Consider the following 69,260-nt stretch of genomic DNA (forward strand, 5'->3'; position numbering starts at 1 on the left):
CCACCTGTGGGTCAGATCGCAACCGTGCAAAGAGGAAACAGACCAGAGGGTCCCAGAGAGCTTTCTCCAGCACAGAGATGAACACCAGCATTGCTATCTCCAGGATGGACACAAGACTGGACCCAGAAGGGACCTCAGGTCTTCAGGTTCTTGAGTCCATGGAGCCACAATGCTAGTGCTCTGTCAAGTGGTTCCTGATTGAGTTCCTCCAGGGGCACAAGTCAGTCACCAGGCAATAAATCCCTCTTCCGCTTTAGGCATTAATGAGATCCAGCCGGCTCCTGTCAATCTCCCAGGAGCAAGCATCTAACAACCTAGGCTGACAGGTGGCCCCTGAGATATGGTCTACAGTAGAGACCAGGGACTTCCCCGGGGCATTTTCCAGAATTAACTGCAGGGAGGGTGGGAGGCATGAGAGCTTCAGGAAAAGGAAAGCGGAGACAGGATGGGGAGGCACACACTCTGTGTCCTGAAGTCTCTCGAGGCAGCCTGAGCTTTTCAGAAGGAACAGCACCAAAGTGTGACACTGAGCGAAACCGAAAGGGTCTGTCACTTTCCCCTGTGACTGATATAACAGAATTTCTCTGGTGGAGTTCCCTTTTCTCTTTCTCTTTTTCTCTCTTCTCTGTCTCCCTCTCTTCCTCCCTCCTGCTCTCTTTCCTTTTTGTCTTTTCAGGTTCACCATGGAAGCTCCACAGAGCAAACTGGACAGGGTTGCAGTCAGATCTAGTAGATCTCTCTCTTGTTTTAGAAATGGTGCAGCCCAAGTTTTGAGGGGCAAATAGGCTTGCCTGCCTGGCTGCCTTCCCAGCTCTGCCACTGCGTCACTTAACTATTGCTCTGTGACCTCAACTCACTCCCTTCTCAATGTTTCAGGTCTCCTCCAGGTAAAATGGGGATAAGACAGTTGTGGGATTAAAGGTGCCCATTGGTGGAAGAGTCCAGGGTCACTAAGTCAAGGCTCTTGGTCACTAGCCTGGTGAAGGTCTTTGCGTCCATCTGATTACTCTGTCAGTCACTGGACTCTGACAGCAGCTCACAGCTCCTGGAATGTTGAATTTCATCTTTGGAAAAGAAATCAAACGTGTATCGGAGCCATGTTTGGGAAATTAAATGAGGGGGGATCAATTGTGGGGAAAACATTTGGAGGAAGTAAAAAATTTGATGTTTATCTAAAACAATAAGATCTCACTCACAAGGTTGGCTTTTCCACCCTGTGTGGGGACAAATGCCTTGTAAGGACAAATTCTTGTAAGCTAAGAATTCTTGTCCTGCCTTTATATAAAGTGACTGTCATCCTTCTGTACTCAATGGTTATCTGCTGTTCTACTCTTTGAGAATATTTAATTATTTGATGGAATTTTCACACTTTACATCTCAAATTCTGGTTGGGTAGCTGAGTCCCTGATTGTTCTTTTTTTTTTTTTTTTTAAGATTTTATTTATTTGACAGAGAGAGAGAAATCACAAGTAGGCAGAGAGGCAGGCAGAGAGAGAGAGAGGAGGAAGCAGGCTCCCCACGGAGCAGAGAGCCCGACGTGGGGCTCGATCCCAGGACCCTGGGATCATGACCTGAGCCGAAGGCAGAGGCTTTAACCCACTGAGCCACCCAGGCGTCCCCCTGATTGTTCTTTTTGAACCAAAATCGATAAAGAGAAGTTAGTTTTGACTACTGAATGTGGCTCTTCTGTGTCTTCAAACATTAACCAATTCTCCATCTCTATCTGGAGCTGTGCAGGAGTTTGGCTTTGGCGACTGTAAGAGTTCCTTAATGATGTGGAAGGGCTGAGACCAGGACAAGTCACTCCATTAATCCCACATCCTGACACTCGGCCGTCAGCATCTAACTTTGAGGCTATGACCTACCACGTTTCTAACAGCCTGCTCCTCTGTTGGTGGTGTCATGCCTAGTGAGTTCCATTTCTGTTTTGAATCTCACCATTCCCCCTTTTGTTTGGGACCTCTCCCTTCTCCACCGTGCAGTGTTATTACATAGAACAATGACGGGCATCTTCTCCCTGTCTTTTAATCATCTCCGTTACATAGGAGTCTCCAAACACGCCCACTTAAAATCAAATGGTGGTGGGAAGTTGCTTGTCACTCCCCAGTTAGAGTCAGGTAAATGATCCATGCGTTCTCTGGCCCACAAATGCCAAGCACTGTTCTCGACTCAGTAAACAAAACAGAATCTCTCTCATAGGGTTTCTATCTCAAATCGAAGAGAGAGCCAATAAACAAATACGTAGATTGGATCAATTTAGGATCAGTAAACGCTAGCTTCTGGGCACTGGATAATCAGAGAAGTTCGAACCAGTGACAAGGAGTCAACTGGACAGAGACAACAGCTTATATCACTGTGATCCACAGTGGAAACAAAGTCAAAGAAATGATTCAATGGTGTAATAAGTGCCTAGCTCAGTCGCCCTCTGCAGATGCTTCGTACGTGCCAGTTTTCATCTCTGCTACAGAGAGCTGCTGTCAGAACCAACCGCAACAATGACAAACACCATTTATTGGTGATCTAACAGTAGAGACTATGTCTCTCCGATCAGATGAGAGTCTCTGAGCTGGGCCTGTGGCTCTGCCACCATGTGGGGAAGGCGGGGGCTACCACCCCATCAGAAAATGAACCCCATGAGGGCAGGAATGGTCTCCCCTCCAGTCCTCAGGGGAGGGTCCTGTCCTGGGGGCTTCTTGAGCAGGAGACTGACGGGCACCTTTCCTCCCCATGGCTGCATCTTGCAAGGACTTGAAGTGTCCAGCAGGCCCCAGGCTAGCTCCCTGCCCAGCCCTCCACCCGGCCCCTGTCCATGGTGTTCTGCTTTGGCATGCGGCCCCAGGGCCAAGACACTGGTCAGGGATGGGGTTTCATCCTGAACTTTGCCACGATCTGTATGTGTCCAGGCTGCTGGGAACTTGGGAAGCTGATGCCAGAGTGAGGACAGCTGATCTCAGGGCAGGCGCCATACTGCCCTTGGAACCTGGGGCAGGGGGATTGCGTCATAGGGTCTTATCCCCATGGTACCGGTCTCAGCTGGCCAGTGGGAGTGGAGGTTCCAGGGTCAAGTTATACCCCATCTGGACCTCAATTTCCATCTTAGGCAAACCAGTCCACAAGTCGAAGCTTTCCCTGGGTATGTGTCCAGGCTTAGGCGCAGGGATTGGGAGTCTCCGTCCCTGCCCCCAGAAGCCTCTAGTCTGGTGTGGGGTTGTTTTTGGGGAATGCCAGTCTAATGGGGGAGATAGGTCCTGGCTTCAGAATTTTTTCCATTCCAATCTAACCAATACACAACATCCAAGAGCTCTTTCTAAAACACAAATACATTATTTCTCTGCCTAAAAACCTCTCCTGGCTCCTCATGCACGCCAAAATAAAGACCAACCCCCATCGCAAGGCACAAAAAGCACTTTACTCTCTCCCTGGGTATGAAGCCTGCAGGGTGGGTGAGCCTTTTGGTGAAGGGCTCTTTCCTTCCCTGTCAGGGAATTTGACCAGCCCAAAGGCTCTTTAAGAAATATGCTAACTCCCTGTTGAGCCAGGGCTTTCTTCTACAGGGAATGGTTGCTTGCAGGGTGGGACGGGGACAGCAGAGAGAGCTTTTGACCATCTCCCACGCCCTGAGGCTACGGGTTCAGGAGAAACCGCCCTGCCCTCAAGCTGCCCTGGGAGCAGAGCCCTGTCTGGGGGCTACTGAGAGTGTGTCCTGAGAGCAGAGACACACTCTGGCCTTTGGGAATTTCCAAGGACTTGGAGGGACACAGAATTTGTGTCCCCAGAACAGGCCTGAGCTATGAAAGCTGAGGTGATTAATGTGGTCACACGGACATGTCACTCAATATGGGTATCACAGGAAGGCAAGAAAGTCACCATTCTAGATGGCGTGGCTGGTGGGGGGCAGGGGAAGAATGAACTGGAGGACAAGTGCCAGCGAGTCTGAGTGGGAGAGAACAAGCTGGCAGGTCAGGAGGGAAGGACGTTGGTTGGTAGAAAGGCCTTGGATGCCATGAGGAGCTCAGATTTGGAGCAAGCAGGCTCCTTGCTCTCCATGGAGTTTCTGCCAGGCCCAGCCCTGAAAGCCTCTGCTTCTAGTACAAGAGTCTGAGTCAGGCTGTCCTGTGGGACTTCCAGCGGCAGTTGTAGAACTCGGGGCTCCCAACTCGCCCACCCTAGCCAGCCTCACGTCCCAGCTCAAGGTGGCTCCTCCGCGCCGCTGCTGCTTCCCCAGCTCCTCACTGCCTCCTGGACTCAGTTTCTCCACCTGAGAAGAGGGAGTGCAGCTCTGTGTTCTCAGAGTTGCTCTGGGCAGCAATCTGACAGAGCGGGGTGGGGATTCCAGGGGCATGGCCCAGGTGGGGTCTCCAGTCCTCCCCGTCCCCCTTCTGCCCACAGAAAGCTGCTTGCTGTGAGGCCCATGACTGTCAGAGGCACGTGGGGTGGATGCTGGGAGAGCTCTTGGGAAAGATGGTAGAGACGAGGGAGCAGAAGGCTGGCTGGGGACAAAGCAAAAGGCTGACACCTCGCAATCTCCTCCTCACCCCCACTCCTAGGTGGGACAAATGTGACATTCTTTAAGAATGTCCCAACTATCTTAATGTTAATGGTTGGCTAAAAGGGAAAGACAACCTTGACCCCAGCAAGACCTCCAGACCTCTGGTATCCTGTACCTCCTAGATCCTCTTTAGCATGTGAAAGTTCTATTGAAACCTCCCTTTTCCTTACTTTCCCCCAAGCCCATGGAACAGAACCTGCCATCCCTCACAAACCCCGGGCAGCAGCTCTTCCTGCCCATGGGTCCTGTCCCGGTGCTTTGATAAACCACCATTTCGCACCAAAGATGTCTCAAGAATTCTTTCTTGGTCATCGACTCCGGACCTCACTGCACCAAACCTCACCAATGTTCTAGAACTTCATCAGTAGGAAGTTTCTTCTCCCCAGTCGGCTTGCCACTTCTTCCCACAACAGCCATCACTGGCTGGGGCTGCCAAGGACACAGAGCTGGGGCGACCTGCTGAGAGCTGGGGGGGCTGGTGAAGGGGTGACACCGAGCTCCTTCTGAACCACACAGATCTTCCTCCTGCTGCCCCCCAAGTCCAGGCCTCTGCCTGGGTAGAGCCCATCCCGGGAGATGGCAGGGTGCTTCTTGAAGAGCACTTCAAGCAAGGCAGGGTCACCTCCTTGAGCAGGACTGGTTCACTTACTTCCTCACCATCTGATGGACACCTCAAGGGAGCAACTTTCTGGAATGACTTAGTAATTGCGGGTTCTCTGCAGTTACCACCTTTTGGCAGGTCAGGTTCGTCTCCATTAACGACTAGAAACCTGTGGATCTCTCTGCCTCCCTCCGTTGCAGAGATGGGACCTGAGGCCTGGAGAGGAGCCCATCCCTGGAAAGGAGAGAAGTGGAGTAGATCCACAGACTACCAGTTGTTAAGAATGCAGATGTAAGAGTTAACATATTTAAAGACCCAGGAGAATGTATGAAACGTAACAAGAGCTCTGTAAAAGTACTGTTGTCATTGTGTTGTGGATGTTAAATGCTCTCAAAGGTTCCGTCCAGCTCTGATCTTCTGGAAAGTTCTACACTGCCCTAGTAGGCTGACATCCACCGTGGCCTAATCCCTCCTGGAAACTAAAGCAGAGACTCCTCCTGCCCTCTGCTCCTTGGGGGTCCAGACCCCTTTCTGTGACCTTCAGGTCAGCGGGGACTCCTCTCTGATGATGAAAGCTGGCTTTGCAAACATGAAATCGCCCGTGGGGTCTCTAAGATCTTCAGTTCCACAGGCCTCATTCCCTCCCTGCAGGTGGGTGAGAAAGACAGGAACTGAGGTTGACGGGGAGGCATACCAGCAGGGCAGGCAGCTGGGCAACGGGTGGGGGGATGGGAGGAGTGGTTTGGGAGCGGCGGATGGAAGGGCCGCCCTGACGGTGTCCAGGGAAGCTGGTGGGAAGCGCAGGAAAGGAGAGCGTCTGCTCCCGTCCCCCTCTCTCACTTCCGACTTCCTGGGTAAGGACGGGTCCTGGGCCTTAGCCCTACACTTAGAAATGGGTCTAAACCCCTGAAGCCATCCCCACAGGGCAGCAGGTGGCCTATTACATTTCTGGAGAGTCCAGCTCTATTGGTGACTCTGTGTGTGTGTGTGTGTGTGTGTGTGTGTGTGTGTGTGTGTGTGTGTGTGTCTTTGAGTAGAACCATGCCCTCCCAACCCATCTACCTGGACCTCAGCGGGGACGAGAGAGGACATGGTCCCATGGAGGTTGTGTTCAGCGGCTTGTCCAGCTGGAGCAGAGACATTTCCCACACCAAGATACAGAGACAGCAGCAGCCTGCAAATTAATTCAAATTCTCTCTGTGTCACATGAAATCACCCCGCTTTACCAGTCCACGAGGCCTTTACAGGCCTTGCCTGTGGAACCCACTCGGCAAGTCACAGGACTCTAGAAGACTCAAGTTGGCCAGGATCTCAGAGATCATGCCACCACACCCATGCCCTGGGGAATAATAGGACCCCTAGAGGGAGGCCCATATGGGGTCTGAGCCTCTTGGCACCTGCCATAGAATAATGCATTTTCCTCTTCTGGGGACGAGGAGCAATAATAAATTGTGATCATTTCACTACCCAAAGTCATTGGGCCCTTCCCATAAGACACTGTGGAAGAATGAAGATACATGAATCCCGCCCAGAGCTCTTCTGGTACGGACAGTCCCCTAATAACAAAGGCCCAAACTCGTTCCTTTATCCCCCAAAGAAAAAGTCTATCAGGAGGTGTAATAAGGTTACGTTAAAAAGAGAAGCCGTGTGAACATTTTGCCACTGGATAAAACCTGGGCACTGGGAAAGATCACTGGGTAAGGTCAGAACACTCTACCACTGGCCTATGGCAGGTAGCCAGGAAATTCCATAAAGGGGCTGCGCTGTGGGCTGGGCACTCCCGTGTCACCCCCTTTGTTACCTATTGCCAATGTTAAGGAGCAACACCAGTGTCTGACCCAGGATCTTTCATACCACTGAGGAGTCTCACCTTCAGGTAGATGGCTGAACATGCCAGGCATAGTTAAATATTATTGGGCATTCCATCTGATAAAGGATAAAGGATAAAAAAAGAGGATGGGTGAAAACTATTTGACCAATTTTAGTTGCTTGGAGTCGTGAAATTTCCATCTTACTACAAAGAGAGGGATTCGAGTATGGGACAGTGCAGAGCAGATAGGCATGCCTACTGTAGTCTTCCGGCCATCCCCAGGCCTAAGGGAAGAACCTACCAGCTCCCTGGGGGCTAGTGGAGGCACATACAATGCTGAAGGGCTCTGTACTGGGCCAATTTGCCATGTTCCCAGCCTCCTTCTCCCTCCTAGGAAGATGGAGCATTGTGGCTCAGAAGGTCCCCTGGAGCCCAGGACCCCACTATCAGAAAGAACACCTTGGGTTTATTGGACCAGGCTTCCGGCAGCTGGACTCCTGCTTCTCACTTCCACTCTCCTCCGTTCCTTTTCTGCCCTGCACCAGAATGAGTTTCTAAAAATGCAAACTGGGTCCTGTCACTCTTCAAGGTTAAATAAACCCCAACAGCCCTGAGGTCAGAGATCAAAATTCTTCAATGGCTTCTCAAGTCTACCTATCCAAGCTCAGCTCACGTCACTCTTGCCCTAGGTCTCTGAGCTCCAGCTCTCCTGGCCCTCTACCAGTTCTTTCGGAACACATGCCGCAGTTTATAACTGGCTTTTTATCACACATCTGACCTATTAGATCTATTAGACCTACGAGACTGTAAGCTGTAAGCTCTGGGAGGGGAAGGCCATGTCATTTGCTTACCTTTGTATTTCCTGTGCCTAGCACAGTGCCAGACCCAGGCCCTGACACAGGGTAGGTGTTGGACACATACTTACTGAATAGACGAAACACCAGCCTGACACTTAGAATTAGAAACACACACGGGACACATACTCACACACACACACACCCTGGAGTGGAAGAGGTCAAACATCTCGCTTCTCAGAACATATGCAGAGGCAGCCCCTACAGCATTAGCAACATGCTGATGAGTATGTGTAAATACCTAGTGGCCTCCCTTGGAAGGTGGCCCTTTCAAAGCAGACCAGGTGGCCTTCTCATCATCTCCTGGGCCTTGCTTCCCCTCCACACTCCTTAAGAAAATCTGTTAGCAGCAGCCATTCTACCACCAATTCTCATCTCCCATCCCCACATCTTCAAAAACCCAACCATCTGCCTGCCACTTTCAGCCCCCAGCTCCCTGCTTCTATCCCGAGAAAGCTCACCTCCTCCCAGAAGGCCTCCTGGCTGCATGACTCCCAGGGTCTCCCCCTCTCAGGGGAGTGCACCCCTGCAGTAGAACTTCAGGATCATGCCCTTCTGTCTAGTTCCGGAAGTTTGTTGCCTGTTTGGTGCCATTTTGGGTTGTGATTCCCAGGTGGGGAGGTGGCTTTATGTATTTGTGTGACTTATGGCGTCAAGGGTCTCAAGGGATCAGCTTAGCTGCAAAATTAGGGCTTTGGGTGGTGTACCCCACCCCTGCTAAAAGCAGTTATCTAAACCGGGCACCATGGAACAAACCTAACGAAGCCAGTTTAGCTAAGAGCTTAGAGCTTTGCAAACCGAGGAGCTGGATGAGCTAATGTCACAGGACCCTTCCATCTCTGACCTCAACAGAGGCGAGAGCATTAACCCTGGGGCGGGGGCCCTGCCCTGCCAAGCCTGGGCCAGAGCAGGAGGAGGGAGGCGGGGTGAGTGGGAGGGGCGAAGAGAGCCTGGGCAGTCCGCAGTGACCTACATCTGCTCCCAGCACCGCCGGTCCACCAGCAGTCCATTCAGAGTCTCGGGCAGCGCGCAGCAGCTGGAAACAGGGAGGAGGGAGCAGACAGGAGGCTGGAGGCCGGCAGTGCACCAGGTAAGTGGGCACTGCGCACCTGGCTGCCTACACTGGGCAGAAATGGAGATGCTGGAATGCTCTCTAACTTTCTACTCAGGAAGGGGCAACAGCAGGCATTAGATCAGCTTGGGGGAAGAGTGAGCTCTAAACAGCTGATTATACCATGGGGTGCATGCTCAGTCCCCTCTAAGTGACTCCAGGATATTTGGAAGACAGAGCTTCAGTGAGTCTTATCCAGGTGGTTCTGTCCTGGCTCTGATTTTCCAGGCACTGTTTGGCTTAGGGTGTGAAGTGACGACCAGGTTAAAAATCTGACTAGCTATCTAGAATGAGCACCTCGGATCTAGGACTTGTGACGTCTTGATTGATAACATGGTCAAAATAGTTGAGACCAACCCCATTTGGCTCGTCTTGCCTCAACCCTACCAGTCTGGAAGGTGGGAGCAGCAGCTACCCACAGGCGCAAGATGAAGGCAGGTGGGGCAGGGAGGGGGGGGGGTCGGGGGCTGTGGGTCCTGGAGGAACCAGGGGACGGGGGGGGGGGGGGGGGGGGCAGGCCAGGGCTAAGAATCACGGTGGGATAAGCTGAAGTGAGGACACTGCTGCTGTTTGGTGCGGAGAAACATTAGGGTTTTTTCTCAAAAGGGGAAATGAATCATGGGAAGAGAGAGTTTCCCTCCCCAGCCCCTCTAATCTCCAACCAAGCAGACCTCTTGCCCGTCTGTCACTAACCCGGTCCCGAATCTGGCTTCCTGAAGAGAATGGAGGTCTAGAGGGTGAGATGGCTTCACATGAGACCCTTAAGTTCCCCGAGGGGTCTGCTTCCCTCGCCCTTCTCAGCTGGGACCTGCAGGCAGGAGGCCGGAAGGAGAGCAGCTGTGTTAGCATTACACCTCTTGGGGGGCGCACGGCAGAATAAGGGACTGAGAGCTGGTCGTGGGGCTGACGGAGGTGATGAGCAAGATGAAGAGGACAGCTAAGGTGTCCGTGTTAAATTCAAATTACAGCAGGGCAGGGATCACGGACAGGTGCGAGATGAGGTACCGGGGAACAGACGGGACGCAGACCCCTGCAGCTCCCACCGCTCGTAGTCAGCTGCATTCTCCTCTGCTGGTGGCCGCTCCATCCTCGCCCTCCCTCCTGACTCCCTGCTGCGCGGCGGCTGTAGCCCTGTGACCGCTCCAGAACGCAGTTGGCGCGCCATGGCATTCCAGCGCACTGGGGGGCAGCCGCTGGGCTATAGATGGGACACCTTGAGGCCAGAAATGCCAGTGGTGGGCAGTTGTGAAATGGAAGCGTCATTTGGAGGGAGGAATTTGCTCTGTCATGTGTGATTCTATCCCTAACACAAGACTCTTTGGGCAGGGAATGGCGTCTCCAAAATGGAACCCGTTGGCCACGGGCCAACCGCACAGGAGGTAGCACTATTGGAGAACTCTTTCAAGAAATCCACCCCCCTCCAAGTCATGGCCCTCATCAAGGCTCTCATCTCAGCCCAGAGCCAAGCCCCCTCTCTCCCCGGGGTGGCACTCCCCAGCAGCCATGATGGAGGGATGCAATTGTGAGGAAATCAGGGGGAGAGAGTGGTGATGATGGCTGGGAGAGCCTGGAAGGCATTGTGTTCACCTGACGCCATAACTCACTGGCTTCGGAGGGGAGCGGATGGATTTATGAGGATCCTGTCAGCCTGGGTCAAGAAGAGCTAAAGAGCAGCCAACTGAGGGTTCTCCCCGCACTGACACAGTGATCAAAAGCATTCCAGATTGGTTGAGGGTGGGAGGTAGAAGGCTGCTGGGCGCTGCCAGAAAATCTGAGCTGGGGTTGGAGCCAAGAGCTCCAGAGAATATCCAGGGAAAACTGATATTCCATAGTCAAGAGGGAACAGGCTGCAAAATCACTAAAGAAATCCTAGATGATAGGCATTTGATTTCCTGAGGTTCAGGGAGGCTGTGTCTACCCCCATTGGGTCTTCTGGGGACCCAGCCAAAGGCCAGGCCACCAGCATAAGTTGCAGGTTCAGCCCCATGGGTTCCGTTACCTGGGAAAGGTACAACCGAGCAGCAGCCCACCCTCCTCCAGGCTCAAGGAAATTGGTTTGGCCAGGGCAGGGACTGGCAGGACACTGATTGGTACCATTAGGTGGGGTTAGTTAGACAAGCTCTCAGGGTGCAGCAGCTCTGCCCAGCTCCCAGGCGAGACACCAGCCAATGTATGGACAGTGGTGGGGGGGGGGGGGACAGGTAAGACAAGCCTGCACCTCTCATAAGGAATTCTGTCTTCTGTTCTCAGCAGATCAATTGCCACCCTCAGTAACCAAAGAGGAACACAAACTATGGCAGGTGAGAGAAGAGCTGACCGTCCCCCGCCCCCATCCCAGTCCCTCACTGGCGCTCCTCATGGGATAGAGACAGAGAAGGGCTTGGAGATCTTTGGGAACTCATCTGTCTGTTTTCCTAGTCTTGGCTTTGGGTTTTAACTTGTTGGCCTGAATAAAGGATGCCCAGCTCCCCCATAAGAGCCCCTTCCCATTCTCCCTTCTCCAGCTTTACCCCAGTGATGCTCCCAGGGTCTTCGTTAGGTGCCCCTGCCCACTTCCCAGGGACTCCATGCATGCTGCTGGAGGACCACTACCTGAATCCACAGAAAATTCCAAAGCCCTGCTCAGAGGCAGAAGCAGTGGGAGACAATCCCACTCGATGGTGGGATAGGGAGGAGGGACTCATGTGCCTTGGGTTCTTGCGTCAGTGCTCCATTGTATTAAAGGGCCACCCACGAGGAAGAGTAGGGAGGGTTCATCTCCCTTTCTCCCACCTTCTAGAGAAGCCCCCCAGGAAGTCCGCCCTTCATGGGGTGAGCATCCGGCAGCTGGTGGAGGAGATCCCCGAAGGCTGCAGCACACCAGACTTCCAGCAGAAGCCCGTCGCCCTGGCGCTGCAGGAAGGTGAGACCCGGGAGGGGAGCTGCTGAGAGCCTGAAGGAGGGAGCTCAGTCCCGTCCTTCCCAGCCTGCCTCCCGGCCCCCCTATCCAGCGCCAGGCCACACCATATCTCCCTCTACTTGTGGGGTGCCTGCCTGGGTCCCCAGAAGGGGCGAGGGACCTAAGAGGCAGAATGGGCAAAGGGAGTGAAGATACATTATGGTATGCTGAAACGAGGGATATTTGGAAACAAGGTTGGGGGCTGCTCACTGGGAAGCAGGAGAGGTGATGGTGTTTCCGAGCTCCTCTCCCTGCACCTGCGCTCTGGGCAGCTGCTGCAGACATTATTAAAATGAGATTCATGAGAGGAGTGCCCAGGAAAGTGATGGGAGCAAAGACTTTTGAGGGAAGGGGTGAGAACTGGTGGTCTTTTCCCAGCACAGGTTCCTACAATACCTTGCAATTTACATCATTTTGGTACAAGAAAAAGAAGAGCACTTTATTTTTCTAAATCTGACTCTAAGCCCTCACTCAAAATACAAACAAAGGTCATGAGCAAGTGTCTGTCATCACAGGGGAAGGCCCTTGGTCTTCGCTCTGCACTGCTCTCTCAGGAGATGTTCCTGGCAGAAGCCCAAGGGATTTCTGGAGGGTAGGAAGCTCCCAGCCTCCCATGCCAAACACAGAGCTTGGGCTCTTTCCTGAGGCTGGAACCCTGTGTCTTGGGGTCATCCCACCTTGAGAGAGGACATGGAACTCCCAAAAGACCCGTCCCCAGTCTTGGGAGAGTCCTTCTGACTCTTCCCCTACCCTTGCAAAGAAACGCACCGTCCACCCCAAGCCCTGCTTGCCTTCCCTTGCACCATGGACTGTCCAGCCACAACTTTTCCTCAAGGAGCCCACACTCTGGGATGCAGAAGCCAGGTGGGGGGGTCTGTCTTCTAGAAACTGCTGCTTTCTGTCCGGCATCATAAGAGTCCTTGAGTCAGGGCGCCAAGGCCAGACATGCTTCTTGGAATGGGCAGTTGAAACCCCTAGAGCCATGAACACAACAAATTAAAGTCTCAAGAGAGTACACTCTCAGAGTACACACCTCCCCCAGGTGGCCAATCTTTTGACCACCTTTTCCTGCCACAGGGAAAAATGCCATCTTCCGGGCCCTGGTCTGTGGGGAGCCCCAGCCTGAGGTTCATTGGCAGAGCACCAAAGGTCACCTCAGTAACTCCAGCAAGTACCACATCTCCTCCTCCCCCAGCGGCAAGGAGCATGTGCTACAGGTAAGATAGGCCGCCCCCCCCAGCCCCCCAACCCAGGTCTACTAGTCTTTCCCTGGGCCCTTGAAGGGCTCCGCGGTGACCTGCAGAACCCAACCCGTTGGGGTTGGGCCCACTCAGCTCCATCCTGTGGCCCAGGTGGCCAGAGCCGGGTGGGGACCCGCCAGGCCTGCGGGTACTCTGCTGATACCCTGGCGTGTGGCATAGGCTGGAGTCTGACAATCCCAGGCTGGCTTCCAACCCCAGACCCACCATCTTGGCCTTGGCAAGTTCCTTACTTCTCCGTACTTCCGTTTCCTCCCCTGTGACAGCGGCGGGGTGGGGGTGGGGGTGTAATAATAGTACTTCGCAGTGTTGTCATGGGTATGAAAAGTTTATGTAAAGTATCTCGCCAGTGTTTGGCCTCCAGGGGGTTCTCTATCCCCGCCGGCCAATATTAGTAATAATTAGAGCTACGAGTCACAGAACACCCACTCTGTGCTGAGCTTTGGGCTAAACATTTGACAGAGACTATATCATTTACTCCTGACCATTCACTACTTTTGGAGCATTATTATCCTCACCTTATAAAAAAGTAAGGATCAGAGAGGTTAGGTAATTTATCCCAGGTCCCACGGCCCATACTCCACGACAGCGACGATATGCAGTCCCAGACCCATTTGACCCCAAAAAGCCATCTCTTTCTGCAACACCAGGTTACCTCTGCTGGCCAAAATGCTCTCCCCCAACCTGGCAACGGTACATCCACTCCCTGTCACCCCCTGCTTTTTGTTTTGGGGTCTGATTCCTTGATGAAGACTGTGGGCTCTGTAAGGAAAGGGCTATGTCTTATCCATCCTGATAGACCTCTAGCCATGTCTCATAAGGCGAGAAAGGGGGCAGCAGTAGCCCTGTTCCCCTGGCCTGGGCCTCTCTGCAGATCAACAAGCTGACGGGCGAGGACTCGGACCTGTACCGCTGCACTGCAGTGAATGTCTACGGCGAGGCCACGTGCTCCACGAGGCTCCTGGTCATCGAAGGTGGGCTTGTCCCCTTCCCTCATCGGCGCTTGGGGTGCTAGCCCCGGCTTTCTCCTCAGAGAGCCCTCCGAGGCCTCAGAGGCGGGGCAGCTGGTGGGATGAAAGGAGAGAGGGACAGCAAGGCCGCTGTCCCATCTGGTGCCAGGGCCCTTGGCTTCACCCACTCACACGCAGAGTCTGCATGTGGTCTAAAAGGCGCTCGCTCAGCAGATGCCCGCTGCAGGAGCTCTGAAGGATATTCTCTTAACCCTGCGGCGTGAGGGCGGGACCTCAAGCTCGGTTTCTGGGCCTGACCATTTGCTAACTCCTTCAGCGGGCTTCGTTTCCTTCTCTGGGCCCAATTTCTCCACTCTACGGGGGATATCTTATCCAGGCCTGCATCAGAGGGGCAAACAGGTCATATGAAGGCCAAATCCTTGCTCAGACATTGTTGGTTTGTCTTGACTTGCAGGGTTTCCAAATTTTAAATCAATCGTTGACGTACAATAACGGGAAGGGGCATGTCTCTTGAGAAAGCGGATCTAGTCTTTCGATGGCTTATGCTTTTGCCTACGAGTAACAGAAAACCCTATGAATAGTCCAAGAAATAAAGACACTTGATTATGTCACATGATAAGGAGTCCTAAGGTTAGAGTCCAGGGCTCAAATCACAGCTCAGCGCTGTCACGGGCCAACCAGACGCTTCCTGTCTCGCTGAGCTGTCACCCAAAGACGTTGGCTTAGAGCCTCACGGTCATAAGACTGCTGCTGGGGATCCAAACCGAATCCATGTTCAAGGTGGGAAGAAGGGGAAAGAGGTGGCCCCAGGTACAGCAGGCCCTTTTATCAAGAAAGCAGAAGTTTTCTCAGAAACACCTTGGACACCTCCGTTTGTATCTCATTGACCAGACCTGTGTCACATGGCCACTCCTGGTGCCCAGGGCAGCTGGGAAGGGGAGGAGTTAGCTTTCCAGCCTCCTTCCTACCAGTGGGAGCGGGTGATGAGGACAAGGACTGGGAATGGCTGCAGGATCAGCCAAACAGCACTGTCGGCCTTCCTGGTCAACATCCGACCCGTACTCTGAAATGGCAGCTCCTGGGGGACATGGGAGAGCCACTGCCCTCGCTTCTGCCGCTCCCCCCGCCCACCCCTGCAGACATGATAGCGGGCTCCCTCAACCAGGTCAGCTCCACCTCAGTCACACGAAGGCTCTGGGTATCAAAGCTTATGATGGACAGACCCTCTGCCCTGCCCTGTCCTTATGATGGACAGACCCTCTTGCTGAGCTGTTGCCTTGCCTTTGTGGACAGTGGAAAGGACAGGGCCGTGGCACTCAGCTGGTTCTCAGGAAGACCCTCAGGGTGTCTTGCTTCTCTCCCTATCTGCCCACATTAATTCCCTCCTCTCCTCCTGATGATCCAGTTGGCTTTCGGAAGAACCGGAAGAGGCACAAGGAGCCCCAGGAGGGTAGGTGAAAGGGTTGCCAGAAATCTTCTTGGGTTTTGGGGAACGGGCTACTCCACTCCTGGTGCTCCCGACTTGGCCAAGCCCCTATCAACACGTTACAGATCATCACTGGTCCACAGGACAGCACCATCCAAAGGCTCGGTTGTCAGCTGTGGACCACAGGTCCTCTGACTGCATCCCCTGACACCCCCCCAACTCCCATTGCCACAGAAAAGCCCTGCAGTAGCCCCTTGAAATCTCCCCCTGGGCTTGGGGCCTCATTGCTTGTCCTTTTCTAGACCTCAAGAAGGAGCTGATGGACTACCGAAATCTTCTGAAAAAGAGGTGGGTGTGAGCCTGTCCAGGGGCAGGGCTGGAGGCTCCCCAGCTATGTCCATGAGCCCATGGGGCTCAGCTCTCCCCTCCGCTGGCTAGAAAGCTAGACTGCGGGTAGCCAGCAGGAGGAGAGACAAGCACTGACCCTATATTCTGTTCCCTTTAAGCAATGTGTCCTTGAATGAATCCTCATTCCTCTCTGGGTCTTGACTCACTCATTTTTAAAATGGGGTGCTCCACTAGAACCATGTTAAAAAAAAAAAGTATTAAGGTAACAGAATAATGTGACACCCCCCCCCCAATCTTTCTGAGCAGTCCACAGTACAAGGTGTTAGGAATGGAGTTTCTACCCTTAAAAGTACAGACTGTGGGGGGTAGGGGGGAGGCCGCCCTTGCCCATCTCTGGGTCGCCCGTGTCCCGACAGAGCTCAGGCCCAGGGCCCAGCTCCCTTCCCCCACTCCCTCCATCCCGTCCCTTTCTTCTAGTGCAGAGAAAGCAGCTCCCCACAGCCTCTCAGGGTGGCAGGTCCAGGGGACCAGCTCCTGGGGCTCCGCTGGGGCTCCCCTGGGGCTCCCCTGGCCTCTGACCTGCCCGCCCTGCTCCCCAGGGCCCCGCCTCCCGCCAAGAAAAAGGTGGACCTGGAGCAGGTGTGGCAGCTTCTGATGACGGCCGACCGCAAGGACTACGAGCGCATCTGCCTGAAGTACGGCATCGTGGACTACCGCGGCATGCTGCGCAAGCTCAAGGAGATGCAGAAGGAGCACGAGGACAAGATGGCGCAGGTGCTTCCGCCCGGCCGCCGCCTCGCGGGCGCCCCCACCCGGAGCTGGGCCCCACGCAGGGCCGGCCCGCCGCCCACCTCCAGGGCCGCGTGTGGCTGGGACCCAGGCCTCCAGTCAACCTTCTGGCTTCAAAATCTGGCTCAGATACTAAAATCCGGGGCATTGGGAAAGTTAGGGCCTCCGTGTCTTGATTTCCTTATCTGCAAAATGGGTGTTACAGTTGTACCTGCCCCTTCGGATCAGGGAGAGGATGAACTAGACAATGTAATTAAAGCACTTAACTGTGCTTTAATTACTTAGTAGTGCCTGATGCCTGGCAAGGGCTTCCTGTCCGCTGTCATCCTCCCCAGACTTTGGATGCCTGTCTTATTTCTAAAGGCTTCCAGTAGAGGGGATTTCAGCGTTGTCTGCTTATCCCAGTGTCTTATAAACTGTATAGGAAGTTCTTTCCTGGGTCTAACTTAACTACAGCATGTCTAATTCGTTTTCTGGAAATGCAAAACAACTAGTTTTCACCATCCTGAAAATAGTATTTTATCACCTTGAAGGTGGTTCATCAAATATCCTGGGACTTAGTTTTCTGTCCTCTAAGCTTTCTCATTGACCCTAACACAGGGCTTTGCCCATAGTAGGTGCTCAACTAATTTTTATTGCCTGGAAGAGTAGATGAACAGAAATGCCCTACCGTGTTCTCGGAAAACCTGGACGCCTGGGGTCCTTTCTCACTTTGCTTCCTGACCTGATATCTCTCATCTTGGAAAATTTCTTCCCACCCGTAAAATGGGCAAATGCATGCTTGAGTGAGACATGGGGGGGTGCTGGGGTCCAAGTGTGTGGAGTGCCCCAAAGAGAGAGCTCAGAGCGATCCCTTGGTATGTTTGTCTTTCCTAGTACGTTAATACCGTCTCCAACTTAAGACACATCAGGGTCAGCAAGGAGGGGATCGCAACATTTGATCTGGAGCTGGATCTCAAGGATCCCGGGAGCAAGGTTTACCTGTATAAGGTGAGGCCGGAGGAGTCTTTGAGGGAGGAGGGATCTGACAGGGAGGCTGCTGGTCCTGGGGGTAGGAGCTATGGATCCCTTGGATTCCCCTCTGGGAGCAACTCAAGCGCACAGACGGTGAACCTTGCCTCCCCTGGAGTTCCTGATTGGAGGGAAGTCAAACTGTGGTGTGGACATTTCACAGACTCCTCTTACTCTCACTGAGCAAACCGGTTCCCTAGCCAGGGCACCAGGATTCTTAGATTCTAAGGATTCTAAGAAAGTGCACCCCCACCCCCCTGCATCTGTTTCTTGGCTCTAGCTGGTCCTGCTCCCTGTCACCGTCTTCCCTTGTATCCACACAGCTAATTCCCTCACCCGCACCCAGATGTCCCCTGACCGCCCTGTCTGACACTGCTGTGCCCCCCCACCCCACCCTGCCTCCCTGAATCCATATCCTCCTCTCTCTTTTTTCCCTACTTGTCTTTCTAATATAGGTTATATGATCTGCTTATGATATGTGTTATTGGTGTCCCTCCTAGAATTTTAGCTCCCTGGGGGGCAGGAATCTTTGTTTTATTCACTGTTGTGCCCCAAGTACTTAACCCAGGGCCTGGCACACAGTAGGCAACCAAAGGTGAGTTGTTAATATCTGGCAAGAAACAAATATATTTAGGCTTTAGCTAAAGGGGGCATGTGCATGGATTACTGGTTTTGTGGAGCTCTGAAAATACCTGATGGCTCTCTTGTTCCCCTCTGAAAATGAGTGTGTCTCAGGTGTCTCTCTCAGGACACTTGCCAATTATTCACTTCATGGTCAGAGTCAGGGACCACCCTCCCCTCCCTGTTTTCAAAGCCTCTGAGCCCTGCTCTCCACCCCTGCCCCTGCCCCCCTCCCCATCTCCTCTGTGGTTGCAGCAATGTTGTCTGGTGCCAGGGGCCTGTGGGAGAAAACTGCCCAAAGGGGGTCGGACCAGGAGGTGCTGGGGACCCACGGAGGCCCTGAGCCTCCCTCTTCCTTTCTCTGCCTCAGGATGGTGAGATGGTCCCCTACAGCCTTGACAACCAGACCAAGCACTGTTTGCGGCGGCTGGGGAAGCGCTATCAGTTCCAGATCCGGGACCTGCAGGCTGAGGATGCCGGCATTTACCAGGTCAAGGTGGAGGATGCTGAAATCTTCTCCACGGAACTGGATGCCAGCGGTGGGTGGTCTTCCCCCTGCAGAAGCTGGAGCGGAGGAGATCTGTTAGGAGGGGGCCCATGTTGGTGCCATGGCTGGGGATTGGAGGGGTGGAGAGTGGAAGATAAATGTGACACACCCCCCCTCGCCTTGCAAAGACTGTAAGGGAGCAGAATGCACACCCACATGGTTACACTGAAATGATCTCTGCTTTCCAGAGGTCTGGGTCCTAGGTCTATGTTCTTTTGGTGGTGAGCTGGGCCCTCCTGGGTTCCAGCCGCAGACATAGTGTCTGTGCCATGGCCCTGCTTACAGACCTTCTGCAGCAGAGGTTCAATCTCCAGATCCGATCCAGACAAATTTCACAGGCTCTAGCCACAGCCCCACTCTTTTCTGCTGCAGACTCCCCCTCCCACACTCCCCAGTAAGAAGCCACACCCAGGTGCAGCACCCTTGTGCCCTGAACAGAAGTCTTCCTTCCCTCCCTTCTGTGTCCCCTCCCCACCTGGGAACTCTCCTGTCCTCTCTCATCACACTCTGTCCCATCCCCTCGAGTAGCTGTGTACGCATCACCCCCCCCCCCCCAGCACCCCCCTTGGAGTACTTTAAAGTTCCGGAGGCCTCCTGGGAGCAGGAGAGACCTGGAGAGGAAAACTGTGGGCAGACAGAACATGGTTCTAAATCAATGTTAAGGAAGAAAGAGGGCGTGAGATCTCCAGCAGGCCTAGTACGCCTGGACAGGGCTTTGAAAAGCTGAGAAATGGCATGGCATAGGGGAAGGGGAGAGGGACTTTGGTTTCAGCCAGACCTGGATGTGAATTCTGCCTGGGCTGCCTCTTAGTTGGGTAAGACTTGGTTTCCTTACTTGTAAAAAAGAAATAATAATACCTATCTGGGAGGTGGTCCTAGGATTCATAAGAGACCATGACTGTCAGCACATCGCTTTTCTTCATATACCCATCTTACCCCCAGACCTAATCTCTGGATTTAGGATCATGGAATTCCAGAGCTGAAAACGGTCTTACAGTTCATAACCTCGTTATAAGCCCTCATTTTATGTTGGGAACTGTCACCTGGGTGACCTACCCCAGGTGACACAGGAGGTCTGCGGCTGAGCTGCTCTAAACCTGGGCTCCTGAGCTCCTGGCTGTGCTGTGTCAGGTCACACTGGGTTACGCCGCCAAGCTAATGTCCCCATTCCTGCTTCCCCGACAGCCATCCCCTCCAGAGTGGTGGTCCCGCTGGTTGAGGCTCACTGTGAAGAGCAGGGCGATGCTGTCTTCGAGTGTGTTCTCTCCAGCCCCTGCCCCCATGCCGCCTGGAATTTCCGGCACCAGCCCCTCCAACCCAGCGACAAATACGAAGTGTTTGTGTCCCCTGATGGGCTGACCCACCGGCTGGTAGTCAGGGGGGCCCATTTGTCAGACATGGGCCCTTACTCACTGGGCACTGGATTCCACAGCTCTACTGCCTGGCTGGTCGTTGGAGGTGAGTGGTTCATACCTCTGTCTTTCTCTCTCTACCAAGACAAGAGTCTGGGGCTGAGAAGGGCATGGAGAAGGCCGGGGCCAGGGGCTTCCTTTGGTCAGTCATTTGCTTTTGATGATTCCTTCAGTCTCTGAGAATGAAGAGATCTATTAATAGATAAGAGATCTATCTAATAGATCTGAGATCTATCCCTGACTTACTGCAATGCCGGGCCTTCCTGGGCAGCCCGGTCCTCTTCCACTGTCTGGGCTCCGTAGGCCTCTAGGAATGCTTCTGGGAATACATATCCAAGGTGGCCTGAGGGTCCTGGCTAGGGCTTGGCTCCGATCCAGGATGGATGAGAACCTGGGTCAGACCAAAGGACACCCTTAAATCCCCTACAGATATGGGTTCAAGGTGATCCTAGGAAACTAGAATCATCAACTAGTAGGCATTTTTAAGGCAGATGGTGAGCAAATAGCTCTTTTAAAAATCATGCAACTGTTCGTGGCAGTTTGATAAGCAGGTGAGTTTTGGGTTATGTATTTTCCCAAAAGTCCTTATGGACCATATAGCAGGGCACGGTGGTCTGTGGGCACAGGGCTGGGGGAGGTGGCGATAGGACTCATCTGTCAGGAAGCCGGCGTACCCTGGCTTCCTTCTGAGATGGTCAGCTTTTTCTCTGCTGGGGAAACTGAGAGTCAGGCAAAGCAGTTGAGGTCAGACAGGTGCCTTGGACTAATTTAACAGGTCTTTTCTTTTGTCTCTCAATGGGGGCATTGACCTCTTCTCAAAACAGGGAAAGACAAAAGCCTTCTGACTGCAAGTGCTGACCGTCAGCAGCAAGCCCAAGGAGCCCAGACCTCAGAAGCAGAAGATTCCAGGAGCATCAGTGGCAAGGGAGGGAAACCCAGAAAGCAGGGCCTGCTGGAGGGCTCCCTTAGTGGGGCCAGGCCTGCTTCTGGGCTCCAGCTCACAGATGACCTAGAGACAGGTGGCCTTGGTGGGCATGGCTACTCCCTGGTAGGGAGTGATGGGGCAGCTGGCTTAGCCTGGGACCCTGGGCAGACAGGAAAGGGCTTTCTAGAAGGAGAGGGAGGCACAGTCACTGCCCTTGGGGAAAATCAACTCCACAGAGAGGGTGGCTGGGGCAGAAGCCTTCCAGGGAGCCCCTGTGCACAGGGAGAGGGTCTAGAATCAGGTTTGGGTCTCATGGAAGTTCAACAGCAAGATCATGGCACAGGCAGTGATGGGGACAGATGCCATAGGACAGTAGGAGGCTGGGCGGCTGAGTCCAGGTACCCTCAGGTGGGAGGACTGGGGAGCGGCAGGGAAGGAGAGGAGTACAGAGAGGACCACGGGAGTCCCCTGGACGGGCATAACCAGGAGCAACTCTTCAGTGCTCATATGGGACCTGGGAGAGGAAAGACAGCCCTGAGGGGATCCCAGTCTGGTCCTATGGACTCTTGGTCAGAAGGGGGAGTGATGGAAGAGATTTTGCAGGGGGAAAACCTGGGTGAGGTGGAGGGAGGGGGTGATCTGAGCAGGGGAAGACAGAGAGGAGCCACAAGGGCAGTGTGGGGCAAGGGGACCGGCCTGGGGGAAGCTGGAGACAGCAGTGGGGCGGATGGTCCTGGGGCCCAGGAGTATCCTGGAGAACGAGCTTCTAGCTCCAAGACAGGCATAGGCCCTGAGTCCTGGGGCTCTCAGAAAGGCATAGATGCTGATAATGCTGAAGAAGAGGGCTGCTGGGGGCCAGGGGAGTCTCAAGGGCAGATACCTAAAGGAAAGAACTCCCAGGAACCATCAATATCTGGTAGCAGAAGTTTCCTCCTGGGACGAGGGGGGCCTGAGGCCAAAGCTGAGGGGTCACTACAGACAGCTGGTCAAGGCCCAGGGAAGTCTGTGGGTGGGGGAAAGGGCTACAAAACCAGCCCCACAGGCCCAGGAGGTCCCAGGGGCTGGGAGAAGGGCCTACAGGGGCCCAGGGGAAGGGAGGGCCAGAAGACAGTAGGGGACTTGGGTGAGTCAGAGGATGGCTCTGGAAGCTTCCAGTATTCCCAAGGTTGGCCAGCAGGTCAGTGGGGGGCAGAGGATGCTGGCAGAATAGAGTCTGAGAGCACAGATCCTTGGGATGACACAGGGTCCAGTCTCAGCAAAACTGGGACCCACCACAGGCCTGGACTTTTGGGGTCTAGGGATGGGGAAAGTGGTGTGGGTGGTACCCAGGGGGCTGGACTGAAGGGGTCTGGTCAGGGGGTGGATGCCAGAAGCCACAAGCTAATTGGGTCTCCAAGCCTGGATGTTCAGGGTTCTGGGAAGACACTAGGAGACACTGGTGGATTAAAAGGTCCGGGGACAATGAGCTCTGAACCAGATTTCTGGAATGGGTCATGGAACTCCAGAGGAAAAGGACCCAGAGGTAAGACAGGCTATGAGGTTGGCTTAGGAGGTCCAGGGAGGATGGAATCTAGGTATGGTGATGGCACAGGATACGCCAGAGGAGTAGGTCCTGAAACTGGGGCTGGCTATAGCGACAGCTCAGCAGTGTCAGGAGAAATGGGATTCGGTTATGGCACTGGCTACAGAGTGGCCTCTGGGGCACCTGGCGGAACAGAGTTTGAGAAAGGGGGTGGTTATACACATGGCTCAGGGGTGCCTGGAGGAATGTGGTCTGGAAACGGAGATAGTGATGGTCCTGCAATACAGCGATCTGGGAGACTTGCTAATCTCAAGAGTGGCTCAGGTGGCCATGATAGAGGGCCCAGCGATGAAGCCAGGATGCCTCCAGAGGCCAGAGATGTATCCAAAGCCCAGGGGGATGCTGGCCCTGGGAAAAGGCATCATTCCAGCGGTGGCCTAGGGAGCCCTGGGACAGCGGGGTCTGTGGGGAGAGGTGGCCTCGGGGCCTCAACAACTATGGAGGCTGTTGGGGAAGGACATGCAGATGCAGAACCAGGGGTCTCTGGAAGAATAAGGCCTTGGGGTCAGACTGGAGACTACGGGGACTTCAGAGCCTCAGGGGCTCTGGGGGCCTTTGGAGAAGGAGGCCATGAAGAGGGCCCTGGGGAAGCCATGGAGCCGAGGTATCTGAAGGCAGGGGACAAAGTGAATGATGGGGTTGGGACCAGGGGCCTTGGTGCTAGGGTCCCTGGAGCTGGAGCTGGTCATTGGGACGATACCAAGGTCCCCGAGGCGCTGGCTCCTCAACCTGGAGCCAGTTCTGAGAGCCAAGGAACTTATGGGCCTGGTGGTGTGCCTGGTCATGGGGGTGGATCAGGAATTCCAGGGTCTCAGCAAATTGGAAGCAGAACAGCTTATAGAGGAAGGTCAAAGGGTCTTGGGTCTGGGGGAATGGGGTCAGGGGGTGAGGCAGATTATAAGGATGGTATTGGGGTTTCTGGGGAGATGGGGTCAGTAGATGAGGCAGACTATAGGAAAGATTCAGGGACTCCTGAGGGAATGGGTTCATTGGGTAAGGCAGATCATAGGGATGATTTAGGGGGCTCTGGGAGAATGGGGATGAGGGGTGAGGCAGGTTATGGGGATGGCTTGGGGGGTTCTGGGAGAATAGGGGCAGGGGGTGAGGCAAGTTATAGGCATAGCTTGGGAGATTCTGGGAGAATTGGGTCAAGGGGTGAGCCAGGTTATAAAGATGGCTTGGAAGGTTCTGGGAAAATGGGGATGGGGGGTGAGGCAGGGTATGGGGATGGCTTAGGAGGTCCTGGAAAAATGGGGGCAGGGGCTGGGGAAGGTTATAGGGATGGCTTAGGAGGTCCTGGGAGAATTGGGTCAGGGGGTGAGGTGGGTTATAAGGCTGGTTTGGGGGGTTCTGGGAGAATGGGGATGGGGGGTGAGGCAGGTTATAAGGATGGTTTTGGGGGTTCTGGGAAAATGGGGATGGGGGGTGAGGCGGGGTATGGGGATGGCTTAGGAGGTCCTGGAAAAATGGGGGCAGGGGCTGGGGAAGGTTATAGGGATGGCTTAGGAGGTCCTGGGAGAATTGGGCCAGGGGGTGAGGCAGGTTATAAGGCTGGTTTGGGGGGTTCTGGGAGAATGGGGATGGGGGGTGAGGCGGGGTATGGGGATGGCTTAGGAGGTCCTGGAAAAATAGGGTCAGGGGCTGGGGAAGGTTATAGGGATGGCTTAGGAGGTCCTGGGAGAATTGGGTCAGGGGGTGAAGCAGGTTATGAAGCTGGTTTGGGGGGTTCTGGGAGAATGGGGTCAAAGAGTGAGAAAGATTATGTGGATGGCTTAGGGGATTCTAGTAGAATGGGGATAGGGGATGAGGCAGGCTATGGGGATGGCCCTGGAGGTCGTGGAAAAATGGGGTCAGGGGGTGAGGCAGGTTATAAGGCTGGTTTGGGGGATTCTGGGAGAATGGGGATGGGGGGTGAGGCAGGTTATGGGGATGGCTTGGGGGATTCTGGGGGAATTGGGTCAAAGGGTGAGATAGGTTATAAGGATGGTTTGGGGGGTTCCAAGAGAATAGGGGAAGGGGGTGAAGCAAGTTATGGTGATGGCTTGAGAGACTCTGAGAGAATTGGGTCAAAGGATGACGCAGGTTATAGGGTTGGTTTGGGGGGTTCTGGGAGAATGGAGATGGGGGGTAAAGCTGGTTATGGGGATGGCTTAGGGGAATCTGGGAGAATGGGGATGGGGGGTGGGACAGCTTATAAGAATGGCTTAATGGATTCTGGGAGAATGGGGGCAGGGGGTAAGGAACATTATAAGGATGGCTTGGGGGTTTCTGGAAGAATTGGATCAGGGGATGAGGTAGGTTATGGGGATGGTCTGGGGCATTCTGGGAGAATGGGAACAGAGGATGAGGCAGGTCATGGGGATGGCTTAGGGGATTCTGGGAGAACTGGGCCAAAGGGTGAGAAAGGTTATGGGGACGGCTTGGAAGGTTCTGGTAGAATTGGATCAAGGGGTGAGGGACGTTTTAAGGATGGTTTGGGGGGTTCTGGCAGAATGGGGATGGGGGATGAGGCAGGTTATGCGGATGGCTTGGGAGGTTCTGAGAAAATGGGGCCAGGAGGTACAGGTTATAGGGATGGCTTGGGAGGTCCTAGAAGAGTTGGGTCAGGGGGTGAGGCAGGTTATAAGGCTGGTTTGTGGGGTTCTGGGAGAATGGGGGTGGGGGGTGAGGCAGGGTATGGGGATGGCTTAGGAGGTCCTGGAAAAATGGGGTCAGGGGCTGGGGAAGGTTATAGGGATGGCTTAGGAGGTCCTGGAAAAATGGGGGCAGGGGCTGGGGAAGGTTATGGGGATGGCTTAGGAGGTCCTGGAAAAATGGGGGCAGGGGCTGGGGAAGGTTATGGGGATGGCTTAGGAGGTCCTGGGAGAATTGGGCCAGGGGGTGAGGCAGGTTATAAGGATGGTTTGGGGGGTTCTGGGAGAATGGGGGTGGGGGGTGAGGCAGGGTATGGGGATGGCTTAGGAGGTCCTGGAAAAATGGGGTCAGGGGCTGGGGAAGGTTATAGGGATGGCTTAGGAGGTCCTGGAAAAATGGGGGCAGGGGCTGGGGAAGGTTATAGGGATGGCTTAGGAGGCCCTGGGAGAATTGGGCCAGGGGGTGAGGCAGGTTATAAGGCTGGTTTGGGGGGTTCTGGGAGAATGGGGATGGGGGGTGAGGCAGGGTATGGGGATGGCTTAGGAGGTCCTGGAAAAATGGGGGCAGGGGCTGGGGAAGGTTATAGGGATGGCTTAGGAGGCCCTGGGAGAATTGGGCCAGGGGGTGAGGTGGGTTATAAGGCTGGTTTGGGGGGTTCTGGGAGAATGGGGATGGGGGGTGAGGCGGGGTATGGGGATGGCTTAGGAGGCCCTGGAAAAATGGGGGCAGGGGCTGAGGAAGGTTATAGGGATGGCTTAGGAGGTCCTGGAAAAATGGGGGCAGGGGCTGGGGAAGGTTATGGGGATGGCTTAGGAGGTCCTGGGAGAATTGGGTCAGGGGGTGAAGCAGGTTATAAGGCTGGTTTGGGGGGTTCTGGGAGAATGGGGATGGGGGGTGAGGCAGGGTATGGGGATGGCTTAGGAGGTCCTGGAAAAATAGGGTCAGGGGCTGGGGAAGGTTATAGGGATGGCTTAGGAGGCCCTGGGAGAATTGGGTCAGGGGGTGAGGTGGGTTATAAGGCTGGTTTGGGAGGTTCTGGGAGAATGGGGATGGGGGGTGAGGCAGGTTCTAAGGATGGTTTGGGGGGTTCTGGGAGAATGGGGTCAAAGAGTGAGAAAGATTATGTGGATGGCTTAGGGGATTCTAGTAGAATGGGGATAGGGGGTGAGGCAGGCTATGGGGATGGCCCTGGAGGTCGTGGAAAAATGGGGTCAGGGGGTGAGGCAGGTTATAAGGCTGGTTTGGGGGATTCTGGGAGAATGGGGATGGGGGGTGAGGCAGGTTATGGGGATGGCTTGGGGGATTCTGGGGGAATTGGGTCAAAGGGTGAGATAGGTTATAAGGATGGTTTGGGGGGTTCCAAGAGAATAGGGGAAGGGGGTGAAGCAAGTTATGGTGATGGCTTGAGAGACTCTGGGAGAATTGGGTCAAAGGATGACGCAGGTTATAGGGTTGGTTTGGGGGGTTCTGGGAGAATGGAGATGGGGGGTAAAGCTGGTTATGGGGATGGCTTGGGGGAATCTGGGAGAATGGGGATGGGGGGTGGGACAGCTTATAAGAATGACTTAATGGGTTCTGGGAGAATGAGGGCAGGGGGTAAGGAACATTATAAGGATGGCTTGGGGGTTTCTGGAAGAATTGGATCAGGGGATGAGGTAGGTTATGGGGATGGTCTGGGGCATTCTGGGAGAATGGGAACAGAGGATGAGGCAGGTCATGGGGATGGCTTAGGGGATTCTGGGAGAACTGGGCCAAAGGGTGAGAAAGGTTATGGGGACGGCTTGGAAGGTTCTGGTAGAATTGGATCAAGGGGTGAGGGACGTTTTAAGGATGGTTTGGGGGGTTCTGGCAGAATGGGGATGGGGGATGAGGCAGGTTATGCGGATGGCTTGGGAGGTTCTGAGAAAATGGGGCCAGGAGGTACAGGTTATAGGGATGGCTTGGGAGGTCCTAGAAGAGTTGGGTCAGGGGGTGAGGCAGGTTATAAGGCTGGTTTGTGGGGTTCTGGGAGAATGGGGATGGGGGGTGAGGCAGGTTATGGAGATGGCTTGGTAGAGTCTGGGAGAATTGGATCAGGGGGTGATGCAGGTTATAAGGATGGTTTGGGGGCTTCTGAGAGAATGGGGGTAGGGGGTAAAGCAGGTTATGGGGCTGGCTTGGGGGAATCTGAGAGAATTGGGCCAAGGGGTGACAAAGGTTATAAAGATGGTTTGGGGGTTTCTGGGAGACTTGGGTCAGGGGGAGAGGCAGGTTATAAGGATGGTTTGGGGAGTTCTGGGAGACTCAGGTCAGGACATGAAGCAGGCCCTAGGGATGGTTTGGGGGGTGCTAGGGGACTGGGGTCAGGAAGTGAGGCAGATTATAGGGGAGGCTCAGGAAGATCTGGAGAAATGGGGTCAGAAGGTGAGGTGGGCCACAGAGATGCTTCAGGGAAGTTCAGAGTAACAGGCACACAGGCTGGAGTAGGATATGAAGGTGGACCCAGGAGCCAAGAAACCATAGAGCATGCTCCAGGCCAAGAAGGGGCTGGTCGGTGTCAAGACCCACAGTTCCTGGATAGCAAAGTTTCAGGTCTTGGAAGGGGCAGGTCTACTGGCTCAGGGGACTCAGGCATCCTGGATAAGGGGAATTTCACTGATAGGGAGAGGAGTCTCACCCAAAAACCTGGGGATTTAGGGCGTCGGGGAGCTTGGAATCGTCTAGATGGTCCCTTGGCCGGAAAAGACTCTATGGACAGATCAGAGGGTATCCAGGGCCTGGGCTTTCAGCTAGACAAAGGGCAAAGAGGAGAAAGAGGATCCCTGGGGTATCAGGGGTCCCTGGGGGCTGAGAATGACAGAGCCCAAGGTCCAGGGGCCCTAAAGGAGTATGAGAGATGGGGAGCAGAAGAGTCTGGAGGGTCAGACAGAAGGCCTGGCCAGTTCAGCAGGTCTCAAAGACGGTTGGGGGTGGAGGCTGGAACAGCAAAGGGAAGGGGAGCAGACAAGGCCAGAGCCTCGGGGCAGCCCCTGGGAGGAGAGGACCGAGAGAGCCGAAGGGTGACTCTGCACGAAGACCAGAGTTGGGAGCCCCTGAGTCATCTTGGCAGCAGGAGAGGTGGCCCGGAGGGCAGGTCAGACATCTATGGTCAGGGGAGGGATGCCACCCAGAGTCCCAGATCCAGACACAAGCCTGGCACTGGCGGTTTCTCCAAGGAGGCCCAAGGTAGGTATTTCTCACGGGAATGGCTCCGGTGGGGTAGAGCCAAGGGGGACAGGGATGACTGCGTCAGTCTCACTTCTGCCTCCAGCCCCAGGAGATCGTCCCTGCCAGTGACCCCCCATTTTCAGGGATCTCTTTCCATCCAGGAAAACCCCTTCCTCCTTCTGCAGGTGGACCCCAGACCGCATGGGGCCGAGAGGTCTCTGGGTCTCTGTCTTAACAGTCTATGTCCAAAGACCTGGAGCTGTTGGAATACACCCTGTGGGTTACTCAGACTTTCTGTCTGCATACTCAAGGGGGGCCTTCATCCCCCTCACACCCCAGGTCCCCCACACCACCCTAAGTCTTGTGGAGAAAAATGGAAGCTTTGGTTTGGCTGGCACGGGCTCAGCCCAGTTGGCAGGACACGGTGGCCTCCCAGAGCTCAGTGTAGGCAACGGTCTGGGAGGCTGGGCCTTGGCAGAAATCCCTGGGTGACCAGCCCCTGACTCCCTCTTGTCTCTCCAGGCCCCAGGGGCTACTTCTCCCAGGGCCTGGCTGACACGGAAGTGCAGCAGGGAGAGGCTGCTGTGCTCTCCTGTACCCTCACCCGCGACCTGGGCCCCGGTGCCTGGTTTAAAGATGGAGTCAAGGTACTGCCCCCCATGCTTTACTGACAGTTTATGGGGGGGGCGGTGAAGCAGTAAAGAGTAGAGGGTAGATACTTTGCAAGAAAGATTTTTTATTCTTTTTTAAAGATTTTATTTGAGAGAGTGAGAGCGTATAAGCCGGGGAGGCAGAGAGGGACAGAGGGAGAAGCAGACTCCCCACTGACGCTGAGCAGGGAGCGCAGTGTTGGGCTCTATCCCAGGACCCCAGGATCGTGACCTGAGCCAAAGGCAGATGCCTAACCGACTGAGCCACCCAGGCGCCCCAAGATTTTTCGTTCTTCATATTACTAGAGCACCTACCCTGTGATTTGTCTAAATAGCCAGCATGTTGATGTTTTTAAAATAAAACCGGATTTTTAGGTAGATGTGTACCCTCTTCACTTCCCCCTGGACACACCCCTTCCTCTCCCAGATGCCTCCTCCTCATCTATTTTTTTTTTTTAAATCAGTATTTCTTTTCTTTTTTTTTTTTTTTTTAAGATTTTATTTATTTATTTGACAGAGAGAAATCACAAGTAGATGGAGAGGCAGGCAGAGAGAGAGAGAGGGAAGCAGGCTCCCTGCCGAGCAGAGAGCCCGATGCGGGACTCGATCCCAGGACCCTGAGATCATGACCCGAGCCGAAGGCAGCGGCTTAACCCACTGAGCCACCCAGGCGCCCCCCTCCTCCTCATCTAAAATGTCTGTTGTGTCCCAACACTTGTTGAATTCCACTCTCCTTCAAGGCGTGGTACAAACGCCACCTCAACCCAGCCAGACGGGACCTCTCCTCTCTCGGAACAGCCCTTCTGTCCTATAGCCCTTCTGTCCTCTGCCACAGCTGTCCTCTCAGGAGGACTGACGACATCAGGGTGGTCTAGAGCATGGGCCTTGGCGCCCGCTAGACCATGCTTCAGATCCCAGCTCCACCTCTTACCTCTGGTTTCACCTATAAGATGGGGCCAATAATAATACTGACATAAGGTCGTTGCAACATTAAATGAGGTGCTGAGCTTGGAGGGCACTAGCGTGCACTTGGGGCATGCAATGGTTTCCCGGACGCCGCTATTACTACAGTTCCTACATTGCATTAATAAGGGGCCCCGCTTCCCCCAATCCCCCTGCCTGGGGGAGCTGGGCAGGATGGAGATGACGGTCTCCTCCACGCCCCTTGTTTGCAGCTCAGCGCCCAGGATGGAGTCGTCTTTGAGCAAGATGGTCTCGTGCACAAGCTCCTCATTGCCCACGTGCAGGGGACCCAGGCTGGGAGGTACACCTTTGTAGCCGGCAACCAGCGGAGCGAGGCCACCCTGAGTGTCCACGGTGAGGCTCAGCCCCACCCCCCGCCCCTGCTCCACAGGCTCTCTGCTCCAGGGGGTCGGCATCCCCTCCACGGAGATCACAGGGGAGGGGGCTGGTCTTTACTCTCAGCCTACACTTCTTCCCCCGGGGCCTCTTTCCCCACACCCCTGGTGCACAGCACCCAGCCTGTCTTTGACTCCCTGGCCCTGTTATATCTCTAGATCGCCCCGTCATCGCTGCTGATGTGACAGAGAAACTGAGAGAGCCACTGGTGGTCAAGGCTGGGAAGCCGGTGACGGTGAAGATCCCCTTCCAGAGCCGCCTCCCAGTTCAGGCTTCCTGGAAGAAGGACGGGACCGAAGTGGCGGACAGCGGCCGCCGCCAGGGAGCGCAGGTGGCCCTGGGGGAAGGCTTCACCCGGCTGTGCCTCCCCAGCGCCAGCAGGAAGGACGGTGGCCGGTACCGCGTGACACTGAAGAGCGAGGGCGGCTCTGTGCAGGCTGAGCTCACCCTGCAAGTTATAGGTGCCAGCCCCAGCCTTCTCCCCAGCCGAGGCCCGAGTGCTCCCAGGGTTCTGGGGCCTCCCTGCTGGCAGGAGCAGGCCCAGTGTGTGCCCCCCAGCCCCAACCCTCATTTGCATGTTCTCTAAGATACAAACCTACTACACCTTGTCCTCTCTCCCCTCCTCAGACTGGTTAGGAAGAAGACAGGGCTGGTGGCTCTTCTCTGGGAGCTAAGGCACTGGGCCCGGGGCGGGGTGGGGGACCACTGGGGTGGGATGGTGGCCCTCAGCCTTGAGCAGTGCCAGCACGTTAGGACTGCCTGTGGCCAGAGAGCCAAGCAGGTGCCTGTACTGGCCACAGGGATGCATTCCGGGTCACCTCTGTGTGTGTGTGTGGGGAGTGGGGGAGATACCTCCAGGTAAAGCCCGAGGCTCTCTGGTCATTCTACCCTGTAGCCGGCCTATCCGCTGATGAGGGGGGAGGTCTCGTACTTCTCCCTTTCAGCTCCTTTGACTCCCCCTTCTCTTCGTGCCCCTCTCGGTGGGACCCCAGACAAGCCCCAGGCCCCACAAGGTCCCCTGGAGGTAGAGGATCGCCGGGTGGCTGGTGTCTGCCTCCACTGGCGGCCCCCAAAGGACGACGGGGGCCGGGCCGTGGAGCACTACGTGGTGGAGAGGCGGCAAGCCGGCCGGACCGCTTGGCTGAAGGTGGGCGAGCCCCCTGCCGGCAGCACCACCTTCACCGATGCCCACGTGGAGCAGGGCAGGAAATACACCTTCCGGGTGCGAGCTGTGACCTCTGAGGGGGCGGGGGAAGCCTTGGAGTCCACGGAGGTGTTGGTGGCTCCTGAGGGTAAGAGGATGGACCGGGCCTTAGCGTTTCCCAGAGGGGGGGCAGGGCTGCCCCGGACACTGAGGGACGCAACGGTGGGGGGGCGTTTTGGGGCCCTCGTAGAGAGCACTGTGGAGACTCCTCGTGTAGGTTTACTTGGGATTTGGCAGGAGACCAGGAAACAAGGGTCATGGGGTCTTCTCCCAGCCAGGGCTCTCCGGGAGTTGGGGTGGACACGCAGAGGGCACTTTCTCAGGAACCTGGGCAGGGCAGACACCGTCCTCCATCAGATGCCCTCCCTCTGAAGCATCTGTCAGGAGACCTGAGACTGAGGGGCCTCCGGGCTGCCTCTAAGGCTCCTAGGCCACAGCCAGAACAGTGTCCTAGGGTAGGCTGGCTCAGCACCCCTGACACCGCCTGGGAAAGAACAGTGTGGCTGTCCCAGGTGTCCCACTCGCTGTCCCCCAGGACCTTGCTGTGAACTGGCACCTTTCCTTGGCCTCTGGGGCTGACCTGCCCCTTCTCTTCCCACCGCCCCCCCAGCTCTCCCCGGGCCCCCTTCAAGCCCAGCCATCCAGTCGGCCTCCAGCCAGGGCATCACGCTGACGTGGACGGCACCTCGGGGCCCTGGCAGTGCCCACATCCTGGGCTACTTGATTGAGAAACGCAAGAAGGGGAGCAGCGCCTGGACACCAGTGAATGCCCAGCCTGTGCCTGGTGAGTGGGCCTGAAGGGACACTCTGCTTTATCCTGGCCTCCACAGTTTCGCTGCATGACCTCCTGGCTCCAGGGCCCTGTGCCACCAGCTTGCCAGTCCCTTTAGTACAGCAGGTCTCACTTGGGGAGATTTCACCCCTCGGGAACATTTGGCAATTGTCTGGCAATTTGGGGTTGTCATAACTGAAGTGCGGGAAGCTGGGGGGGTAGCACTAGTGTGAAGAGGTCAGAGATGCTACTGGACACCCTGCGGTTCACAGGGCCATGCCCCTGTCCCATTCCCATGTCCCCAAACACAGAATTATCTGGCTACAAATGCCAATAGGGCCAAGGTTAGGAAACCCTGGTTTCACAGAAGTCTCAGGACAGAAGCCAGAGCTGGAGCTATTAGCCCTGACTGTCTCCTTCTGGCCTTGACCTGGGGCAGTGTGCTCTTATCTCTGGATCTTACCTTTCTCATCCGTAAGAGGAGGAGATGTGTTCCCTGTCCTACTCACTTCCCTACAGTTTCCAGGAAAGTGCTTTCTGAGATCAGAAAGAATTCAGAAACATCCAAGCCAACATTTGCAGTAGAAAGAACAGATCCCAAGCCCCGAGCATGTTGTCAAGAGACCAGGTTTCTAGCCAGGGCTGTGCCACTTAGGACCTCAGGATCCTCATCTCTGGAAAGAGGGTGGTGAACTAAGGGCACTCTTCCAACTTCACTCTCCTAGTCCTTCTGTCTTATTTATAAATCTATATAGCTTTGTAACAACGTTTAGAAGTCAGTAAGGCAGAGAGAACCAGAGAGATTAAGGCACTTGTCCAAGACTACCCAGCAAGTTAGTGGCAGAACCAGACAGGGACTGAAGCCTCTCACACCCTGAGCATTGCTCTTCTTACCTTGGAGACCCCCGAGTCACCCCTAGCCAGCTGGCTGGAGAGGAGGAATGTGTCGGGAACCTAGGCTTGGTCTTATCCAGAGCTTGGAAGCACCAGGCCATCTGTGTGCCTATGGCCTGGTCCTGTCACAGGCAGACGAACGTGGGGTGGGCTTTTCACAGAGAGGAGGTGGACCGTGGCAGACGTGCGACAGGGCTGTCAGTATGAGTTTCGGGTCACAGCTGTGTCTCCCTCTGGCCCCGGAGAGCCTGGGCCTCCATCGGATGCCGTCTTTGCTCGGGACCCCATGAGTAAGTAGAACACCAGCCCAGGTTGGGTGGGGGTGGTGACGAGCAGGGGATAGCTCTGGAGCCCGTGGGACAAGACAGGGGCTATAAGAAGGTCAGGGTTGGTCCTGAAGGCCATGGTCAGAAAGGCTGGAAGACAAAGGTCAAAGAGCCTGTGGAGTAAGGTGTATTTTAGGGGCCCTGGAGGATTGAGATCAGGCAGTGGGGATTAGAAGATCCCTTCCCAAGATCACTTAACTAACTCTTCAGCCTCTGGGCAGGTCAGGCCCACCTGCTCTCATCCTATAACCATCCACCCACCCCAGTGAGGGCTTGTCATCACCATGGGGCAGGTGGGAAGTCACCATGGAACCTCATTCCTAACTATCCAGCAGATCTTTGTTCATTGCCTTTATTGCAATGGCTGACATTGTGCCAGGAACTAGGTAAAAAATGATGGCCTATGCTTCCGGTCTAGAACTGCATTTCCCTCTCTGTGATTTCAGACATCCAGCACAGACAGATGTCAATAGACATGCTGAGAACAATGTAAACAGCCAAAAAAATCTGTGATCAAAGATGTTTCTAACATGTAGCCTGTGATATTTCCAAGACCTACAGGAAAGGGACCTGTCCTACTTGGAGCCACATTTTCCAAATTTGAGTAGAGAATACCTTCTTCACAAAACCCCCTTCAAAAACCTCATTCCAAGGCCTAGGGCTTAGGAAATGCTGCTCTGTAGCCTTCATGAGCCCTATGAGCCTGCTAGTGACAAGCCATCAAGGCAGTGGCACATTTCTGGCACTTGCCGGACTGGCCACATGGTCACCTTGAAAGCACCTACAGGGCCTGGTGCACAGTACAGGTCTGGGCTGTTAGAATGAATCCAGAAAAAAAAATAGAACGTTGTACAAGTTTAACGGATCGAATGGTGTCTAAGTTTTAGTCCTAAAAAGGGCAGTGTGTGGAATGCAGAGGGGAAAGCGGATCCATGCATTTGACTCCTGGCAAGGTGACCAACCCTATTCTAGTTTATCTGCCTCTCTCTCTCCGACAACTGATAGGGAGTGGGGACAGCAAGCCGCCAGAGCAGTGACTACAGCACCCGATCACGACCGTTCTGAGGCCGTCGCTGCTGAGTATGATCACCGACCGGCAGCCTGACCCGGGGGCTTGTTAGGAATGCAGAGTCTCAGGCCTCACCCAGGCCTTCTGTATTAGGATCTGTAGTCTTAACCAAATCCCCCAGTGGCTTATAAACAAATTAAACTTAAGAGAAGCACTAGCCTAGCCCAGATTTAGAAACACCTGGGCAGCTCTTAAAACTCCGGCTGTCTGGGCTACACCCCAGCCACGTCTCTGGGGATGGGACCTGGGCGCCAGGGTCTTCAAGGCTTCCCACAAGAGTCCACTGTGCAGCCAGCTTGGGTAGACGGCTCTGCAATGGACAAAGCCCTTTACATACATCATACCTTTGTTCCAAAACCCCCGTGGCTGGGTAGGACCTGTGTTATTTTCCTTCCCACTTAACAGGTGAAAAATAAGAAGGGACTGAGTGCCCACAAGGCGGTCTTGACGAACTTAGAGCTCAGAATCAAAAGATACAGAATTCTAGTCTTTGGGGATCATAGAGCCCAGGGAGTCATCAACTCATATGCCAGATTTCAGGAATTACAGAAAAGTGGTTAGGGGAAGTGGGCTAACAGGTGGGTGAAGAAATTCCCAGCCCCCCACAGGAAAACTAATGAACAGCCACATGGAGTGGCCTCCCTCAAGAGAGGGTGATGCAATTCCTGATCTTCCCTCGGTGCCTGGCCAGGACCACCCGGGCCCGTGCGGGACCTCCAAGTCACAGACACGTCGCACACTAGCATCACCTTGAGTTGGGCCCAGCCAGACACGCAGGATGGGGATACAGCCCAGGGCTACGTGGTGGAGCTGCGTGGCTCAGACAGTCTGCAGTGGAGCCCCTGCCACGAGGGCACCGTGCCAGTCACCACCTTCACTGCCAAAGGGCTTCGGCCCCAAGAGAGCTACTTCGTGAGGGTGACAGCTGTCAACGACGGAGGCCGTGGCCAGCCCACCTCCCTGGACACGTTAGTGCAAGTTGTGCCCGTTGCTGGTGAGTGCCATCGCCTTCAGCTTCCCAAAGGCCCTTCCTGAGCAGGACCTCTGAGCAGCAGCCAGGATCTTCTTCCCAATTCAATGATGTGCCCTTGATTGAGCACCTGTTAGGAGCCAGGCACTGGACAAGGCAGGCCCATTCAGAATGTTTTCTCATTACAGCTCATGAAAATCCTAGAGGGTTAGTGATTTTTACCCACAAGTTACAGATAAGGAAGCTGAGGTCAAAGGGCTTTGCCCTGGGTCATGCCACCGGTATGTGGCAGGGCCAGGATTTAAGCCCCTGACTGTGACTCCAGAGTCCACTCCCTCTCCAGGGTCCTTTGCTGCTGCCCGAGCATGACCCAAGAAGGTGTAAGTGCTGCTTAGTACATGCAGTTCACGTGTAGAGTAGAAGACACCCAGCTCCCCCTCATCCAAAGGCAGAGGGCCTTTTCCCTGGAATTTAATCACAGGAGGCAGCTGCCCTGGGCCATCCCAACAGGCCCTTGTCACAGTAACAGTTAGGGAGACTCGTACAATGAACAGCACACTGCACCTGGAGTCCGGAGCCCTGGAACCTTGTCCTGGCTCTGCCCCCAACTGGATGTGGTCTCAAGCCAGTGGCTTTCTGCCTCCCATCAGTGTTTATCTCATCTGCAAAACAAGAATTGGATGACTTTTTCACTGTCCTCTGTTCTGGCCCAACCTTAATCCTCTCCCTGATGGCTTTCCTTTCTCAATGCTTATTCCTTCCTGGCTTGCATCTCCCCACCAGCTCCCGCAGCGGCTTCCCCCCACCCCCACCCCTCACCCCAGGATTCTCCTCCCAGCTTCCTCTGCATTTCCATCAAAGCCCCTCCCCCACCCCACCATGGATCTCTGCCTCATTTAGTCAGACATCCCCCTCCAGTCCTACCTTACTGGAGACCTGGGGCTGGGGCCCAAATGTGGAGGGAGGTGACAAGCCATCTTGTGTGTTCCAGTCCGTCCCAAGTTCCTGATGGACTCCAGCAGACGGGACTCGCTGGTGGTCCGAGCTGGGGAGACCATTCGTGTGCCTGTCTCCTTTGAAGTGAGTATAGCTCATGGGGAGTGGGGAGAGGGGCCCAGAGTGGCCAAGGGAGCCAGAGTCGGCCCTGTGATTCTCTTTCACCTCCCCACCTTTTTGGTCCCTGACTGGTGGCCCAGTCTTGTGCTGGAAATCAAGCCAGAGTCAGGATGGAAAAGGGTCCTCCTTGAAGACAGGATCCACACCTGGCCACTGGGTGGCCATTCTGCGCTCATCTACACGTCCCTCTAGTGGTCACTTCTGTTACTGCGCCTCTAAGCTATGACGCCCCCTTTCCTCTCTCCTCCCTTAGTCTTGGGAATTCAGTGCGGCTGCAGCAGGGACAGTCCGTTTTGACTGTACAGTCCGTTTTGAGTATGAGTACTGTACAGGCACATGAACTGCGTTTGACTCGGGATGGTCCTCCACCAACATTACCTTTCCTGTAGGATAGTAGAGCTGTAGAGTGTGGGGGCTGGAATCACAGAGGGCCTGGGGTCAGATTCTAGCCTCAGTACTCACTAGCTGTTTGACTCCGGACAACTATCTTAACCTCTCTGTGTTCCAGCTCCCTCATCTGTCAAATGGGGATAACAGTAACTTCTCTCCAGGATTTTTTTGAGGATTCAAGGAATTAATATCGTGAAAGCACATAGGTAGAGCTTGACATGGCAAGAGCCCAATTGTGTTATCTAGTACTAATTGTTGTTGTTGTTACTATTATTAAAGTCATCATCATCATCATCTCTGTGGGAACTCATAGGTGGCAGCGCCTGATTCAAACCCAGATATAATTCTAAATTACATGTTCTTAACTATTAGACCGTAATATGACGTAATGTGACAAAATATTTCATACACACGCTGAGTGTTCCTCAGCCCTGTTCTCTATACTTGCCACGTATTATTAACTCCTTCAATCCTCAGAACACTCCTGTGAGGTAAGGGACTGTCTGCATCCCCGTCTGACTCTGATGCCCAGTGTGACAGGTGCCAGAGGCTCTCACGGGGACTTGGCGGTTTGCCTTACTCCCCCTTTCCTGCTTCCTCGCTACCCCACACCCCCTGCCGTCCCTCCCTGGATCCCTCTCTCAACCAGCCTCTCCCTAGGTAGGCATCTCCCACCTCTGTGCTTTTGCTCAGACATTTCTCCCCTGGGAATGCCCTTCTCCCCACTTATACCTTCGTCCCAGCTTCAGTGCCATCCATCCCATAAAATGTCCCCTCTTTACCTTTCTTTCCTCTCATTTCCCAGGCTGTCCCCATGCCTGAAGTGACCTGGCTGAAGGACGGCTTGCCCTTGCTTAAAAGTAATGTGACCTCCACCAAGGAGGGTCTCACCCAGCTTCTGATTCCTGTGGCCAGCCTCTCAGACAGTGGCGTCTACACTGTGCTGCTGAGGAGCCCGCAGGGCACAGAGGCTCTCTACCGCTTCTCCCTCAGGGTGGCAGGTGAGGCCGGCCTGGGCAGGGGCTCCCGACACCAGCTTGCTACTCACTAAGGCATGGAGCTCTCCAGCTGTCCTGGTCACATGTCTCAGCTATTCTCCCAAACCTGGGTACACAGGGGATCACACCACCAGCCCTTCCTGAGAGCAGGAGGAAAGGAAGGAAGAAGGGCAGAGGAAGAGTCTGGGGCGGGGTGTGGGAGGGGATCCATTATTCTTCTGCCCCAGGAACTTAGGGACCGTTAAGCCATAGCCGTTCCCCCATCTGGGACTCTCAGTGAGCAGAGACAGTCCCCACCATTACCTCACTTGAAAGAGCCTTGGAAGGACTGTGTGTGGTCCTTGTACGGGATAATTGTTGCCCTCCCCACGGGGACTCCTGCACAGCCCCTGCTCACCCTGGAGGAGCTTCTGGAACACAGAAACAACCAGTGGCTAACTGGGGCCTCTGCAACTCAGTCTTGTGAAAGCCCCTCCACTGTCCATGTCCTGGGTCATTTTACTTACAAGTCAGAGTGATTTCAAATGACTCTTGTTGGAGAGGCTTTCCATGCCCTAGAGATCACTGTACACCCCTAGCGGAGCTCTATGTGGCTCTAGCTGCCAACATGGCCAGACTGCATTCCCCAGGACCCCAGAAGACTTGGAGACCTGGAGAAGGGCCATGCAGAAGGCTGTGGGCATTCTGGGGTGCCCTGCTGGGTCTCCCCCAAACTCGGCTGCCTTTGCTCTCTCGTGCAGCGTGTCCGAAGGCACCTGGGCCCATCAGCCTGAAGGAGAACGTGCCCGGGACAGTGACGGCCGAGTGGGAGCCCTCTCCAGACGAGGCTGGGGGTGTCCCCCTGTACTACGAGGTGCTGACACGCTCCTCGGTGCACGGGCCCTGGCGCCAGGCGGCCGACCGTGTGCACACCAACCACTACACCCTCCTGGGCGTGCTCCCCGGCCGCGAGTACCACTTCCGGGTGGTGGCCAAGAACGAGCTGGGGGCCAGCCTGCCCTCGGACACCAGCCAGCCCTGGCGTATCCCCCGGCAGCGAGGTGAGCTCTTGGGGATGCGGGCTGCATCTGGGGCAGCCCCGGCATTGGTAGCCCAGTGCAGCTCAACGTGTCACTGGCCCCACCACCAGGTGGAGGCCAAGAGCTGTTGCCCTGCCCTCCTCCCCACCTGCCCAGCTTCCCAGCTGGCTCAACCCACCTGCACTGCTCTCCTCTGTGTCCCTGACTCAGGATGGGTCTGGAGAGATGGGTCAGGATGCCTTTGGGTGAGGTCTCAAATCAGCAGCAGTCCATACGGCAAAGAGAGGTTAATGTGTCTCTGAAAATCAAATGTATTTTACAATCAAACAGATGTGGGCCTTCAAAGTAATCGCTAGAAAAAGTAGATCATAAAATCGGATGTGTGATTCCATATTTCTAAAACACAAAAATGTCTAAAAGGTTCCACACCAAAATGTTAGCTCTGGTCATTGAAGGCAGTGACATTATGCTTGGTTTTGATTCCTTCCTGCTTTGACTTTCTTATACATTCTAGTTTGTTCACAGTGAATGGGTGTTAGCTTATAGAAAAAAAAAAATCCAAATGTATTTTAAGAAAAGGATAAAAAAGTAAGTCCAGCTATGGGGGCCAAATTGATGGTAAGATGTGGCAGAAGGACCCAGAATGTGCCTAAGTTCCACCAGGAACCAGTTACCCTGACTCGTGCCTCGGCCATCCCTTCCTTGATTACCGACCCTTCTCCCTCTCACCCTGGTTTCTGCCACAGACAGGTTCACGGTGAAGTCTCCAAGCTACCGGGAGCCTAACCTGAGCCAGAAGCCCCGGTTCCTGGTGGGGCTGCGGACCCACCTGCTGCCGCAGGGCTGCGAGTGCTGCATGAGCTGTGCTGTGCAGGGCTGGCCGCGGCCCCACGTCACCTGGTTCAAGGACGAACAGAGCCTGGCCGGAAACCCTGCCGTGTACAGCACCGACGTGCTGGGCGTGTGCTCCCTCGTCATCCCCAGCGTCTCCCCCAAGGACAGCGGCCAGTACAAGGCAGTGGCGGAGAACGCGCTGGGTCAGGCCGTCAGCACTGCCACCCTCATTGTCACAGGTGAAGGTACTGCCCTGGCAGAGGGGGGAGGGGAAGGAGAGTCGGGGAGCAGCCCCCTTCAGAGCCCTCCCTGTCCCCTGAAGGGTAGTTGGGCTGAAGGTCAGGATCCCGGGTCCTCTAATCCCTGTGGCTCTGCTGGCCATCACGCGGCCTCCTGGGGCCTCGATTTACCCACCTGCAAAATGTGGTATTAACTAGATCATTGAGGACTAACTCACCTAACTCTTGGCTTAGGGATGATGCCTCCCCAGCCTAAGCTTCCCAATATGGCCTGCAACACATTTCAAGACGAGAGATGAAGGGGCCTCTTCTGTCTTCTGTGTTTTACCTTCATAAATATGCCCAGACACAGACATTTTGTGCCCACAAAGCCTTGCTGATTGTTTTACTGGTAGTCTCTTTCAGTAAAGCAAATAACGTATGTTAATAAGAAAACAGTTTTCCTTAAGAGTACTTAGGACAGCTTATATTTTGAATAGAAAACAAAGTAACCCCTAAACATTTTAGATTATTGAGAATTGATCTTTATGCCAAAACGGCCCTTTCAGCGCTGACCCAGAACATCTTTTCCCGCATCTGTGCCACGGCCCTCGGGAAGCCACTCGCCAGGTGCCCCAGCACGTGCACGCACCTGGTCCTGAAAAGGCTGTTTTCAGAAAAGTGTTGGGGGGCTGGTTGCCAGGGGAGGAATTGGCCCACGCTCAGAGAGTGCGTGCTGTCTCTGGACTTGAGCCCTTGGGACTGACCATGACCTTCGCCACGGAACGGGGGTGGGGGGGGGCAGCTGCTCCTTCGGGACCAGCCTGACTGCCCCAGTGCTCCTGTCTTGCAGAATCCAGCTCCTAACACCACCTCACCCTGGAGTCCTGTCTGGCTCGATGGTCGTGGATGACGACAGATCCCTGAAACTTCGCTCTGGACACCCACACTGGCCCAGACAGACAGTCCTAAAGGACGGAGGACACCGGTCGTGCCTGGAGCCCCAGGGAGACAGGAGCGAGGAGCAGGAGGGCATGGAGTCCTTGGGGGAAGAAAAAGAAGAAGAGGGGCGACCTTCAGCCTCTCCACCCCAAAGCCAACTCCCTGAACGTGACCATGAACCTCCTCCACTCTCTCCATGGGGGCTTCTTTCTTCTCTACTTCTTGCGAGAGATCCGGAGTGAACCCGTCGGCCAGAACAAGGCCCAGCCCTTGTTTTCTGGAAGCGGGTTCTTGGAAGAGCTGGGCCTGCTGTGAGCACAGGAGGGAGGAATGAGGAGGTCAGAGGAGCTGCATGAGGGCCGGGGGACCCAGGGGGTGTCTGGAGGGTGCGCTTTCTGTACTTTTCATCATTAAAACATTAGGCCAACACAAGCCTATCCCTTGCAAGTTGACTTGCGGCTGGTGTGTTGGAGGAAAGGTTCCCACCACAGAGCCTTCACCCCAGGCGCCCACAGGGAGGACAGGTGGTTCTGCGCCTGCTTCTGAGGGCAGGAAACCAGAGAGGGGTTGGGGGGTCTGCATGGAGGAGAGACACACTCTTCACTCCTCACCCATGTGTCCCTCACGCCGCTGGCAAAAATCCCGTGAGCAACAGAGCGAGAGGCTTTCCTGGGTGTTAGAGTGTGGGGGACCCGGAGCCAGGGCTGCCTGAGACCGCTGTTTGTCTGTCCCTCCCTCGGGCCAGGAAGAGTCTTGGGCTGAGGAAAACCCTACTCCAGGATGTGTCCCTGTCAGAAGGTGCTGAGGGAAACCACTACACGCGTGGGGATTTGGCTCTCATTCAGGGTTCTGCGGGCGCCTGCTCAGCTCCTCCACAGTCCCTGCTGCCCAGAGTCACACACAGGATGGGACACGTCCTTTTCCAGAGAAGGACCTCTCTGTGACCTCCCACAGAAACTCTGGTCCTTCTCCTTCCTCAAGGCCCCCGAACCGCCCAGGCTCCCCGGAAACACTCCAGAGTTCCTGTAGATGAGAAGGAAGGAGGGAGCCCCAGGAAGGCTGAGCCCCACTCTGTCCCGGTGTGTCAGCTCCAAGGCCTAGCTGGTGGCCTGACACCACGTGCTCTTCACTCCCGAGGCTGGGATGCAGGCTTCTGCCTTCCCCTGTCTCCTCTCACACCTGACTGCAGACACAGGAAGAGGGAAGCACAAGCCACAAGGGGAGGTATAGGGTGGGTGTCAAAAACACGTTTCTGAGGTTTGGGAACACGTAGCCAGGGAATGGGTTACCTCTGGATGCCAGAGAGAACTGTCCACCCAAATGAGACCAATTGTGCTCCCAGAGTCAGGGGAGATGGACTAGATGACTTTGTACAGGCCACGGCTCATTCCTCCCCTCCCCAGAGAAACCTACAAGAGAGAGCTGTTTTCCTTGGGTTTTCTCTTGCCATCTTTGCTTTGTTACCGCAGCAGGCCACAGTGGGGCCAGGAGCAAAGAAAGAAGTTCTTAGAAAACGCGAGGCAGTGGCTGAACACCTCGGCCTGCATGAACCGTTCTCCTAAGCACTTTTTGTGCTGTGGGGTCCTGCAGTGCGGGAAGGACAGGGCTTCAGTGCAGACTGTGGTGTCGGGAGGAGAGGGGGTTTGCACAGAGGGGATGACCCGGTATCTGTGCCCTGCCTGGCCCTGAACAGGCACTCACAGACCAAGGATGAGCAAAGAGCCCTTTCTACATTTCTAAGGGTGGAATGGGGGCCTGACCTTCCGAGGAGATCCAAAGGCAAAAGACCGTAACCCATGATGGCGTCTCAAGATACATTCATTCATTCGACTGGCCCTGAGCAGGCGCCATGCAGGGAGATGCAAAAACAACTCAGACATGAGACCTGCCCGCAAGAGGCCCACCTTCTGGAAGGGAGATAAGACTCACAGAAGCACTAGAAGGCCCAGAGGACCTCAGAGAAGGGGAGACCTGCAGGCTGAGAGCATCAAGGAGGGCTTCCCAAAGGAGGTACCAGCATCTTTGAGGGATAAGCAGGAAGTGGGCCAGCAGAGAAGGGGAGAACATGAGCACAGGCCGGGCTCAGGGACTGCAACTCGGCCCAGGACAGTGGAAAGCAGTGGTCTGTGTGGTGATGGTTGTTTGAATTTTCTATATCCTTACTGATTTTCTTTCCATTTGTTTTCTCAATTACTGAGAAAGTCATGTTGACATAGCCAACAAAACTGGGGATTTGTGTAGGATGTAAAATATATACCTTTAATTTATCACAATTTACTTCCAAATAATATGCCTCTACCCGTAAAGAGCAAGAAGTTCACCAGGGGGCTTGCATTTCTGCCTCCCACTGTCTGTGTTATTTGTCATGCCTTTTACTTCTACATAAGTTATAAACCCCAAATACGTGGTTACTTCTGCTTTAAAAATTCACTTGTCTTTTAAAGATATTTTTAATGAGGAAAACCAATTCATATTTACCATTTGCTGTGTTCTTCACTCCTTTGTGTCAATCCGGGTTTCCATTTGCTATCGTTTCTCTCCTACCTAAAGAACTTCTTGGGGGCACCTGGGTGTCTCAGTGGGTTATAGCCTCTGCCTTCTGCTCAGGTCATGATCTCGGGGTCCTGGGATCGAGACCAGTGCATCATGTTCTCTGCTCAGCAGGGAGCCTGCTTCCTCCCTTTCTCTACCTGCCTCTCTGCCTACTTGTGATCTCTGTCTGTCAAAAAAATAAAATCTTGTAAAAAAAGAAAAAATAATAACTTCTTGGAACATTCCTTCTGCTGCAGCTCTCTTGACAATGCATTTTCTCATCTGAAGAAGTCTATTTCTCCCTCCTGTTTCCCAGAGCCTACCAGAGAGATATTTATTCAGTGTTTTATTATATAAATGTTCTCAGAAAAGCTGAAAGAATGGTGCAGTGACCCGTACACTCATCCCCCTGGATTCTACAGTTAGCATCGCTGGACCTGCTCCATCACGTATGTAAGTACCCTTGCATCTCTCTACTCATCCACTGATCCATCCTCTTGTCTTTTTATACGTTCCAAAGTAAGTTACAAACAAGAATACACTTCCCACCTGAACACCATCATCGCAGAAGACTTCTGGCACGTAGAGGATTTGGCCACTAGGGGGCGGCCAAGTGCCATCAAGAGCTTTAGAAGATCAGTGAGTCTAAAGTCCTAAAAAGTGTGCGATGGGGAAGGTCGGAGGAAAAAGTCTCATGAAGTGAACGGATATGATTTAGAAGGAGAGATTTCATCTGGAATCCAGCAAGAAGACTAGACACCTTTTATCTCTGCCCTCAAAACTCCCCTCTTCTTTTTACAGTTATTTGAACTATGAAAGAGAAAATACATCATTGACCACTTTTCCTTCAGATGACTTGTGCTATAAAAGATAGCAGGTCTTTAGATCAGAACCTCAGAAAGCTTGATGAAGGCAGGGTGTCATATTTGGGGCAATGAGCCAATAAAATGAATTAAATGTTAACTCATTGATTCTTACTCTCCACGAGGGATTTAGTTTATCAACTAAGATAAACTCATTGATTTGTCCCTCTCGCTTGTGCTCTCTCTCTCAAATAAGTAAATCTTAATTTAAAAAAAAAATCACAGGATATATGACAGTCTAAAATTTAACAATAAATAGAGTTCTTATAAGTCAATAAGAAAAAGACTGTAATGGGCAATTGCACAAAAAGGAAACACATAGTTTATTTAAAAAAAAAAAAATGAAGCAGGGGTACCTAGTTGGCTCAGTTGTGATGATCCCAGGGTCCTGGAATAGAGTCCCACATCAGGTTCCCCACTCAGCTAGGAGTCTGTGTTTCTCCCTCTCCTTCTGCCCCTTCTCATGCTCATGTTCTCTCTCTGACTCACTCTCTCCCAAATAAATAAATAAAATCTTAAAAAAAAAAATAGGGGGCACCTGGGTGGCTCAGTTGGTTAAGCAACTGCCTTCAGCTCAGGTCATAATCCCGAAGTCCCAGGATCGAGTCCCGCATCAGGTGCTCAACTCCACGGGAAGTCGGCTTCTCCCTCTCACCTTCTCCCCTCTCGTGTTCTCTCTCACTTTCTCTCTCTCAAAAAAAAAAAAAATCTTAAAAAAATATGAAGCTGATTTTACAATTATGTGCCATTTATTACAACACAGTTTAAGAAGCATTAAAAAGAATTTTCTAGAGGTGCCTGGGTGGCTCAGTCAGTTGAACTTCCAACTCTTGGTTTCAGCTCAGATCATGACCTCAGTGTCCTGAGATCAAACTCTGCATCAGGTTGCACACTCAGTGGGGAGCCTACTTGAGACTCTCTCTCTCCCTCTCCTTCTTCCCCTCACCCTGCTTGTGTTCTCTCTCTCTCACATGCTCTCTAAAATAAATTAATAAATCTTAAAAAAAAGAAAAAGAAAAAGAATTATCCAGTGTGTCAGATAATATAAATTTCCATACACTGCTGGTTTATATGCAGAAAAATGAATTAATATGTATCAAGAGCCTTAACATGTATAAATCTCTCAGTGATACAGAAATTTTACTTTTCTGCATTTATTATTATGAGGTCAAAAGAGACATTCTCAGAAAAACAGAAACAGAATTTATTACCAACAAACTCAGAATAATTTCCATTATACACTTCAGATAGAAGAAAGATGATTCTAGAAATAAGTTCTGAGATGCAAGAAAGAATGATCAGCAAAGGGATTTTTGGATATTTGGGCAATGAAAAAGCACTGGCTGCAAGTAATAATAATCATAATATTTAATAAGAAACTATAATCCCAGAAAAAAATTAGATGTAATTTGGAAAAAGAGAGATCAGAAATAAAATATAGAAAGATATTATTATCTTTCTATAATAATAATAAATAACGATTTATTAACTTTAAACTTAATGTGTACATATTGGGGATAACTAGAGTAATGCCTGAAATAATAGACTCAGAATATATAACTTTCAAACAAAATACAGAATGAGTAAAATAACTTCAATCAATCCAAAAGAGGGCAAGTAAGAGAGGAGGAGGAGAGGATAAAGAGGAGTAAGAGAAAATGGAAAGAGGTGGAGGAAGACAGATGAGAAACAAAAATACTAGAACAAATATGAATAAATAGAAATCATCAGTAATCACAAATAGGATAAGTCAAGTTCTCCAGTTGAAAGACAAAGATCATCAGACTTGACAAAAACCATCTCTGCCCTCTTTACTAAAGACACACACTTGAACACAGTACTCCAGAAGGTGGAAAGTTGAATAATCGAAAAAAAGATATTCTGAGGGTGCCTGGGTGGCTCAGTGGGTTGGGCCGCTGCCTTTGGTGCAGGTCATGATCTCAGGGTCCTGGGATTGGGTCCCGCATCGGGCTCTCTGCTCAGCAGGGGGCCTGCTTCCCCTCCTCTCTCTCTGCATGCCTCTCTCCCTACTTGTGATCTCTCTCTGTCAAATAAATAAATAAAATATTGAAAAAAAAAGATATTCTAAGTAAATACTAGTCAAAACCAAAAACTAAAACTAAAACAACCAACCAAAAAATAATCCTTGATATAACTTTATTGGCAACAGATAAAATCTTCAAGAATATCATTACTAGAGATAAATGGAGTAATGACAAAAGGTTAAAATGTTTACATCATTAGGAAAATAGAACAATTCTGAGCTGGTATGCACCTCAACACAGAGCCCCCAAACATATTTTAAATTAGCCACAAAACATCGAAAGCAGGACTTGATAGAATTACAAGAAAAAATAACTAATCATTGTGATCATTAATGTCTTTCTTTCAGTAGTTAATGTATCAAGCCGGCAAACAAGTAACAAGGATATAGAAGACATGAACAGCGCTATTCATGAGCTTGATGTATGGAGACACATAGACCATTGTGCCTAACAAATAGAGATCAGCATTCTTTGAAAGCATACATGAAACATTTATGAAAATTGCTATGTACCAGGCCATGAAGCTAGCTTGAACAAGCTTTAAGTGACCAGCACCATGTAGACCACACTGACCACAATACAGTTGGTTGAAACTCAATAATAAAAGATATATAGGAAAAAAATCTCATATAATTGGGAATTTAAAAACACTATTCTAAATAATTAGTGATTCAAACAACAACCACAAAAAGCATAGCGGAAAAGAGAAACATATTTTAAATTAATGATAAAAATAATAATATAATATGATATAATAATATAATATATATCAATAAAACATTTTATATCAGTAATATATATTATAATATATAATATAATAATGATAATAAATAATAATACACTATATATTAAAAACTTGTAGACTTTCAGTGAAAATCCAATGTAGAAGGAAATTGGGGGCCTATATACTTACTCTGTAAAAGAAAAAAAGGCTCAAAATCAATGAGAGGAGGATTCGTGTCAGAGACAATTTATCTAGCCTCTTGCAGTTGATAGGACCGTGAGACTGTGTTCTGGCCAATAGCGTATGGGCAGACATAATGTGAAGAGTTTCTGGGTAACACTTAAAAGTTCCTTTGCAAACATCCACTTTCTAGATGCAAGGAATCCTTTGTAGGACTCCCTAGCTCTAGAGTATGGTGAATCCAACTGATGAAGGGAACTCAAGCTCCTGAATGACTTCTGGCAGAGCAAGGTCATGCCTGCAGTCCACTGAACTATACTGTGTTAGACTGTTGAGGTTTTGTGTGGCAGTTAGCCCATTCTGATTAATATAGCAAATAACTTTTTTAAAACTTTTTTTTTAAAAAGCAGAATAGCATTTAAAAACTGAGAAGAAAACAACAAAGGGCAAAAATTAATTAAATAAAACACATCCTACAGAGGATAATCGAATCCAGAGATTATCTTTTTGCAATGGGTAATCATTGACAAGAAATGGCAAAAATAAACACTAAGAATGAAAAAGGGTGAATTACAGACTGAGTGGAAACAAAGGATACTATTTAAAACTATATGTATGTTAATGTTTGAAAATTGGAATGGAATGTGTGATTTCATAGAAAAAGATCATTTACCAAAACAGATCCAAGAAGAGATGGAAAACCTGAGTAGTCCTATATCATTGAAGAAATTCAGTCAGTAGCTAAGCATTTTTCCCATGGAGAAAACATAGCCCAGCAGTCTGATAGATGAAAAAGTTCTTCCAAATGTTTGAGGAACATTTACAATCTTTAAAAACTTCTCCAAAGAGTAGAAAAAGGAGTCCTCCCCAACTTGGTAAGTTAAGATTAGCCTGGTCCTAATGCCAGAACCAAAAGGACAGCCCAAAAGAGGAAAACCATAGGCCAATCTAATTCATTAGCATCAATGCAAAATCCTTAACAAATATTAGCAAACTAAGTCAAGCAAGGAAGAAAAATGTTTATAGATCATGACCAAATAGGTTTCTATCAGACTTGCAATATTGGATTTATGTTAGAAAAATGATTCATGTAATTCACCACATTGATAAAACAAAAGAGAAGCCATACAGTCATTTCAAAAGGTATACAAGAAAGGGGCTCCAGGGTGGCTCAGGCATTAAGCGTCCGCCTTCAGCTAAGGTCATGATCCTGGGGTCCTGGGATCAAGCCCCGCCTCAGGCTCCCTGCTCAGCGGGAAGTCTGCTTCTCCCTCTCCCACTCCCCCTGCTTGTGTTCCCTCTCTTGCTGTGTCTCTCTCTGTCAAATAAATAAGTAATAAAAAAAAAAAGTCATCCATAAAAAATATGTACAAGAAAGCTTCCATACAATTCAACATCTAATGACAGGTAGTGGAGAATGTTATGGGCCCTGGAGTCAGGCTGCCTGGTTTTGAATGCTGACTGTACCATTAGGAGCTTTGTAACCTTCAGCAAGTAATTTCATCTCTCCAAGCTTCCATTTCCTTCTTACCTATAAAGATGAAGATAATAATAGTATTTTCCTCCTAGGTTTGTTGTGAGGATTAAAATAATTTATACATACAAAGCAGTGAGAACAATCCTTGCATGTAGTAATACATGTTCACTCCTATTATATTAGTGATTTTAAAAAAAACTCTTAGCAAACTAGAAAGAGAAGTAAACATCCATAATGTCCATAAAGGGCACCTACAAACCCCTACAGCAAATGTCATAATTACTGATGAAGTATTGAAAGCATTTGCTTTAAAATCTGAAGAAAGGCATAATGCCTGCTGTCATCATTTATGGTTACCATTGTACTGGGGCTACTAGCCAGTACAAGAAAAACAAATCAGAACTGGAAAGAAAGAAACAAAGCTAGCATTACTTACAGACCGTAGGATTGTTTATATACCAAATGCAAAATAATCTATAAATTATACAAATCTAGAAGGGAATTCACACAAGTTACAAGTAAAATAAATAACATACAAAAATAATTTGTATTCTCATAAACAGCTACAACCAATTAGAAAATGTAACTTTAAAATGACATCATTTAGATCTTTTCCTAGGTATCTTTATGAAAACTGAAAAATTTTTCAAAGGTAGATGGACATACTTTGTTCCTGGTTGGAAGGCCATATTACTGAAATGTCAGTTCTCTCCAGAGTCATCTATAGATTCAATACATTTTCAATAAAAAAAAAATCCCAACAGAGTTTTTCATACAAATGAATAAAGCAATTATAAAATTTATGTGGATGAACAGAGTCCCCCCCAAAATAAGTCAAAACATTCCTGAAGAATAAAAAAGAAAGGAGGAAACTTGCTCTATCAGTTATCAAGATTTATTATCTCTACAGACATTTCAGACATTTCAACAGTGTGATTTGGGTGTATCAATAGACACAGAAACAGCAGGTCAAGTAGACACATGCCTATTTGGAAACTTGATTTATGACTCAGTGGACATTGTAAATCAATAAGGAAGAGTCAGCTCTTCGCTATGTTCTTCTAGGACAATTTGGTTACTCAAGTGAAGTCAAATTGCTATCTTCTACTACACAAAAAGATGAATTCCAGGTGTATTAAAAATTTATATGTAGGGACGCCTGAGTGGCTCAGTGGGTTAAAGCCTCTGCCTTCGGCTCAGGTCATGATCCCAGGGTCCTGGGATCGAGCCCCACATCTGGCTCTCTGCTCAGCAGGGAGCCTGCTTCCTCCTCTCTCTCTCTCTGCCTGCCTCTCTGCCTACTTGTGATCTCTGTGTGTCAAATAAATAAATAAAATCTTTAAAAAAATTTATATGTAAGTGACAAAAGTATAAATCTTAGAAGATACTATAGGAAAATGTCTATATCACTTTGAGGCAGGGAAGGTTTTCTTTGACAAGATGCCAAAGACAAAGCCAGAAAGGAAAAGAGTATAAATTTGACTATATTAAAATTAGGCTGTGTTTTCATCCAAAGAAAACAAAATGTATGAAAGAATAAGCCAGAGAGTGGGAGAAAGACTTGCTGTTTGTGATTCTGTCAAAGAATTATTATTCATAATTAGTGTCTCTAATGACCCCTTGAAATCAAATGACAAAAAGATAAATATTTCAAGAGAAAATTGACCAAAAGATACAACCACACCTTTCGTAAAAGAGGTAGTATGAATACTGGTTCATAAGTATATGGGAAAATGTTCAACTTCATTTGGAACCTGGAAGTCTAAGTCCGAATCTGTAACACTTAAACATACAACGAACATTAAACACATAATCGGGTAACACTTCACCTCTTCAAACTGGCGAAAATCAGCTGTCGTTTTAAGTGCAGGTCAGACTGTGAAGCATGGGAACTCTCACCTGTGGCAGGCAGGGGTGTGAATTCAAGAAGGTCTGCCATGACCTCATCAAGTTGACCATGACCATTGCCCTGGAGAGGGCTCTCTAGAAATAGAATAATTTATTCTATTTATCCTGCTAATAGGATAAATAGAGGTACCTAGAGATTTATCACATGGGTTTGTGGAGGCTGATACAGCCCACAGTCTGTTGTCTGCAAGCCAGAGGCCCAAGAAAGGTGCTGCTGTATTTCTAGTCCAAATCTGAGTACCCAAGACCCGAGAAGTCGATGCTGTAAGCTCCGGTCTGAGTCTCAGGGGCATCAGGGATGCCAAGTTTTAAGCAGAGAGCAAATTTGTCCTCCCTCTGCCTTTTTGTCTTAATTCAGGCCCTCAGTGGATTCGGGGGTACCCACCTGCTCTGGTGAGGACCCTCTTCTTTCCTCAATGTAGAGTCAAATGCTCATCTCTTCTGGAAACACCCTCACAGACACACCCAGAAACCACATTTTACTAGCTGTCTAGGCATCCCTTAACCAGCCAAGTTGGCACATGACATTCACCATTATAGGCATCCTACCTTCTGACCCAGCAACCCCACTCCTAGCTGTATAGTCTAGACAAGGAACTGTTGTGTATGTGCCCCGTGGAAAAGAACATTCACACCAGCATCGTGACTCTTACCATAGCCACAGACTGGAAACAACCCAATGTCCATCAACAGTAGAATAGATGGAAAAAGGAAAGGAAATGCAGTAAAACTTAGAAAAGGAATGACTTAGTGCTATGCCAGTTCTAGAGCCACGGCCTGAGGCTTCTGGAGCGAAGGGTTTACCGAGGTTCAGATGGCCCAGGTAAAGATGCAGCCAAAGTTCCCAGAAGCCACAGGTGTGGCCAAGCAGCTACTGGCCGAGGTCGCTCCAGAGAGACTGGGCCTGGCACTCTAGGCTGGGGAGGTTGGGCAGGTCAGTTGATTTAGGCTGCAGGAGAGGATGACCCACTTGGAGCTGCGCCCCACCCCCCAACCAGGCTTCTCCGCCCAGGGCTGGGCTGGGTCCAGGCACCAGGCTCTTACCTGGAGTGCCTTGTCCCATCCCCGGCCTCCAGCCTCTGCAAGACCCTGCGGATGCCCCTAGTCTCTGCGGAAAGGAGACCGGGAGGACCAAGAGGCTGCCTGGAAGCTGGAGCAGAGGCTGGGGGTGGAACCCAGCGAGCCTCAGAGGCAGAGAGGGCCATGGGCCGGGGGGCCTGACTCTCTCAGGCTCTGCAGCCACGGCTGGACAGGAGTGGCTGGGAAAGGTGAAGGATGGGGTGATAGAGCCAAGAGGTGGCCCCAGGGTGCACCCACTGCGGGGAGCAGGGCGGGTCAGACAAACTGTTCTGAGTGTCTCAAGCCTACCACTGCCTCCTGGGGACTGGGGACGCCTCCCTTAGCCTCCCTGGGCCTCGGGCTTTCCCCCAATCGGCTGACCCTGCAGTCCTGCCTGCTCCCCACGGCCAGAGAAAGAGCACACTTGGAGCAGTACTAAAGCCATTGGTGTTATAACCGGCTCCCCAGTGGGTGGTCTTCCCCGCCCTGCGGACCGCTGCTGATGGCAGCAGGCCCCCCGGCGGTTGCACTGTTGGGACAGAGAAGACCTCACGGGCTAGCTCGTCTCTTCCCTTGCAGATTCTGAGCTCAGAAGCCTCAGGGTTTCCCAAGCGTTATCCTCATTAATGTATCTGTTCCCACAGCAGGTTGTTACCAAGTGCTTACGATGGGCCAGGCCCCGGGTGGGTGCTAAGAGAACAAAACATGGTCTGTTGTCTGCGGGAGAGTCCCTGGTCTAGGAACGCCCTGGCCAGTGACCGGCAGGTGTGTTCCCGCTGGATCCGTGTGAGCTTGCAGGGAAACACGGGTACCATGGGAGGGCCCCAGCCCAGCTGAGGGGAATCAAGACGGGCTTCCTGGAGACAGTAACACCTGAACAGAATCCCAAAGACAAATTAGCAATTAGAGTCATAAGGAGGAGTTTCGGGGAGGCGGTGCCAGGGAACAGTGGGCACATTTGGGAGAAAAAGAAGTAAAGTTTGGGGTTCACTATTGAATCGTCAAGATTGGGGCTCAGCTGTCAGCTGAAGGGGCAGCGGTGCCACTTCCTGGGAAGGGAGGTCACCCGGGAGTGTCTGTACCTCCAGGTGGGAGGCTGGCAGGGAGTCGGGCGGGAGATCGGGTTGGGAGATGTCCATTTGATTAGGAGAATGTGGGGGTGTGTGGTCACTCTGGGGTAGGGTGTCAGAGTGGACCCCAAGGTGGACCGAGGGCTCAGAAGCAGCCAAGGAGTTAGAAAGGAAACCAATAGAGTGTTAAGAAGGGAGGCTCTGGGACACTGGTGCTTTGGAGGGTCAGGTAAGGTCAAGTCTAAGAAGGCTCAGATGTGGCTGGAGAGGAAAGAACTGGCCCTTCCAGAGCAAGCATCTCTTGGGACCTGGGGGGCAAGAGGGACAAAGGGGCCCAACTGTGGATGGGCTGGGGGCAGGGGGTTCTGGCCCCCAGAACGTGGAGCCCCTGTAGGTGAGGGGCCCAGCAGGAACATTCTGGAGGAGCAGCCCCAAGACCCCAGATACGCCCAGCTGGGCTACAGGCCTGAAGCTTCCTGTGCTCCCGGCCCTGCAGGAGATGAGCACAAAGGCATGAGAACAGCTGCCCCAAAACCACTGTGGGGTTTGGTTGAGAGGCTGTGAAGAGCTTGGGGAGAATGGGCCACCAGTGTAGGGGTGTGGCTAGGAGAGAAACTTGTGCTGGGGGACTTCATGGAGGAGGAGATATTGCAGCTGGAGCTTGACGGATGGGAGGTCAGCGGAGGAAGAACATGGACCAAAGCCGGGAAGACCCTGACTCAGCATCCTTGGGGCACTGGGGATGAATCTGGGGTGGCGGCAGGAGGGGAGGCCTTGAGCATACCCTAAGGGATTGGACATTCGTCCTTTGGTCAATTTGTCTTTGGGTAGCCAGCTCAAATGTTTTCACCAGGAAGCCTGGCCCAGCTTGGCCACTTGCTCTATGTCCAAAACAGCAAAGCCATCCCAGCCTGCCCCTTCCTGCTGGACCCCTGCGAGGACTGAATGAGATCATATAAGCAAAAGGGCCAGGAGTTCCTGACCAGGTCCCGGATGGCACCTCCCGGAGGACAGTCCTCCCCGCACCATTGTCCTCAAGCCCCACTCTAAAGGCAAATGTCGGCCTCTTACAAGAGGTGCTGGGAGAGGGAGCAGAGAGAAGTCCTGAGAAGCTGCAGAGAAGCACACAGCGGCCGCGCCTGCCTTCCCGCTGCCGCTTCATCTCCACAAGCCTGGTTTTCCCCAAGTGTCAGATGGGGGTAATGATGCCCGCGTTTGGGGGTTGTTAGAATTAAGTGAGGCAATGTGTGCAGAAGTGCTTAGCACGCAGCCCGTGCCCAGCTGATGTTCGAATACGTGACGATGAATATTCATAAGGCCAATCCTAAGAGGCTTCATTGCCAAGTTGCTTGGGATCTAACTGGTCCAAGGGAGCCGGGAGGGGCCTGGGAGAATGGAAAATTGGGGAGGGGACTCTGCTCCTGTCTCCTCCTCCAGGAGACCTCCCCACCCCAACCATGCTGAGAAGCGGGTCAGGGATCCTCTCATTGCTCTGGAGACCCCTCTCGCGGCACCCAAGACCCCAGATGGCACAGGAGCCCTGGGCCAGGACACCTGCCAGACTGGGCTCTGAGAGACTTTGGGCAAGTCCCCCCTCCCTTATCTGTGTCCCCAAGATTCCTTCCTGTTCGGTGTGTGTTTCTGATACTCTCTGGCCATGGTGGGGCTGTGTCTCACTCGCTCCCACACTTCTGAGTCCATCTGCCCAGGTGTGTGCTGTCCTGCCCAGGGAAGGAGAACAGGCGTGATGGGGCGATGGGTGTGACAGTGTTACAGGCACCCTTCCCGGGGTACTTGTGGCATGGAGTCCTGGGAGCCAGCACGTCAGGCTGGAGTTGGGATCTGAGGAGACCCTGCAGCAGCATCTCATCAACCCCCCTGTGAGGAGGGAGGCCTAGCTGCTGTCCGGATAGGGCTGGGAGGGGCTGGGGACAGGGGGCTGAGGGAAGGGAAAGAGGCGGCCAGGTGCTGTGCTACTGACTAAACACGAGTAGGTGGCAATAATCACGTCAGGCCAAGCACGGACGTTCTTCGTCTTGAAGTCTGCCGAGAGCCTGAGAACACAGCTACAGCCAGGCTCCCGCCCCGTGAGCCCCCCTACTCCGCTGTGGAGCCACGAGGCCCAGGGACCCTTGCGGGTCTGGGTGAGGACTGGAGGGCAGAATGTCCTGGCGATGAGATGAGGGAGAGCATCCTTGGGGGTAGAAGAGCCTGTGAATTCTCAGAGGCCAGGAAAAGCGCCTTCCAGTCACCAGAGAAACGCCCATACTGGCTGGACACCCGGTCTGCGGGAGTGGGAGAGGGACTCTGAGGGTTTTAAGAGGCTTGCCAGAAGTGCTTCCCAGAAGAGGGAGAACGGGAGCAAGCTAGAAGGCATCACTGAAGATATCACCCACAGTGGCCTTTGAGGCCTGTTTCAAACACCTGTCAGAAACCCCAGGACCTCCTGCGACAACGTTTTTGGTAACCGGTCACCAGTGTGTGCTGCAGCTGTCCCAGCCCAGCCCCGGGTGAGCAGCCTGGATCCCCCAGTCCTTGGAGGATGGTCTGATCTGACTCCCTTGGGGGCGCATAAGGCCCAGAGAGGGAAAGTGCCTTGCCTGGAGTACCACAGCAAGTTAGTAGCGGAGCAGGATTAAAATCCAACTCCCAGTTTAGTGTTCTTTCCACTCACCCCTCCGGGGCCTCAGTTTGTCCTGGGAGTGAGGCTCTCTGCCCAGCTGGCTCTGGCTGAGCAGGAAGCGGGCTCCAATCCCGATGCCATCACTTACTCGTTGTGTGGTCTGGGGCAAGTTGTTTCATATTTCAGATCCCTGAGCCCAGTTCCTCATATGGACCGTGGAGATCATCCTAGAACCTGCCCCAGTGTGCTGTTGTGAGGTTCCAATGTTACTCCATATCCCGGGGCTGGAAATCTCCCCTCACTCCCCAGCTGGAGGTCCCAGATGCCCAGATCTGTAACGCCACCAAGCGGCTGGAGAGGGCAGAAGGCAGCCAGGGTAGTGGGGTTCAGCAGAAGGGCCTGGAGCTCCAGGGAAGCACAGGTCTTTGAGGGGCAGGGGCGGGGGGGTGGTGACAGACAATCCGGGCCTCAAGCCCCTTCCTCGGAGTCCTGAGACTCACATGGCCTGCCATCCCGGACTTGACCACCAGGTGGCACCGCAGGCTTTGCAGCGGGGCAGGAGACGGGCACCACTGGGGCAAGAAGAAAGGGTCCTTTGGGAAATCTGGTGACAGCCTGGAGGTCAGGGAGCGGGGGAGGAGGATAGAACAGAAGCTGGAGGCTGGAGGTGGGAGGAGGTGGTGGGCACTAGCAGGTTCTCTGTCCCCCTCTGCTCTCTCCCAGGTCTCTCTTGGCGAACTTCATGCTGGACCCAGGACCCCTGTACTGAGCCTGGATGAGGGATGTCTCCTTCCCCAGCCCCCTCCGCTTGCCACCTTCTGTGATCCTCAGCCTGGCCAGACCCTCAGTTTGCGCAGACCCTCAGCCTGGGTTCTTCTTGGGGGTCAGGGCTAGGGCCCTGGGTGTCACTTAGAAGAGCTTCTGAGGGGAGGTCAAGAGGCCAGACCCTTGGAGGTCTGTGGGTCTTGCAAGGACGGTGGGTGGGGACAGTAGGCAGGACAAGTAGGACCCAGCCTGACACCATCCTCACTCTCCTGCTGCTATGAGGGCCTGCTTGGCCTTCTCACCTCTCCTCAGGGATAGTTCTCTTCCCCTCCTTCCCTCCTGGATCCCCTGCTGGACCCCGGAGAGGACAGGGTTAGTGCAGAGGCCGGGCCCACAGAGTGGACCCTCCTCTCTTCTTCCCAGGTAAAGCTGGGGGTATCCCTGAGGGTCAAATTGTAGTGTGGGGTGCAAGGCCGGAGTGGAGCTCCCTTGGGGTGCAGGCTCAGAGGGCCTGGACAGGACTGCAGGGTGTTCCGACAAGGACAGGGTGGGGCCACCGCCAAGGAAGAGGAACTGGGGCTGGTGGCAGTGAAAAGTGACACCGGGCCTTCACCAGGGGCTTGGAGCCAGACCTGACACTCGCTGCCCTGCTGCATGTCCTCCCCGGACGATAGAGCGGAGACTTTTCCCCCCATCCTTGCCCACCTCACCTAGGGAGCCGCTCGGGGTCCCAGGAGGGAAGCTTCTCCAGGATGTGGCTTTCCTGCTGACAGCTCTGTTGCCCTCCTAGGACACGGGGTCCCGGGTGAGGTGTCTGAGATATGGGGCAGGGGCTGGGCACAGGCTTGGGGAGGGTGGGGTCCCCAGGGAGAAAGAGAAGGCCCTCCTCCTGGGCTCTTGGCGGGACGCTGCCTGCATGGAGCTGTGGGGACCGGCTCCTCCCAGAGCAGAGTGAGCGTCCCACCTGCCTTGGGCGATGCTACCAGCTCTGACCTCCCCTTCGAAAGGAAGACTGTCCCTACCCAGCGAAGCCCCAGACCCTACAACTGGCTTGAAACCCTTCCAGCCGGCACACACCCCCCATCCCTCCACCCCCCCCCCCCCCCACAGCTTCTCTGGAGCGCTCCTCCCTATGTGGACCCCACCCCCAGGAAACCCAGCCCTGTCCCTCCCTCCCCCTCCCCTCCTCTTCCCAACCCCATGAGCAGTTCCCACCCCCGGGGGCCCAGTCTCCAGGCTAGGGGGCTCAGGGGCACACTCTGGGCTCAGGGCTGGACCATGGAGAAGATGCGTAAGTGCTTACTAAGGCAAGAGGCTACGGTGCCTCATGCTGGGTCCCTGCCTGGGGGCTGCCTTCCGGGATCCTGGTCGCTGTTCTCATACCCACAGGACAGTGGTCTTGGGGAGCCTCCAGCTGGCCCTGCAGGCCCACCACCGCTCCGCTGTCCAATCCCACCTCCACTGGCAACATCCGCCAGGACAGCCCACTCCGAGTCTAAAAGCTGGAATCTATGCATGTACTTGACCTAGGAGCAGCGCGCCCTGGGCACAGCAGGCCTTGGCAGGATTGGAAGAAGACAGGGCTGCAGCAGGTGGGGGGCCGACTCACTTGCCTCCTGGAGGCCCAACGAGCCCCTCCCTCTGCCTCTTCTCTTGCTGGGGAGAGGAAAGGCCCCCAGTTCTGCTGAGTCACCATTTTCGAACTCCTTCCTGAGAGGTGTTTTGTTTTTTAATGATTAGGGAGTTGGCCCACGTTGGCTCATTCCAGCAGCGTCGCCGGCTCTGCCAAGCTCTCTAAGGGGCCCCTGGAGCTGGGGGCTCCTGGGACCGCTCTGTGCCTCCTTTGATGGGACACTGCTGGCCTCCCCCACCTTGAGCGGGGCCAGGCAGGCTTGCTGTGTTACCAGAAGGCTGGGGCTGGTCAGGCCAAACATGGCAGTCACAAGAAGTCAGGGGAGAGGGCAGGCCATGCGTCTGGCCCAGGCAAGTGAGGTGGGGGAACTGGCACCTGTTTCAGGGCAGAGAGCTGTGGCTTTGTTGTTTTCTGGGGTCCCGGCAGCTAGTAGACCCACCTCTCCCGCCAGGCCTCCCGGGAGTAGGAGGGCTCCTGGGTGACAGCTCCCCTCACACCCTAGGAGCTGTCACCCAGGAGCCCTCCTACTCCCTGGCCAGGAAAGGGTACCCCTGCGCTACTAGAGGCCAGGCCCAGGTGTAGGCTCTGCACCCCCCTGTAAAGGGCACTGGGTGCATGGACCACTCACCATGGGACTTCCTCCACCCCCGGGGCTGGCCCAGTAGTCCCGGCGAAAGCCTGCTGTTCCCCGGCAGCAGCACCTGCCCACCCCCCCACCCCCACCCGCCGCCTGCGTCACGGGAGCTGTTGGTGCTTGTACCCGGCTTCCCAAGCGATGAGACATGGCTCCCAGCCTACCTCCCCAAGCCGCTGGCAGCTCACACCCTGTCATCTGGGGAGCCACAGATCCAGGAGTGCCCCCAAACCCCTCTCCCCTTCTGCCTGGGCAGTAGACCTGGGACCCTGGCCCACGGGAGGAGGAGACCAACCATGGGCTATAGGAAATGAAGCTAGATCCCCTTTTGAGAGCTCCAACCAATTCCTCCAACCAGGCCTTGAGGGTGGGGCCGAGAACCAGAAAGGGACCAGGAATGAGTTAGGCTGGACCAGGTCTCAGAACTGAGCAAGGCCTGTGCAGAGCAGATTCTGGGAAAAATATGCACACAGAGATGGGTGTGTCCAGCTCTGCCTTCTGAACAGAGACTCGGTCTCCTCCCAGCCACGGTCCCTGCTCCAACAGAGAGCCACACCCATCGCCCGATGCTGTCCTGTCTCAGGTGACCTTTGTAAAGAGGGCAGGTGCCTATGTGCTAGACCCCGTCCATCATTTCCCTCCCTCTGAGTCTGTCTGTCTGAAAGACTGTGTTTTATATCTCGAGGTGTGTTTTACATATGATCAAATGCACAGACCTCCAGGATACATTTTGATAAGTTTTAAGTGTACCCATCAAGATCAGCACACCCTCAACCCTCCTGAGAGTTCCTCAAGGTGAAGAGTCACCTGCTGGCAGGGACTGTGTCACCATCATCTCTGTGTCTCTCCTGCACCTGGCACTAGGTACGGGTTTGTACGTGGAAAGGTTTTCCCACATTGGCTTATCTTCCCTGTACAAAGGGACCCCTCACACCCTCTCCCCAGTAAACTGTGTCTCTGGGTGCCCTGGTTGTGTCCAGAGACTTCGTGGGATTGGGATAGCCCCACCGAGCCCATGGGCTCTAGGCTAAATCGGCTCACCATGGTCTTTTTGCTCCCTGCCTCTGAGCACTGTCTACCGCTCAAGGTTCCCTTCACTCCCCGTATGTTCCTGTCTGGCCCCACAAGTTCCAGGAAGGTGGGGACCCTGGGAGATGAATGCCCTGCCTATTCTGGGGGAACTAACAGTCGAAGCTTGAGTTGGAACACCGGCTTGGGGAGACGAGCCCACTCTGGCCTGGGGAGGCGGTGGGGCTCCAGCGTGAGCAAGACCCGCTCCAGAGCTGGCCTTAGCCCCCTCGTAGCCACAGAAATTTTGACCTCATGCTAGACCCTGCACCTTGTTCTTGCAATGACCACGGCAAGGCCTATTTCCCTAATGTGCAAAATAAGGGGGTTATAAAAAAGGGAACTCAACCCTTTGTGGCACCAAAAATCTTTCCCAGTGATGCTATTTGAAATCCCAATACACTGAGCAGATAGAAGTGGGACCCACTCAGACTTGGGCAGGAGGGGTTCCGAACCCCAGCTGCCAAGAAAGCCTCTCCCCTTCCAACAGAAGCTCCAGGTGGCCCCCGTGAGACCCTTGGGTTCCTTTCCCACTTCGAGGTCCCTGGTGATAGGGCCTGCTCCAGACGAGACATGTGGATCCCGGTCACCCTGAGACACCCCCTTACTGTGAAGGGGCAGAGAGATTTACTGGCAGAAAAGAAAGAGAGGAAGTGACCAACTATTGATTAAGCTCCAGCCGTGTGCTGTAAGTCTTTATATCCATGACCTCATTTATTTCTCATGACCATCCCACAAAGGGGTTGTTACTACCCCGTTTTACAGACAAAAACTATGCTCAGAGAGTACAGAGGAATCTGCTTGGGATTACACAACTGGTTCCCTCCAGGAATGTCAGGTCATGATGAGGAGTCCAGCAAGACGGAAGAATCCTGGTCCAGACGGTCATCTCTGTTGTGCTGGGATATTTACATCACCCAACAGTCACTCAGCAAACATGCCAGGCATGAAGCAGAGACTCTGTGTCATGGCAGGAATGGGGGAATTCTTTGCTCAGGGACTATTGTCACCAGGAAGTTTGACTGTTGTGTTTTCCCATCCTCAGGGCTGCAGAAGGTGGGAATGTGGCTTCTTTCAGGTTTTCTATGACCGGGTAGACCAGCTGCCCGACGCTGGACTGCTGGTAGCCATGGAGGGAAATGGAACCTGGGGTCCTGGTGGACTGAGGGCATCGTGGGTGGCAGGTAGGAACCACAGGGCTGGATTCCTGAGCCCAGTTGCTCATTGGGCAAGACAAGCCAGGAGGCAAGGGACTCTTCAGTTCAGGGCTTCCTGGAGGTCTGGGTCTCTAGCTCTTCCCAGAGGAGCACAAGGCTTCATGAGCACCAAGAAAGACTGATCCTCTCTGAAGTGGAAATTCTGTTAGGGCAGAGGCTGCTTCAGCCTATTTACCACACTTCCTGAGGCCTCTCCCTGGGCTGACCCATTAAATGTGTTAAGTGAAGTTGTGGGGAGAAAATTTGGGGTTGGGTCCTGTTGTTCCCAAATCCCCTCAGGGACAGAGATCCCAAGGGGCCTTTTCTTTGTCCCGTCCACTCCCTTCCTTTCCCTTCCCCCCTGGTAGGGGACCAGCTGAGAGCCAAGCTGGCAGGAATTGGACCCACAATTGGGCTGGATGCCTCACCATTTAGATTAGAGCTGCCCCCAGGGAAGATGGGGAGGGGTGGGGGGGAATATGACAGAATGGCCGATGGGCTCAGGGGCCAGGAGGGAGAATCACACCAGACAGGGGCCTCCTGCACAGAACCTGGCAGAGGTCAAGGAGAGAAACTCATGGGTGTTGAATGAATGGATGGATGGATGATGAATGAATGGATGAATAAATGCATATTTTATTATTTCCTTTGTCCAGAACAATCTCCCGGCCTTAATACTCTTTGTGTCTCTAGCTTGAAATCCGTGCTGTCCAATACCACACCAGAGCACAGAGTACAAATCTCAGACACTTCATATGAGAAAAAGAAAGCTAAAATATCTCAGTAATTTTTATATCGATCACAGGTTGAAATAATATTTTGGCTATATTGTGTCAAATAAAATATATTACTAAAATTAATTTCACCTGTCTCTTTTTACTTTTTTAAATGCAATCACTAGAAGAATTTAAATTACACACGTTGCTCACATTGTATTTATTAGGCTGTCATGATCTCCATGCGTCTCTTGCTGGTTCCCTGCCCTGTCTGGAACCCTAGGGCTCTGCAAAGCATACAGCCCAGCTCTACCCTCCTGATGGGATGACTTCTGGGCCTGAGAATGAGGCCCACTGGTCAGAGGCCTCGTCGTTGTGCTAGACTGGGAGCTTATCAGTGCTGGTGAAGAAACAGCCCAGACGATCGAAGGCCACCAGCTGGAGCGTAGATCTGAGTAGGGGTCAGGAGTGGGAAGGAACCAGCAAGCATGACATGGAAAAGGGGGCCGGCAGAAGGATCACGCACCCACTGTGTGTCAGGAGCATTATTTGTGCCGTTCCCCTTAATCCTCTTGATATTTTATGGGATAGATGGTATTATCTCTATTTTGCGTCAGGAAACTGAGGCTCTGACAAGGTTGATGAAGCCAGCCGAGGTCATGAGTTTAGTATGTGGCAGAGCCATGATTCAAATAAAATTTATTGGACTTCAAAGTCTGGACTCTTTAACCTCTAGCTTGTCCCACGTGGTGGTTTCAGAGTCCTGGAGGTGGGAGTTGGGTTTGGGTGTTCCATCCATGGGAAGGGAAGGGACGAGCTTCAAAGGTCAAAGTGATGATGGGGGGTAGGATGAATGTTCTCAGAGGACAATCTGAGTCCCTCTGTGAGTCTGAGCTTACCAACAGCCCCTGCCACTTATGGGGAGAAGGCTGACCGGCTTCACCATGGCTGTCTAGCAGTGAGTGGTGGGGCTGGACCTAGAGGCCAAGACTCCTAGGCCATGACTGCTTTTGTGATACAGGCGATGACCAGTTTCCACTGGGCTGCTGAAGTCCAAATACAGCAAGGCAGCTGGCACAAAACAGAGCCCTTGGGTTTCAGATGCCAAGGCCCTGGGCTCTGGGGAACACTAGGAAGCCCGAGACCATTTTATTGCCACTTGCTATGTAATTAATAACTTAATGACCTTTTGGGAAGCAAAGGAGCCATTAATGGCCTCTGAGAGCATGACCCCAACTGAGAGCTGAGTCTCCGTGCCCTGCAGGTTTGGGTGGGTGTAGTCATCACCCTGACCTTTGCCTGCTTTAAGGTTTCAGTCTTCCTGGCCCCTTCCTCTCCTGGGCCCGGGGGATTGCCATTGAGGACCTCAGCCTAAACCCCACACAGCCCACTACTGAGAGCCGGTCCCCGTGCTCGGGGCCCTGTTTGTAGTCACATGGGATGGCACTGATCATTGTTCTCTTCCCTGTCCAGTCTCATTACCATTACCCTTTGAGGGCACTTCCTATTGCATTCACACACACCATCACAAGGTCATTCCTTGGAGCCTTCGTACAGGATCTTCCTCACTCTGCCCAGGACAACTTTCCCTTGGGGTTCTGCTCAGCCTCGGCCTCAGGGAGGCCCAGTCTGAGCAAGGCCACCTGGCCTCCTGGCTACCCCAGTTTACTACCCTGTGCTTTGTGCCTATACTTTGTACCCTGTCTACCATGTTCTCCCCTCGCTTTCTTGTCTGGTCTGTTTCCTCATCCAAAAAATGGAGATGAAACTACCTACCCCACAGACCCAGAAGGGTTAAGTAAGATACTCCATGAGGTTTCTGGAAAAAAAGATGCTCTCCAAAACTTCCTGTTCTTCAAGGTCCAGTTCAAAGCCAACCAAGAAATCTTCTCCTGTCTCCTGTCCCTCCTGTCAGGCAGGTAGATGGAACTTATGGAAGGAGCCAAGGTATCTAACCCACGGCAGCCCGTAGGACCTATCCCTTCTGCTCTAGGATGGATTTTTGGCTACAGTCACTTTCAGCTTTCTTTTTTTTTTTTTCTTTCTTTCTTTCTTTTTCTTTTTTTTTTTTTTACTTTCAGCTTTCCGGCCGTGTTCCTAAGTAATGCTTTTGACGATTTCTACCAAAATGGCACAGGCTTGTTATAAAAATTCAAACAGCACAGACATCTGCACAGAAGAAAGTAATCACTCACCCCACATCCTACCACCCAGAAATAACCAACATGAATATTTGCTGAACATCAGTCCCAACATATCTCTAAGCAGAGATACAAATAGAACAGTAGGTAGAGGATAGACAAACAGAAAGAATTATCTAAGGATTGGATCATATATGACATGCTTTTAAAATAAAGAAATGTTCAGTTTATGTGTACTTACCTATAACAGGAACTAAAGTGACAGATAAGATTAAAGGCATGATTGTATCTTGGATAAATGTTTCTTTTTTTTTTTTTTTAAAGATTTATTTATTTATTTATTTGACAGAGAGAGAGAGAGAGCACAAGCAGGCAGAGAGAGAGGGGGGGAAGCAGGCTCCCTGCCGAGCAGAGAGTCCCATGTGGCGCTCGATCCCAGGACCCTGAGATCATGACCTGAGCTGAAGGCAGAGGCTTAACCCACTGAGCCACCCAGGTACCCCTGGATAAAAGTTTCTTAACCACAAGAGACATTTGTACCTATAAACTGCCTCTACATATAAGAAAATGAATTATTTTTCAAAATCATTTTTAAAAGGTTGTAGTCATTGATTTTTTAAAATTATGCTTTCATTAGAGACAGTGCAGCTGATTCCGTTATGAAAGACGAGATGATAAGCACCCTCTACCTCATCCCTCCGCATCTCCCACATCCTGATTTTTGTTGCTTGCACAATTTTCATTTTGCTGGGAGTCTTAAATGTTTATATTCTGCAACTCTATTTTTAACCGGATATAGTGCTCACCACCCATCCTCTCTTTGGCTTTGTTACTTTCGAGTTCTTTAGCTTGAATCGTTCATGGCTTTTTGCCTCTTATGGTCAGATCTTCAAGACAGGCTCTCACGTCTGAAGATACCTATTGTCTTTAGACTTACCTGGTGTACTATCTGTGGGTCATGGTTTCTGTCCCTCAGGATTTTGTGACCATTACTTCCTGGTCTTCTAGCACTGAATGTGGAGAAGTCTGAGGCTAACCTGGGTTTTCCCTCTTGTAATGACTTGGTTTTTTTTTTCCTTCCTCCTGAATGCCTGAAAAATTCTTCATGCTTTGAAGTTCCGTAACTTAAACAGGATGTGTCTCAGTGTTGACCATTCTCATCTATTTTTCTCTGGAATGCCATGTGCCCTTTGTCTCTGTAAACTCAGTCCCTTCTTTATTTAAAGGAAAGCTTTTCTGTACAATAGCCCTAAACAGGGACGCCTGGGTGGTTCAGTCCTTTAAGCGTCTACTTTCAGCTCAGGTCATGATTTCAGGGTCCTGGGATGGAGTCCCGCATCAGACTTCTTGCTCAGAGGGGAATCTGCTTCTCTCTCTCCCTCTGCACCTCCCCCCTGCTTGCTCACTTGCTCTCTCTCTCTCTGACAAATAAATAAAGTCTTTTTAAAAATAGCCCTAAATATCTTTGTATAGTTCTCTACTTTAGGGATATTAATTATTCTTATATTAGCTGATCTTCACTTATTTCTTTCTTTCTCCTCCAAACCTATTATCTTCTAATTGCTTTTAATCTCTTTTTCTTTGCGTTGATTACGATGGGTTCAAGCCTTCCTTTGTGCCATCCTATTTTTAGTCGTCTGTGTTGTTGTTTCTAAATCATTCATTAGATTAGTACTTGTATTTAGTTCTCACTCTGTTTTCCTAACCCTGCAACCTTTTTTCATCTCATTCAGTTTTATTGTCATCTAGCCTTTAAATGTTGCATTAACATGCTCCCCAAACATGAAACACTAGCAAAACTTTGTTTCTGTTTTTAGCTTATGTTTTTTTCCAGGAGGGATTCTTCACCTATTTTTTTCATGCTGTGTTCCTTTCTGTCTCCCTGCCCCCATTGTAGATTTTCAGAGTTGCTGTGCTATTTCTTTTTCATATTGCTTATGCTAACGTGAGCAGCTCTGTCCACACCCTCTATTAGCTTTGATATAAAACGGATGAATCACATTAGTCTTGTATGGCTCCCTGGATTGCCTCATGCATGTAAATCTTGCCCTCGTGCCTGCGGCATCCCAAAGACAAGGACCACGCTTCGTTCTTCTCTGTTCCCTGCTCTACTGCTGGACCCAGACACACATAGCTGGATGTCTGAACTCTGACTAGAATGAAGAGTGGTTGGCGCTCTATTAAGCTCTCAAGTCCTGAAAGAGTGTTTTATACTGACAGAGGATTCCCCATGGCAGTTCTGAAAGTTTACTGGGGACAAAACTAGAGAAAATGTGTTTAAATTATAGCAAGAGAAATTGAGGTTACTCACAAAACATAGCCTGCTAATTTCCAAGAGTTTGCCTGCCACTAATTAATTTTATAGGAGCAAAAATCGTAGGGTTATTTCAGTGTGGGGAGGGATTTGGTTTATCCCACCCTCACTAGGGGCAGAGTTTTCTTTGCAAATTCCTCCACCCAGATCCACCCCGTCGGGAAAGATTTTCTTGAGTAATTCCAACAAAAGCCACCATTTATTAAATACCTACTCTGTGCCAGGCACTTACACATATTCCTCTCAAAACTATCTTGCAAGTGAGCTTTCATTAGTTTCCTTTTATAGATGAGAAAACTGAAGTTCAGAGAAGTTAGGTAACTAGTCCAAGGACACAGCCGGATGAACTTCTGAGACAGGAGCACAAAGCCACCCAGTCCAGCCCCAAAGTCTATGCTCTTCCCCTGCCACCCAGGTTGGCTTTTAAGAAGTGTGAGTAGGAAAAAAAGAAAAAAGAAGCGTGAGTAGGTTTAGAAGAAGCAAGAGAAATATGATGGGACTTGGAAGACAGAAACCAAACAGGTATTCTAGACAACGGGAACAAATGGAATGAAATGACAGAGTTAGAGCAAGTGGAGGGTCTGGGTAGAGACCCAAAGGATATGAAAGCAGGGGCTCTAACAGATCTTTGCACACAAAATGGAGTTATCCACAATCCACAATCCACAATCCAAAAGTGGAAGCAACTCGTGTCCATCCAGATGCATAGATAAACAGAAGGTAGTATATACATACAACGGAATGTTACTCATCCTTAGGAAGGAAAGAAATTCCAACACCTGCTCCAAAACAGTTGAACCTAGAACACTTTATGCTAAGTAAAACAAACCAATCACAAAAGGACAAATGTCGTGTGATTCCACTTACAGGACCCAGCAGTAGAAGAATGGTTGCAGGGGTGAGGGAAGTTGCGGGGAAGAGGGAGTTAGTGTTTAATGGACACAGAGTCTCTGTTTGGGATGATGAAGCGGTTCAGGACACGGACGATGTTGATGGTTACACAAGAAATGGTGCATTTCTGCCATTGATCTGCTCATTTAAAACCGGTTCAAGTGGTAAATTTTATGTTATGTATATTTTATTGTGATCTTTTAAATGCACACAAAATATCAGCTGGACTGGAGGTCTCCTTAAAATTCAGATTCCTAGGCCTGGCCCCAGACTGGGGTGGGTTCCTAAAATGTACCTTTTTAAAAGAAGGACTTCCAGACGATTCTTGAGCCCTCTAGTTGAAGAACTATTGGCTAAAGCAGATCAGAACAAAGAGACTTGATTAATGACAAGAAACTGGGCAGCTGGAGGAGTCTGTAGAATGACCAGCGTCTTTTCAAGGCCAGAGGGCTCTGTCCAGGAGCTTGGGAAACCTGCACCATTTTCCTCTTTCTGTGGGTGCAGGACCATCTCCTTGGAAGCCTGCTGTCTCCAGTGCTTTCCTGGAGAGCCCTGACCCAGCAGCCTCAGAAGTAGAAGCTCCATGATAGGGTTGGGACCTGACACCACCAACAGAGCTGTTCCTTTAGAATGGGAGGCTCTGGGATGAGGGGAGCCTAACAGATCATCGGGTCCTTTCTCCCATCCCTGTCAGAACCCCCTGTACTCCCCTGTACCCCCAAGTCTGGATCCCGGATGATTCACTATTCACAGAGGTTTATCCCCAGGGAAGGGTCCACAGGAAGCATCTGGGAGGGGGTACACAAGGGCTAGGAGCCAGAGCATGTGACCTCACCTGGTAAATGGGGGCATTGTCATCATTGTTTTTATTCTCCATGGACCAGGCCCCTCCCCTGCCCAAAACAGTCCATTATTGGTTGTCATGGATCCCAACAGGAGGACATTGCAAGGTCATGGGAATTAGCAGCTAGGAGTCCCCTGAGATCCTCATGTCTTCCCTCTGCTCTCCCCTATGTGTGCCTCTGTGCACTGGGGTTCTCTGCTTGCAGGTCAACCCTGTGGGCACACATGGGTCCCCACCACCCAGAGAAGCTCACTGTCAGGGCTACTGTGTTTGGAGCAGATAAGCTGAGGCTGAACCAATGGGTCACAGCCCCAGGGGCAGAGCCGCATCACAGCTTCTCAGCAGGGTGCCCCCGCAGCTGCGGCACCCACGTGAATTGCAGGGAGGAGGTATTCTCATAAGAGGGCTGGAACTTCCATGGTCCCAGTACTCACCCGTAGCTCCTAGGTGCATTTGCATGGCACGTAAGAGTCCCCAAGCGCGGTCTGAGCTCCACCCCAACCCCCATGTCTCCCCACACTGTGCCCATATCCCTGTCTTTCTGTGCTCTTCCTGCCTACAAAAAGCAGAGTAAGGAAGAAGCCGTGCTGGGTCCCAAACCAGTCCTTCCTTGTCTCTCAGCCCTTCCTCTATCCCAGGTTGCCAGGAGTTTTCTGGGCAATGTCACTGGGTTTCAAATCTTTCCTGACGTGATTCAGAGGATTTTTTTTTCTTCTTCCTCCTTTCCCTGTAGTTCTTCTGTGATTAGGCAAATCCAAAAGGCTTATTGCCCAGGAAGAATATAGAAGAGGGAATGATGTAAAGAAACTCCCACCCGACAGGGGGAGAAAGGAGAAAATCCTTCTGTGGCCTGGGAGAGAGAGCAGGGCAGGGGAGCACTAGAACCCACCTTCAGGCTCAAGACAGGGGAAGGAAGAAGGGCAGGTTAAAGGCTGTGAACACGCAGAGAGGTTTGGTGGGGATCCCCACGCAGGAGTCTTGCTCTGAGCTTATAGGCCAGAAAATGGCAAGCCCATCAGGAAAAACCTAGTGATCCCCATGGGGCCACATCTGAAAAGGGACAGGGCAGTAGATTAGAACGACCGAGGAGGTATCTAGAGAGATGGTCCTGGGTTCTTGCCCCCTGGTTCCCCACCACCTTTATGAGGCATGTGGGACACCCAGAAGGTCAAAGGATCTGACAGTCTGGGCTGGAAGATAAGCTAAGGAGCCATGGCTGGAGGGGGCAAAGCAGCCAGAGGG

General features: G+C 52.3%; 1 protein-coding gene across 3 annotated transcripts; it reads left to right on the top strand.

The window, feature by feature from the left end:
- Positions 1-8,816: 8,816 nt before the first annotated feature.
- IGFN1 (immunoglobulin like and fibronectin type III domain containing 1) lies at positions 8,817-41,758 on the top strand. Of its 3 annotated transcripts, XM_032319035.1 has the most exons (25): positions 8,817-8,904; positions 11,176-11,225; positions 11,705-11,827; positions 12,941-13,080; positions 13,997-14,096; positions 15,499-15,543; positions 15,822-15,867; positions 16,467-16,641; positions 17,533-17,646; positions 18,659-18,827; positions 20,021-20,293; positions 21,072-21,107; positions 28,443-28,592; positions 29,097-29,221; positions 30,400-30,541; positions 30,742-31,044; positions 31,576-31,875; positions 32,398-32,571; positions 33,615-33,743; positions 35,540-35,842; positions 36,810-36,898; positions 38,130-38,325; positions 39,063-39,362; positions 40,088-40,420; positions 41,247-41,758. In XM_032319035.1, the coding sequence occupies exons 2-25, from the start codon at positions 11,219-11,221 to the stop codon at positions 41,258-41,260; spliced, it is 3,786 nt and encodes a 1,261-aa protein (XP_032174926.1). In that variant the 5' UTR covers positions 8,817-8,904; positions 11,176-11,218; the 3' UTR covers positions 41,261-41,758. The 3 variants fall into 3 exon arrangements, with proteins under 3 accessions (XP_032174926.1, XP_032174924.1, XP_032174925.1); XM_032319033.1 differs by lacking the exons at positions 8,817-8,904; positions 11,176-11,225; positions 11,705-11,827; ... (7 more) ...; positions 20,021-20,293; positions 21,072-21,107 and having other exon boundaries at positions 26,982-28,592; XM_032319034.1 differs by lacking the exons at positions 8,817-8,904; positions 11,176-11,225; positions 11,705-11,827; ... (7 more) ...; positions 20,021-20,293; positions 21,072-21,107 and having other exon boundaries at positions 26,982-28,592; positions 40,088-40,414.
- The last annotated feature ends 27,502 nt before the right edge of the window (positions 41,759-69,260 follow it).

Source organism: Mustela erminea, chromosome 17, assembly GCF_009829155.1.
Source record: "Mustela erminea isolate mMusErm1 chromosome 17, mMusErm1.Pri, whole genome shotgun sequence".
NCBI lineage: Eukaryota > Metazoa > Chordata > Mammalia > Carnivora > Mustelidae > Mustela > Mustela erminea.

Excerpts from the sequence above, each read along its gene's own strand:
- IGFN1 (XM_032319033.1), top strand. The coding sequence starts at position 27,080 with ATGGGAACAGAGGATGAGGCAGGTCATGGGGATGGCTTAGGGGATTCT. Across the intron at positions 30,542-30,741 it reads GGCCACCCTGAGTGTCCACG|ATCGCCCCGTCATCGCTGCT; the intron begins GTGAGGCTCAGC and ends TTATATCTCTAG. Across the intron at positions 31,045-31,575 it reads GCTCACCCTGCAAGTTATAG|ACAAGCCCCAGGCCCCACAA; the intron begins GTGCCAGCCCCA and ends GTGGGACCCCAG.